Genomic DNA, 72,089 nt, shown 5'->3' on the forward strand with positions numbered 1-72,089 from the left:
AGGAATGGACTCCTTGGGAACAACAGGCCAGACTCCAGTTCGGAGAAGCAGACTAGCTTGGGGTTAAGGCCCTGAGTTGAAACTGAGGCTCATTGGAGGGGCTGGAGGAAAAGTTCATTAAGTCATTTGTGTATGCATGTGTGCATTCATTCAATAAACATTTATCCAAGTACCTGCTAAGTGTGTGACTCTATACTGGGCAGTGATAGAAAAACAGAGGTCCCCACACTCCTAGAGCTCACAGCTATCATCAGCCAGTGCTTAGTAGGTGCACCAAGTGCACTCAGTGCAGGGAATCCAGGGGAGGAGAAATCCAGCCTCCTCCATCAGGTGTAGGGGCAGAAAACATACTCGGGCCATGGCCAAGGCCCTTTGCTTCCCACCCCAAGGCCTCCAAGGAGGAGTGTCCCCATCACACTGATGGCCTCGTTTCAGCCATGAGAAAATGACTGCAGGGAACCCAGCCAGAGCAGAGCTTCCCAAGGCAAAGGGCAGGGCTGTCCCCATCAATTCGCCAACCCCCTCAGGCCCACTCTCCACCGTATACATACAAACCCAGACATAAATACATATACTCACACCAGACATACACACAGACACACATATATAAACAGACATGCACAGGCATACGCATATACACAGACATACTCACACCAGACATACACACAGGGACACACACACACACACAACCAAACACACAAGCTTAACTTCCATGCCTTTGTGTCTGCTTTTCTTTCTTCCGGAAAAGCTTCCCTTCTGCCACTCATCCCTCCAGCCACAGCTCAAAGTCACCTCTGTGAAGTCTTCCCAGCCCACCCCTGGGTTTTCACAGACCTTTGCACCAGCACCTGTGACAGGATGTGGCCGGGCTGGTTCATGAGCGTGCCCCGCCCACAAGACTCAATCTCTGAGGGATCAGAGCCCGTTACCTGGTTCATCTTTGTAGCTCAAGCATCAAGCACGAGGTTGGGCCAAGGGGTGTGAAGGAGAAGCGGGGAGGGAAGAAGGAAGGGCAGATGGAAGGAAGGAGAAGAAAGGGAGGGGAGAGGAAAGAAAGGAGAAAATGGGAGGAGAGGGAAAGGGAGATAAAAACAGCCAGCTGCGGCCACTTTCTGCTGTGGAAGTCACGCCGTTAGCTCAGAGTATCGTCACGACCCAACGAAGTTCGGGGGTTGGTTGGGGTTGTTTTCACGGAGAGGGAGGGAGGAGCCAGGTACCCTTGTAAGTACTTATGGTTCCAGTTCTGGTTCATGGCTGACTTCTGTGCGGCCACAGTGTTGCCTAGTTTTCTTTGTTTTTACTTTTCACCTTGATGGAAAGAGAATAGCGTTTATGCTGTCGCAGAGCAAATAGAACCATGACTCCTGTTCCGCTGGTTGTGTGTGTGTGTGTGTGTGTTGCGGTTTAGTGAGGAAAAGTTAATTTAAACTTGCCATGTTACAACCGCAACACACCCTCCAAGAAAAACCACGCCTTGGCAGTGCAGGCCTTCATTAGGGGAACATCAGTACTGCCGCTGCCAGCTTTCTGATAAGAGAACATTGTTCTCATACATGTGTTACTGCTCTCTCCTAATTCGTCCTTACTAACTGTTAAAATCATCTGTTGCACTATTTATGAAGCAAATTTCTTCTTATGTGCTATTGCTTTTTCCCACCATTATTCTTGGTTTCTCTCTGGCAATCTACAGGGCAGGTGTGGGCCTGTGCTTCCCCACACGCCTGCTAATGCTCTGTCCGTGGCTAGAGGGAAGCAGGAAACAGATGATCCCTGGGGAATCTTCCCACTGGACTCATGATGGGCAAGGGGACAACCCAGGGGAGGAGGGCCAGGCCCCGGACACTGTCTTCCCACGCAACACCACCCTCTCTCCCCTCAGGGAGCCAAAGGCGCCAAAGCCTCAGTGTCCAAAGTGAAGCAGAAGCCTCAGAGAGGAGCCAGAGAGCTCCCGAGAGAAGGGAGTAGGCGTCGTTCTGGCATGAGTGCGGGGTGCTGAACAACGTTATTTAACCCCCCCAACAAACCACTTCTACAGGCAAAGAAGCCAAGGCTCATAGAGGTTAAAAAACAATAATTACTCAAAGAATGTATTTTGATGTCCACTATGGGCAGCCACAGGGAACAAAGCAGAGAGATTTCCATCTCTATGGAGCAAGCATCCTGACCCAAGGTGCAGGGCGGGAGGCAATATAACAATAAATTTAAGCAATACATGCACTCAGGGCGAGGGGGGTTGGAGATGCTTGTCATGGGTGGGGGAGGCAAGCACGTGAACCTTGTGGATATCTGGGGAAAAGTGTTCTGAGCAATGGAGCATGAAGTGCAAAGGCCCTGTGGCTGGAATAGTGAATAAGGGGGAAAGTGTCCAGAGAGGCGGTCAGGGAAGTCAAAGGTTGGGGATGGGGGATAAAGACCATGGGCAGCTTGATTGTGGAGACCTGCAGACTTTGGCTTGTATTCTGAGGGAAATGGGGGAGCCATACAAGGTTCTGAGCACAAGAGAGTTATGATGTGTGTTGTATTTGGGGGGCTCTCTCTGGCTGCTGGGTTGGATCACACTGCAGAGGGACAGTGTCGAAGAAGTACAATTAGTTGGGAAGTGAAGAAGGCGGTTGTGATCAGCCAGGTGAGATAAATGGTGACGTGGACCAGGGTGCACCTCACGGATGCGACAGATGAGAGCAAGGGAGGAGTTTGGTGGTCTCCAGATCTTTCTGGCCTGAGCAACTGGCAACACATATTTGGATAAGATGCTACTAGACACCCGAGAGGAGATTTGGGGGCAGTTAGATGTCCGAGTCTGGGGTTAGGAGTTCCAGTTCTGGCATGGAGGCATGTTTGGAGGTCATGAACTCAACGTGGTACTTAAAGCCATGATGCCGGGCGAGATCACCGGGGAGCGAGGGTGAGAGAGACAGGAGGAGGAGCCAGGACTGCCGCACTCCGTGGTTGGCAGGCTCAGAGGAGAGGAGGAGCCGGCAGAGAGGACCAGAAGAGTGGCCAGTGAGCTGGGGGAAAAGGCTGAAAACTGCGTCCAGGAAGCCAAGTGGAAGAAAGCGTTTCGAGGAGGAGGAGGAAGTGGTCTGCCATGTCCAAGGCTGTCTAGACAAGACTAGGCAAGGACAGAAGGGTTGACTCATGAGCCCAAGGTCACTGAGCCAGTGATGCCCCACTATCAAACTACAGGGTTCACCTAATTCACTGCCTTCCAGAAGGGAACCATTCGGGGAGTACTCCTGTTTTCACTTATGTGATGTTCTCACTCATGCCTGGCTAGGGGTCTCTGACATTTTAGCCAGACCCCCCGGGAGGCAGTTTAACATAAAGAGCAGACTTTGGGATCAGACATGCCCTGGTCAAGGCCCTGCCACTCATGGCAATGGAACCTCAGCAGGTCACTTCGCCTCCCTGAGCCTTGGTTTCTTCATTGGGAAAGAGGGAGGAGCAGACCCGCCTCTCAGGAGGGAGGTGAAGCTGAGCACAGTGTCCAGGTGCATGGTAGACAAGATGGCTAGTGGCACAAGGAGCCCCGTTACCGGGGGAGGGGGCCTGAGCAGCCCCCTTCCTCCCTAAGTCACACCACAAATCACTTGTGGAGAGCGCATTGGCCTTGGCAAGGGTCCCGAGTGCCTGTTCGGAGCAAAGCATACACGACTGAGGCCCATGGGCAGCGGCAGGCCAGACCCACAGGGACGTCTGGAGGGATGTCTGGACTGTGGCCAGGCCCTGCAGAAAATTCTGTTCAGAGCCATGCCTGGACTGTTGCTTTATGAAAGGTGTCAGTGAGTGGCACTGGCCTGCCTTTCCTGGAGGGGACAGAGGAGAAGGGCCCTTGGGTTCCTGCCTCCAGAAGGGTGATGCACTCAGGCTTACCCCCAGGATTGTCTGGGGCTGTGGGTTGGCAGTCTGTGCTCCCAGGGAACAAGAGCAGGGGGATTTTCCAGCCCGAGTGCCGTGCGTAGGGGTAGATGAAGATGTATGTGTGAATGTGTGTTCACGCATGTGTTTTTACATGTATATGAGTGTGGAGTGTACAGGGTGTGCTGCCCATACATGTGGCTATTCACGAGTATGCAAGTGCCTTCTCGGGTGAGGGCACGTGTGCGCTGTGCTGAGCTCTATCAGCTGTTCCTTGCACAGGCTGGTATCTAATAGAAGTGCAGGGCAAGGCCTGCGGTCTGAGGGCAGCCCTGCAGGAGGGGTGATCTCCTGGGAGAAGTAAAGTGTCCCGGGACCCTGCCAGCTGGGCTGTCTCCTGCACCACACACAGTAACGTGCCTGCCTCCTTCCCTGGCCCCAGCAGCGCTGTCCCACCAGCAAGTCAGCGGAAAAAGGTTCCCGCCTTGGTTTCCACGGCCAAGTCCCAGGATCCCATCTCTGTCCACACCTGGCGGTGGCCTCGCCGTCTTCACACTGAGGACACAGAGTCTGGAGGAGTGGGCAATCCTGGATGACGCCCAGATGCCAACCAAGGCCACCGAGGCGGGGACTCCATCTACCCCAATGAGCCTGGAGCTCTGTGCTTCCCTCTGCAATAAACCAAAGTCACAGCTCCCCACCTCCTGCCCTTGGAAATGAATCATTTAAGATTCCCCTTTCATTCGGGAACCTCTCAAACAGCCTCACGAGTGGTGAGCATGTCTCCCAAGGTAAAATTTAAGGCAGCTGCAAAATGCCTCGATATTTTCAGAGGCCTTATTGTGCTTAAACTCGTTAGAGAGGCCATGGAGTTAATTAGTATATAGATTTTCCCATAGAAAGCTAATCTTCGGAATGATTTGCAGCCACTGGGTCTGTAACAGACTGCAATCTATTTTCTTCTCAACTTCATTTTTCCCAAAGAAAACCCAAATTGCAGTGACCAGATGACTTCCATACCTCAGTCCCAGCCCACCCCCTCAGGGGTCCAGAGCCCCCACTGAAGGCCAGCTGCTTCCCCACAGGCCCGTCAAACTCCCCGGCTCTCAGCCAATCACTTTCATTTCCCTAGATGCCGGGGCTGGCGGGCCGAGCTGGTTCTGAGCAAGGGGTGCAGAGCGAGTGGGCCGAGGGCTTCCTGCAATGTAGCACAGCGCCAAGGGAGAGTGCTGAGCCTGGGGTCAGGTGGTGCTGGGGACAAGCCAGGCTCTGACCTTCTGACAAGTGGCTTAGCCCCTCTGTACTTCATTGCCCTCGTCAGTAAAATCAGGATGGTAACCATTACTTTATAAGGACTGTTATAAAGATCATTACTAACATTGATTTTTTAAAAGCAATATTTACTAGTGTTTCCAGTGTTCTAAATCTTGTGCTATAAGTACTTTATATCATCACATTGAATGGGAGAAACTGAGGCTCAGAGAGGTTACGTAACTTGTCCAAGGTCACACAGCTAATCAGGACAAAACAGGGCTCTGAATCCAAGTTTGCCCGATTTCAGAGCTCTAAATGGGTGAAATAACTCAGGGAAAGTGGAAGTTGATATTATTATTATTTCTAGGAATACAGTTACTCCTACTCCTTTTTTCCTAAGGTTCTGAGGCCTCTCTTACATTTCACAGCAATGAGATCTACCTTCCCATGCTCTTAATGGCAGAAAAGTAAGAGAATCATAGTCTTGACACTGGAAAATCCCTTAGAGGTTTTGGAATCCACCCCCCACTCCATTGGATAGGTGGGGAAGTTGAGGCCCAGATCCACTGAAGTCACCCACAGAGGGCAGTAGAGGCCCCAGGACGGCTGACCTCCGACCAACCCCCTCTGCTGCACGAGCCTGCTGCTTTACCCTGCCAGGACCCAGAGTGCCTCCGAGGGCCTCTGGATGTGAAGCCAGGGGATGAGCCAGCACCTGACAGCTGGGTGATGGCTTGGATGGTTTCTGAAGCCCTCTGCTGAGTGAGGAGATATTAGTCATCAGAGATCTGCACACGCCTGAGCATCCTTGTCAGAAAATGTGATGACTGAGTGGACCGAAAATGTATTGCCCTGCCTTATCACACATCTGGAGTTCCAGCAGAGCAGCCCCTGGCCGGGGAGGCAGCCAGCCTCAAGAATTTGCACAGAGATTGCTGTTTATCAGAAAAAGTCCAAATGAAGGCTGGACCAGAAGGGTGACCGGGAGTAATAGTTTGAGAACACACCAGTGGAGATAAGCCATATCTGCTCATTACCCCAGGCAGCTCTCCCACCACCTCAGACTGCTGTCCCAACCACTCCTGGCTTTAGTTGGTGATGGCATTTACTCTCCTGACCAACGATGGAGGGAAAATACTGGTTTCTTTGGGGAGAAGCCAGCAGCTTTCCCAGAACTGGGCTTTCATCCCATTGAAATTCCATTTAGCAAAAATTTACTGACCACCCAAGAGCCAGGCCCTATGCTGGGTAAGCTCCTACCCTATAGCTTAGGATGGGGGATCAACTGCATACACCAGGACCTACGTTACATGGGCCCCTACTATGTGCCAGAGCCTAGAATGGCTGGGCTTCCATGGCATGCCAGGTCCTCGGTTGCGTAAGTACCTTCAGCCCATGCTGTTAGCACCCAGCACTTGGGCAGAAAGCTCAATACCACTGTCTTGCTCTTAAGGTGTTTGCAGTTTAGGAAGAAAGAGCTAGTAGCTATTGACCCAGTAGCTATTATAAAATAACCTCTGGGCCATCTTTTACCAGTTCGTTTACAAAGCCCTAAAGACACCTAGCAGGTGAGAGATTCATTCTGCATTGGGCACCAGGGAGCTTCCAGAGAAGGTCGCCTTGAGACTGGCCCTGAAAGGTGTGTTGGAGTTTGCCAGACAACAAGGAAGAGCACTCCAGGAAAAGAGAACAACTTGAAGAAAGGCAGGGGAGAGTGACAGGGCATGGCTGTCACTCTCACTTGGGGACTGGCAAGTTAGCCACTGTTAGCGAGAGAGAGGTGAGGAGTGAGGAGATGGCAGGAGAGGAGGTTTCGAGGGGAGACCAGGGCTGTCTCGTGAGGGGTCATCCATGCTCTGAGGAGTCTTATGGGTCTGCAGAGGTGCCTTCGGTGGGGTAGGTTCTAGGGACCCCACTCACACTTCAACCAGATGAGCTCCATATTTATTCATTTTATATACTAGGCATCTATGTAAGTTTACACTTGAAAATTAGATTTGGCAGCTAAAAATGAAGGAAGAAAGAAAGGAGGGAAGGAAGGAAAGAAGGAAAAGAAGGAAGGAAGAAGAGAAAAAAATAAAAGTGTTGAGTCCCAATTCCACAGAATATAAAGGTGAAGGATATGAGGCCGCAAGAAATAACTTGAACCACACAGATCACTCAGGGACTCCACAGCCAGGCTGGAAGTAGAACCCAGATCTGCCAGCTTTCAATCACTATTTCAGCATTTGACCTTGAGCCTGTCCATGGCTTCTGCTGCTGACCATGCCGAATTAGGGCATACCTGCTAGGATTCAACAGTGGCCATGTCTCCCAAGTCCCAGAAAGCACTAAGCCAGTGGAAAGAGTGCTTCCTATTGACCATATTTCTGCCATGAAAAGTCTCTTAAGTCTTTGCCTGGTCATGCCTAGTTCTCAGGCAGGCCTGGTGCAAATTGCATCCTGAGAGGCAGTTAGTTTGCTGAATTTTTCTGAACTCTGAAGCAGTGACTTCCAGCTCCTCTGTCATTTTCAGATGAGGGATCTGAGACCCCGAGGGAAGAGGCATCATATCCAAAGCCCCATGGTGGGCGGTGCAGAGCCAAGACTAGATACCAGGTGTGTGGGCCTGGCCCCAGGCCGCCCCACTCTGTCTGCCATCATCAAGTCCTGGGAGGCACCGAGGAAGCCTCCTGAGTATTCATGATTATGCCACTGAAAGTGTCTCACCCTTTTTGCACAGCCTGGTACAGGGAAACATCTGTATAAGTGCCTTCTTGGTACAGTCGGGCCTGCACCAGGCACATAAGCTCTCCCAGCAAGTTGAGGTTTGCCCCAGCTTCAATCTGATAGATCTGAAGGCTTGTTTAGCATTTCCTTGGGGGAGAAACTGAGTCCTGCCTGATGAAAGACAAACAGGCAGATGCTTGGCCCCCTTCTACTTGGTGTCATCTCCTTCACTCTCCCAGCAATTCCACTCTATCCCAAGTGTGCATACAAAAAAGACCTGGAATTCAACTGATCCATCCTCCTCCTTAACGGGAAGTTTAGAAGCCATCAATTTTCTCTTAGATTTGGAGGCCACACATAATTTCTCCCATCCAGTATTTTTGGTGCCCTAGCCTTGACCAGTAGGAGCAAGGTGGACCACAGCAAGGTGGACCAAATGCTGACTTCAGGAATGAACACTTACTGAGCATCTACTATGTGCCAGGTACTAGCGAGCAGCTTTTGCAGCAATTCTTTCTTCAAATTCTCACAATGCGCCCCCCAAGACATGCATACTGTCTTTTCAGGTATTCTCATTTCACAGATAAAATAATGGAGGCCCAGAGCGATGTCACCGCTTGCCTGAGGTCCCACAGCTCAGGACCTGGGTTTATTCCCATTTCTGCTATTTCCTTAGCTTGCCCCGCCCCCAGGGGTGGGACTCCTTTTTCCCTCCATATCTGAGCCCTACTTGCTAGATGATGCAAATGGGCTCTGTAGATACAGACTTGCCTTTGAATCCCTGTGGGCCTGGTTACTCAGAATACCAACCCCTTCTCCCAAGGTCACTCAGAACTCTGGGGTCAGGGTGCAGTTCTCATAACTGCAGATGAGGTGGGCTTTCCAGAGGCCCCTGCCCTGTAAGCCCCAGCTCCCCATATGTCTCCTCCATTCCCAGAGACAGGCTCCCTCGCTCCTTCCCTGCTATTTAGTGCCAGTTCCCCCCAAGGGTTAAAAATTGGAACCAAATAATTTATTTCAAGATCTTCAAAAACAAATTCAAATTTTTTTTAATTATGTCAAATTAAGGCCATTAAAAGTTAAGCTGTGTACCAAGAGCATTTTCCTGGGAAAGGTGCTGTAACATCATTATTTCTCCCAAAAACGCACTTACTGTACATTTCTCAAAGCCATCAGCCTTGATTGAAGGCTAATGAAAAAGCTGTCCTGCGTCAGTTTATTTCTTGTATCCATTAAGAATAATTACGGCTGAACAATTTTTGATGCCTGTAACCTTCGAAAGCGTTGCTAATGGCATTATAAATTGCTCCTTGTCCAATGACTACGGCGAGATGCTTAATTCAAAGGCGCTCTGTCAACAGGACTGATTTGTGTGGCTAATGAGTGCCTTTAAAACAACAGCCTAGGCTCATGCCTCCGAATGTCAATAAGAGGACGAGGTTCAATAAGGAGGCTTGTCCGTAATAATTAGCAGGGACAAGCGCTCCGGATCAAGCCCATTGTGGCTTTCACAGCCCTGTTCTCCAGACATCACCAGCATCCCTGGGGCCCCAACACAACTCTTGGGTTGGGGCTGGAACCAGGTCCCAGAAGATCAAGGCAGAGGACAATGGCAGGGGAGGAGGTGTTGACCAGAAAGAATCTTCAAGGCAATGATAAGAAGACCAGCTACCATGTATCAAGCACGTAAGCATTAATTCTACAGACATTTATTGAGCACCTACTGAGTGCAGGTGCCAGTGGGTACAGGAATAAATAGGACAAGCCCAGACCCTGGCTTCCCTGAGGTGACCAACTGGCAGGGCCAGCAGACCATGAACTGAGCCCTAATCAGCAAAGCTGGTAAGTGCTGTGCCAGGGGAAGCAGAGGATCCAGTGAGAACAGTGAGCTGGCTGGCTGAACCAGCTTGGGGCTGGAGGAAGTGGTGTTTAAGATGAAACTACAGGATAGTTAGGAGTTAGCCGGGGGTGAGGGGCAGAGGGCATCCTGCCATCAGGGGCAATAACCCATTGAGCGGAAAAGGCATGATGAGGAAAGTATAGGACGACTCACCTGCTAGAGTGGTGGGAAGTGAGGCGGCAGGGATTGGCAGAGGCCCAGAGATCCCGGGGTGGTGAACATGGGGTCTGGGTGGGGTGTGAACCAGAGGGGTAAAAGCATTTTAATGGGCAAATCTCTCCAAAGTTTTAGGATGCCCTCTCCTTTCTCCAGTCCTTAAAAGCCTCAATACCTATACCATCCTCTCCCCCACCAGGAAGTCTGCCCTGATTTCTCCTTATTTTCTTGTCAAGGTATAACCCCCCAGCTAGCTATAGGCTGCATTTGTCATTACCTCCATGTTTCCTGCATATCATGCAGTCTGTCATCTCCTAGGAATAGAGACAAAGGGTCTTCACTCTCTCTGGCCCCAAAGAGCCAACCGCAGAGTTGGGTGTATGGCTGGCCCTCACTCAGGGCTTTTTAGCTGCTCCATCGAACTTTGCCTGGCATTTCCACCACTGCTGCTACTTCCATGGTTAGCTTCTATTGCACAAACATTTATTGGAGGTTAGGATTTGGGGAGGAGTGAGAGTGGGAGAGAAGGCGCCGGAGCCGGAGGAGGTGCTCAGAGATGAGGCACCCCGAGCCTGCCATCCAGGACCCTCCGTCACCCTCCTGGACACAAACACAAATTTGTGACACAGCACATCTCACTGAGTACTAGGTTCCAAGGTCTGGGTCAGGGAGGGTGAGAAATGAGGTTTTGAAGGCCCGGCAAAGGCACACTTAGTATGAAGTCTGGGGGCTTGGATCCCAAAGGAGCGCAGATCTCTACCCCAGCTACTTCCCTGGCACAGTCGGTGAAGGAAAGCAGCAGCCAGGGCTGGGTGTATGTGCGCACTGTGTGTGCACATGTGTGCGTGTATGGGTGTGTTTGCAAATGGCAGGATGTATAGCGTGAGGGCTGGACCGTGCAGCCACACAGCACCGTCAGATGTGGGGCTTCATCCCAGGACAGCCCTGGGCCTGCAGAGAAGGCTCCAGGTGTTTGCCTGCAAGAGCAGAGAGGATCAGATGTGGTGGGGGCTGCTCCTCCACCTGCCGGTGTCCTGAGCCTCCAGGGGCTCTCCAGGTGCGGAGGCAGCAGGCAGGTTTCAGAGGACAAGCTGTCGTGATCTGTCTCCTACTTTTGATGACAAGCCTCAGATTTCTATCTCAACAGAGAGATGCTAGGGGAGTCCCGGGAGGAAATGATAAGCAGGGTGTTAGTTCCAATCTCCAAAGAGATAATGCTTTGTCCCCAAAGCCCTTCACTTCTGCTCCTGCCTGGAGAAAGGGAGGAAGCGGGCATTTAGATCTCTGCTTATCTTCCCTTTTCTCCAGGACAGCAGGTGCTTGTCCCATCTCTGCCTCAGTGAAGAGAGGACAGTTTTTAGTCCTCGTCTCAGTAGACCGCTCTGCGGCATCTGACACTTCTAACCCTAAAACATTCTTCTTCCGGCTTCTGTGACAATGCCTCAGAGTTTCCTTCAATCCGTCTTGGTTTTCTCCCTCTGCCTTTCCCTTACCTCCCAAGTTCCTCTCCCGTCCATCCCGTGTCCTCTTCCCACTCCGAGCCTCCTCCGCAGAGAAGTTCAGCCGTCTCGGAGTGTCGTTTGTTGCCTGAAGGCTGCTGGCCCTCAAATTTCCCACTTCATCCCACGCTCATCTGACCTAGACCTGTAGACCAATTACACCCCTGCTCAGATGACTTAGGGATCACAGGGCCATCGTGTCCAAAGCAAAGGTCACCATCGTCCTCCAAAACCAGCTCTCTTCTCGTGTTCCCTTAAACAACACCAGCATCCATCCAATTGGCTGAGATGGAAATCTGGAAGCAAGGGAGTCTGGGTGTAGATGCAGGCTCCCATCGCTTACCCACTACTTGACCGTAGCAAGTTACTTAACTTCTGTGAGCGTGTTCCTCATCTGCAGTTTGGGGGCAGTGATAGTTCCCACCTCATGAGTTATTGTAAGCCATAAATGAGTTGGCATACAGAACACTAAAAGGGTTACCTCCGTATCCAAATCTTCATGAACTGATCAGTTTTACTGCCTGAGTTTTCCTAACCCCTCTCTCTCCTCATGTTGCTAGTACTCATAAGCTCAGGACTTACCTCAAAACCACCGAACTATTCTGCTTCCCATTGATCCTGCCCTGTTCATTACAGCTGAAGTGAGCCTAGAGGACAAATGACACTACAACCCTTCTGTGCCTGCTTGTGACAAAGTTCAAGTTTCTCTACCTGGTTTTGCCCTTACTTACTCAGCCTCTCCTTGTACCACCCATTCTGGGCTCCGAGCTGGAGCACCATCCTTGCTCCTTTCCAAAAGGGAGAGACCTCTGGGCCTTGCATATGCTATTTCTGTTCCCTCACCCACCTCGCCTGAATCACCCCTGCTCTCTTCAAGTCTGAGCATAGGCGTCAATATCTGGGAGTCCTCCCGTGGCAGGTGCTGTGATGTGCCTCCCAGCACCCCTGTCAGGATGATGGCACTTATTCCCCAACAACCTGGAGCAGGAGCATTGGCTGTTCACAGGTAACCCCTCCCACAGCCAGTGATTGGTCATTGTGAGGCATAAAGGCCCCACAAGTGTGGCTACTATGAACACCGCTCTGGAAACTGTCCCCACTCAAATATCCTTCTCAGAGTCTGTCTCCAGGGCACCTGCCCTAAGATGCCTCCTAGAGTGTCCCTGAATCCTAGGCTAGGTTAGGTTCCTTTCTTGGAGCTCCCAAAGGCCTCTCTGCCTCCCTCTCAAAGGTCCTTCAACATGGGATCAAGTTACATGTCCTTGTCCATCCCCCATTAAGCGAAGGACACTTGAGAGGGACCACACCTGTCTCTGTTTCTATAGCCTGGAAACGGTCTACATTCTGGTGCCTGGAATGACCCCTAATCCTTAAACTCAGGGGGTTTTTGTAACCATTTCAAGAAGAAATTTTGATATGGCTATAAAACAAATCCTTGAACACTCCACTCTTCGTTGTTACCTAATGATGGGTAAGATAGGCATCTGAGAGCTTCATATCATCCTTGAGACTGGAGGAAGGGGCAGCCTTGGGGATGAGATAGAATGAGCCTTGAGAAGAGATGGGAGAGACCAGAGAGAGCGTAGGGATTGGGGAGGAAATGGGGTTTAGTGGGCCATGCCTGCTAGCCACAGGACTGGGCAACAGAAAATACCACCTTCACTCTTTGATGCAGCTGCTTGGGTGGCAAATAGGCATGGCAAATATGCCTATGCTTTCATTTTGCCTGGCACATGCTGGTGCTCCCTAAAATTCTGTCAATGGCTCCCTGTGGCCCCAGGATAAAGCCCAGACTGCTTAGCAAGTTCCATCGTGGTCCTCCATCAACGGCATCCCTTACCTCCTCCTTTTCCCAGCCTTGTTTCTTGCCATGCCTCCCTCATGTATCTTCTGCTCTGGCCTCTCCTCGAACACACCACCCCTGTCCATACCCTCCTGCTGATGCGTAGGCAGCTCCTGCCTGCAATGCCCTTCCTAATCAGCAGAAGAGAACTCCTCTTCAGCTGAAGCTCTCCTAGATCTCTCCAGCAGGATCCAGGCACTTGGTCCATGTCCTTTCCTCTTCTGATTCCTTTTGTACCACTTTGTGTTAGGATCATCTATTGTCTTGTCTATCCCCCAAATAAACTGTGAGCTCCAGTCAGAGAATATGTCCAATCTGTCGCTATACCCAGCACAGCACTTGATGTCACCCACAGCAGAAGCTCAGACACTGTTCGTGGATGGGGCAGAAAGGACATTCTCTGCATCTGAGCTGGCTTGGGGCATAACTGTGGGTATGACCTTCAGTTCCCTGGAACAAGGGTTGAGAAAGCTTAGAGGACCCTGGTAACTCTGGAGAGCGTGGAGTTAGGGGCCTGGTCAAAGTCTCCAGAGATAAAGAAAGGAGAAAATACCATGGCCTGGGTGGTCAGAGCCATGGGTGTCCATGTAGATCCCACTTGGGCAACATGGGGCTTGCAGCCTTGACACTCACCTGTCAAGGTGGGTGTCCACAGGGCATCAGCCCTAGTGCGTCCTAATCAATAGTGTTTCTACTTCACTACAACCCTAAAGCCAGTGTGAATGGTAACCCTATTTTACAGCTGTTAACTGAAGCCCAGAGGTCTCTTAAGTTCCTCTCAACTCCAACATTCCTTGATTCAATGACTCTTTCTAGAACTTATGCATGGGTACCAGCCATGACTTTCGCCGTGAAGCACCGTGGAACCCACTGCTGGCCCTGACTCTGTGGTCCTCTGCTGGGAGCCTAAGTCCTGCCCAAGGAGAGGCCACAGAACAAGGGACAGAGGAAGCAACTCTTCCCTTTAGAAGGGCTCATCCTAACCCTCCAAAGTTGGTTCGTACCTAGAGATCCTACTAGCCCACCCTTCTGTTAGGGCAGGACTAAAGCTACATTTGGTCCCATAAAACCTCCCAAGGGCCCTGAGACCAACCTTGAGATGCTGTTTACAGGACAACTGGTGTAACATGCCTCTTTGGACTTTTGAAATTGCAGACTGCCATAGATATGGAAGTTATTATTATTGCTGCTGCTATTGTTATTCTGTATTTTTGTAAAAAGGACCCCAGCATTCTCTTTGTTTATGGAAATATATTCAAGAGCCAGCTTGAATATGGGAGATTTCAAATAAACCATTGAATAGAATCTGTGATTACTTTTTAAAATATTTTCCATTATTCTAGAAAAATCTGACTTGTCAGAGATTGGAATACAAAGATATATGATCAGGATTATTTTCAAGTTTTGTTTTCTAATTAACAAGTATAAACATCTTAATTCAGAAAGCATGTGTGTGTGCCAGGAAAGTAGTGTGTGTATGTATGCACACAAGTGAGTTCATGTCATGGACACCCCTAGGCTGCAAAATGCCTAGATTTCCAGTTCCCCAAGGGCAGGGGCTGTGTCTCCTTTCGTGTCCCCACACAGAACCTGGCACATGACTGATGCTCAATAATTACTTGTTGAGTGAAAGAAAGTGAAGACAGTCCAGTCAATAAGAAAGAGCTGATGTAGCAGCCTTCCCCTGGGCAGCGTCTTGATGGGCCAGTGACCTTCTGTCAGTTACCAGCAGTGGGGATGGGGCAGGGGAAAGAAAGGTACGGAATTGCTAATGCTGGGATTCTGCCAAGTACCAGGAACTGCTTCCCAGGGTTGTCACTGCCACCCCCTCAGCCCATCAGAGCTTGGCATCTTTTCTAACCCCCACACCTCACCCCCCACACACACATACATGCACACACAGCCACCCCTCTGTGGGCCTGAGCCACCTCCGTTCTTCCTGACACTGTCATCTACAGTGCTCTGTGTCACTCCTGCTCACTCTCTGAAGAACTTAGAACTGGATCTTGGTCTACATCCTGGGGGAATTCAGTGTTGGAACTGATGATCTAACCTCCTTGAACTTTCAGGGCCTTCACTGTGCCCTGAGATTGAAAAATGGCAACAGTTCTTTTCAGCTCTTCCCATAAAGGAGCCAGTTTCTCCTTGGTTTGGGACTGGCCTTATGACTCACTTTGGCCAATAGAATGCATAAGAGGTGATGTATACATTCTCAAATCGGGCCTGAGATTGATGATGAGAGACAGGCTATCTGGTCACCCCCAAAACCTTAGCCAACAGGCAGTCAAACCTGAGACCTGAGAGGCCATCTTAGACCAGCCAGCTTCAACCAACATGCCAGCTGACCTCAGATACATGAGTGAGCCCAGCCAAGATCAGCCAAGCCTGGCAACAGTCAGCAGAACTTCCCAGCTGACTCTAGACTTGGAAGCAATAGTAAATTATCAGTGGTGAGTTGGGGTTTTTTTTTTAAGTTTTTAATGAAAGTTGTGTGTAATAGTGCTTTATTCCTACATCTTCTCAAGTGTTTCTTCTTGTATTTGTTCTTCTCCTTTTCTACTTGGTGAGATTTGGCTTTATCTTTGGGAATTTTTTTTGCGGTCTTTAGTCAGGTTTAGTCTAGTGACAACCACTTTGCTGGGGTGAGTGCCCACAGGAACAGTTGTACATTAGCTTTCTCCTGTTGCCCTCTTTCAATGTGGAAGACACATTTCTTCCTGTAAACCTGGACAACTTGGCCAATATGCTGCTCTTTGCAGTGTTCTCACACAACCTGAATTTTATCATCCTTTCAGATGGACATGGATCGAAAATTGTATTTCTGTCTCAGCTCTTTGTAAGGAGAAGAAGACATAATCTTCCAGAGAATGTGAGGTGGTGCATTGAAATGCCTTTCACAGTTCTTGCTCTGGTCAGAAGTCCAAAGGGATTGACCACCGGTGCTTCTATGATGGCCACAAAAGGAAAGACATTGTTGTTTTAAGCCACTATATCTGTGAGTGGGCTGTTTGCTTCAGGGATGTCCTGCACTGCCCCATGGACACTGCTCCATGACCCTTGTACCATCCCATTACCCAGAACCAGAACCCATCTCTGAACTGGGCAAATCTGCCCACCCTCTCCGACCCAGGGCTGCTCGTCCTCCAGGCCCCTCACCTTCCTGTTTTCACAACACCTCTTCAGTTCCACTAACACCACCACCACTTGCTTCCCCTTTAACTTTTCCCCATCCACCCTTCCAGTCTTTCTTTCCTTCTCAATCCCACCAAGATCCCATGGTCTATTACATTATCTACTTCTGTCAAAGTCTTCTTTTGATCCTTGTCCTTCCATCACACCCTTAGAGAAACCCACTCCTGGGTCAGTCCGACTGTCCACCTTCTATACTGCCAGACACTGCTGCAGGAAATCACCTAGCCACATGGGTGGCCCTGCCACAAATTCACGGCCATTGCCTGGGGCCCTGCTGTTGCCCCTGCAGGCCTCTAGTATTTGCGTGGTTGACTCCTGCCATTTGATCCCCCAAGCCCTCTCCAAGTCTTCACCCTTTCCCCCACTCCTTACTGACCTACAAACTCCACAGGCAGTGACCTTACCTCCTACTTCACCAAGAAGTGGAGTCACCAACACCCTGTAGTCACCTGTAAACCCTGTAAATTTGCCTGTGTCCCCATGCCCCTGTCTTCCCTCTCACTTTGCACAATCAGAAAGTTCTTCTTCCTGCCTCAGATCACTCCAGGACAGTCAGCGTGTCAAGGCGGTTAGGAGTACAGGTTCCAGTGTCAGGCAATCTGAGTAGATAGAAAGCCCCTGCACATATGACCCGGCCCTGCAAGGGACAACTGGCCTGGAGATCTAAGAGGGAAAGACTCACTCCTCTTCCAACAGAGCATCTCCCTCTGTCTCTGTCTCTTCTCTCTCTTCCTATCTCTCTTGTCTATATCTCTCTAGGTAAGTGTGTCTCCTGCGTTCTCATTCTGCATGTGTACGTGTTCTCTACACACACACACACACACACACACACACACACACACACACAGTAGTGTGGAGTCCAGGGGGGAGAGATGAGTCTGGAGAGGTAGATGTAGTCTGATCAGGGCCTGGCATGTCTCAGTAGGGGTCTGAGATTAGTCCTGGGGGCAATAGGGAGACTTAACATTTTTTCAGCCAGAGGAGGACGTGGTTCCATGTGCATTTTAGATAAATTGCTGTGAGAGTAGAGAATGGGGTGAGGCTGGAGACACAGAGCAAGCATGGGGCAGTTATAGGGATCCCAGCAAAAGAGGATGGTGCTGGACTGGAGTGAGGCGAGCCAGTGGAGAGAGTAGATGGACTGGAGAGGTATCAGGGAAGGAGAACGTACACAAAGACGCAGAAACAGAGGAAAAGACATATGAAGAGACAGAAAGAAAAGAGACAGAGTTACAGAAAACAAGAGTCGATCCATGAGACACAAAGAGGACAGAGGGGGAAGCAGACACAAAACCGCTAACTAGAGAGAGGAGGAGAAAGACAGAACTTCCGTCTGTGCAAGGAAAGTGTCTGAGGAAGATCTAACAGGAAATGTGGGGGGCGGGGCTGCAGGACTCTTGGCTTCCCCTCCTCATGGAACCCTCTGTGTGCCAGGCCCTGGGCGCTGAGTCTGAGGGAGGGAGGGAGGCCGAACGGGGAGAACAGAGGGATGGGGGAAAGGGATGGGGTGGGCGGGAGGAAGGGCCACCTCCACACAGGCCCACACGGCCGAATGGCCATGGCCTTAGTCCCACTCTTTAATGGACTTGCATCTGCAGCTCTAGAGACAGATTTATAACTAGAAGCATATTTTAGTCTATCGAGCAGGGGAGTGAAGCAGAGTCGGAAATTTCTTGTTCTGATAGTCCCGAGAGGCCCGAGTCTCCATTAGGGAACGGGAGAAATTATGGGGGATTCATTCCCCCTCCCTTCCTGCTAAAGGTGAGGAGGAAAAGCTGAAGGAGAGAGACACCTCAGAGAAGCACATAAAATTCAGCTGGAAATGGGCTGCACAGTTCTAGAAAGGAATGCCATCCCTCCAGCTGGGGCCAGTGACACGGACGCCTTCCCCCAGGCCCTCCCCACTTTGCACAATCCTCCTGCCGGAGAGAGGAGACAGACTGCAGCCCAAGCTCTCCCGGACTCTCTCTGCTCCCCACAGGGAAGCCACAGTGCTAGGAGCTCCTGACCTCCGGGTCAGGCCAGTTCTGCGGCTCACTCTGCCTTCCACTTACTGGTTGACCCCAGGCAAGTCACTTGGCCCCTCTGAGTTTACTTTTTTCATCTCTAAGAAAAGGGTGAAACCTCATGATTGAACCCTGTAGATGCCACGCGCCAAATGCATCTGCTGAAGTCACCTAGTAAAACAGTCCTCTGTGAACCCAAGAGGGCAGGACCCTCTCATCCAGGCAACTGAGGAGATGACAGAGCCCCTCCTCCCAAACAGGGCCTGTCTCATCCCCTGAAATTTAGGCCAGGGTATCAGACCTCACGCCCTGGCCCCTGGCTCATGTTCTCTCTTGTTCTTTTTCTCATGGCTAGATAGAAAAGGTCGAGGCTTGGGGAGAAAGCCTGGAGACTGGGTAGGGGGCTGAGGGGTGGGGACGGTGGCCTACATTCAAGCAGCCTCTCAAAAAGCCGGTCAAGGCAGGGACCTTCTGCCAGGCCAGTGCCAAGGCTGGGGTCAGGGCAGGCCTGCAGGGAATAGACAGGGGAATCCCAAGAAAAAAACCAAGCGACAGACACTTGCGTGGAGAGAGCCTGGCCCATTTTCACAAAGGAGAACCAAGCCTTGGGACCATCTGCCGGGAGAAGCATTTAACTGGAGGCCTCTGGCCAGACCCCAAGAAGAACGGCAGCCAAGGAAGGAGACCAGGCTGGTGATTAGAGAGGGCCAAGGAGGGGCCCTCGCTCAGCTGGGAAAGCAGCCTGCTCACACCCTCAGCAGATTCTCGGACAACAAAAGGAGCCAGCCGGCCACATTTGGGCTGGTGGGGGCAGAAGGCCTGAGACAAGTGTGCGGAGGAGTGAGATTCTGTCCATAAACATCTCAATAGCGTGATTAACTGAGCATCGCAAATTGTAACCCTTTCCTTTAATGCACTTTCCCTGAATTACCGCGAGGAGCTGACGGCGGAGGAGCCCGTACAAATTGCTGGAATGGGCAGTTAAGCGGGGAGGTCGAAGGTTAAATGAACACGGTTGTTTATGAAGACACAGCCCGAATCCATTTGCATTTTAATATTCTCTCAGTGAGACGGAAAGCCACTCTGAGGACAGCTTGTTTGGAAATCCCATTAACGGGTTATTTATGGGGCTCGTGGCTGTGTGACCCTTGCCCTTGTTTTGTTAAACATGAACCAGACATGAATCAGACGGGCAGCGGGCTAGCTGCTATTGTTTCCCGTAGCACAAAATGTCATCGGATTCAATTATTCTGAAGCTGACACTTTCTGAATTATCACCCTCATAATGCTCAATTTTCCCTTTTTTCCCCTTTGCTCAACCTGATTATTTCTGTCTTTGTAGAAAGCTGCCTCTCAGAGCAGCCATTTCACTGCCATCAGCCGTCACGGGGGCTGAGGACGCCACAGCCCGAAGTCAGACAAGGCCCTGAGACGCTACCAGCCTGGGGGACGGATGGCGCAGGTGGCACCGAGGAGGGACCGACGCCCTGGACAGCGGGCAGCCTCTGCACTCTACTTCCCGGGCTGGGGACCAGCTCTGGGTTCTCGCATTGGTTTCTTCTAGAACTGACTTCATGGGCTGTCCCCCAGGTCTCTCAAAAAGCCTTTTGATCAACATTAAAATAGATTTTTCTCCCCAGGTCTCTCAAAAAGTCTTTTGATCCACATTAAAATAGATTTTTTTTCTGAAAAAAGAAACTGGAAACATCGTAAAAGAGATAAGAAAAACAAACCCAACAAGAAATATTTTGGTGTTGGGAGTTTCTTCCTGAAAAGTTCAGTGGATTGAAAAGGCTGGTGGGCACTCAGGGAGTCTTCTTCGAACCCGAATGACACCACGGGGGCAGGGTGAATGCCACTCAGAGAAGTGGGGACGTGCCCCCTACAGAGCTGAGTCTCATGCCCCATGGTGGGCCACTTGGAGACAAAGTCATCAGCTCTCTGATGGGTTCACCTTGAAACAGACATCACTTTTTAAAAAAAAACAAGGGATCCTGATATCCTGGTCCCCAAAATTAGGCCTATGGCTTGAAACCCTCTCTCCCCAGCATTTTCTGGTCCCCCATGTGGGTACTTGCAGAGCCAGCAGGGACATTCCACCAGCATGGTACCAGTGGCTTCTCTCTGCTCCAAGACGCCAGGAGTCTGTCCATCTGGCTAGCATATGACAACAGCCAACATAACAATAGCTGTCTAGTGGAAGTGAATCAAAATTATACCTTTTTTTCAGATTGGCAAAATATATATATATTTTTGGTGTGCCCCAGAGATTTAGTCATTATGTGTGTGGGTGCCACGAGGTGAAGAAGGTTGAAGATCGCTGATCTAAGCCACTATTTCAGGTCAAGGCAGGACTTGCAAGGGCATCCCAAAATATGGATTCATGGGACACTGTGACCCAGAGAAAGGGACAGAAGGAGCTCAAGTTTACATTTCTTGGGAGAAAGCTGAGGCTGGAACACAGAGCTCACTCTCCTTGGGATGACACAGCCGGCCCCGCACCCGTCGGTCTGCAACACAGAAATCGCTGCAGCCCAGAAGAGAGCTCTCCTCGGTGCGGCCTGGAACAATGGCGCAGTAGCCCGGCAGCAAACGCCCCCTGACTCCCTGCGGCCTGCCTTGTCTTTCCTGGGGGCTTTTTCCAGCTCCTGGTGCTCACTCTGACAACTTCAAGCGAGGCAGAGGCAGGCCAGAAACACCAGGAAATTATTGGGTTGGCCAAAATGTTCGTGTGGTGTTTTTCCAAGAAATAAAACACCCGTTTCACTTTCAGCAATACTTTGATTAATTTGGGTATTTTGAGTATGTCAGCTCTCTCCTATGTGGTAGATCGTTCATTGTTCTCAATGTCTCAGTGTGATCGCTGTCAACTGCAACTGGTCTACCAGACCGAGCAGCATCGTCCACTGAGAAATTGCCAGCACGAAACTTCACGAACTGCTTTTGACACAGTTGATCAGTCACAGCACCTTCTCCATACACTGCACAAATCTTTCCTATTTTTGTGTTTCAGTTGTGTTTTTAGCTTTCTTGAAATAATAAAGCATAATGTGCTGAAAATGTTGCGTATTTTCTTCCATCTTCAACATGAAAATGGCGACACAAAACTTCACCAATTTTGATGTTTTTTTAAATGCACACTGATATGACAGCTGTCACAATATAATCTAACAAAATTGTTTTGAATGAGGTTAAAGACAACTAAGTGCTACTAGAGTCATCTTATGGGAAAAAAAAAACAAACTTTTTGGCCGACCCAATAGAACCACCTGCAGCGGCCCCGCAGTGACTTTGGGGATTTGATGTGTGCACACTCCAGCTTCCTCACACTTCATGTGCACTAGCTCTAAGATGGGTTTTCTACAATGCTACCAGAGTTCTTCGGTGGGATTAAGGTCCCCTTGCCCACAGAGGTAGCCACCTGGCCTTGGGCATCTCTTGTCCCCTCCCCGCTACCTTAACCTTGTATTTACACTCCATCTCAGAATCCTCTTCTGGGACATCCCAAACTGAGACGGTTACCCCATCTGAGTGCTTCCCATATGTCAGGCTCTTTATATGTATCTCCTCTCAAATGATCCATGAAATAGGTGCTACTATTTCTCTATTTGCAGATGATGAGACTGAGGAGGGAAAGTTAAGTTCTCGTTCAGGGTCACAGAGCTAATTGCAGAAGGGCTAGGATTTGAATCCAAGTAGCTTGACTCCAAAAGCTGTGCCCCTAACAGTTTCCTTAGACGGTAAGTTTGGGGTCCCCACGCATGAAGGGGGATGTCCCCAGTGTCTGGGGGGCATGTGACCTCAGCATTAGACTGCTCAAGGCTGTACCCATGGGGTATCAGGCCAGGGCACCCGCGAGCAGGCCCCGCCCTCCATGCCCAGGTACAGACTACATCGTGAGCACCTGCACTTCCTTGGGAACTCTATTCTCACCAATTTCTGCAAAAGCCTTGGCCCAAGTTTAAAATAGATTTCTCCTCATGAATTGGCCGTCTGAGGAATTCTCCTCCAGTGGTTAATTCAATCTTCATAGAAGCTGATTTTTTTCCTCCCAGAAGAACAGGGAACAATACATCTTTAGAACGGGCTTATAAGTGTCATGATTTTTCTACTAATTTACGCTGCATTCTCTGCTTTAAAATGTGAAATTACCTCATTGTGTCTCTGAATATCCTCTGTGCTTGGGCCTGAAATTAAGCCCGCCGTCGAGAAGCCTAAATGACCACAATTTGCTGTGTGAAATGCCCTGATTGCAAGAGCAATCCCGGCCCCAGCGCAGCCCAGCTCTCTCTCACTCACTGATTGGCCTTCCCCATCGGCTTTGCCAGATACACCTGGTGCTACCTGCCACGTGGGGGAGGGGTGGCAGGGAACTCACCCGCCAGGCAGCTTTCTTGTCCCCAAAAGCAGATGCTGCCACCCACCCATGCCACCTCCCAGGAACCAAAAGAGTGTATGCTCCCTGCTCAGCCACCAACACATGTTGGGTAAGCAAGGTGGCCCACACGCAACACAGCTTATAGGTCATCAGGGCACTTTGAACCAAGGGTTACAGCCAGTGCAAGTTTCTCACACCCTCGAAGACCCTCACAATTATTCCTCGCTCTTCCAGTTTGTTCTGTGGTCCCCAGCTCCCAGGTACTCATCACAAGATTTGGTGTCACCGGGTTTCCGGCCCCTGAGATACCAGTCTGAGGACACTGTGGAGTCTGAAGTCAGACTCCCCAAGTTCAAGTCCATGCAATGCCACTTACTGTCTGTCTGTGCGACTGTGGCAAATCACTTTACTTGCCCGTGTCTCAGTTTCCCCAGCCCGTAAACACAGACAGTAAAGTCACACACAATCACAGATCCCTCAGTAGGGTTAACAGAGCACAGTTAACGCAGCGGCCGTGCTGGGTGGTCAGGCCCTGTTCGGTTGTGCACGGACTCTAACTTCGTTTCCCTGTGGTGCATGCTAACGACCACTTCCAGTGGATACGTCCCACGTGATTCTTAGACTTTCATTTGGAGGTAAAACAAGTTGACCCGTGAGGTGTCGAGGAGGTTGGCCTGATGTATCTGCTTAGTTCCATCTGTCCAGAAGCAGACACCCTGCTCCTTGCTTCCAATTTCCAGGGGGAAATTCCAGGTGCTCTATCCTGAGACCCAGATGGCCCTAAATTGGCACCAGAGCTCTGCCTGGGCTCTTGTACTTGGAAAGCAGCTGCTCCTCCAGCCAACTATTCCCAAAGGACCAGCAAGTCCCCCTGGGATCCTGGGTCTTTTTAACCATTTTAGTTGCAATAACAGAGACAGCCAGTGGCTTCAGCTCCACAGACCTGGAGTAGGAGAGTACAGATTCCCTGCCCGTCCCTCCCACACCCCTACCCTCTCCAGGCCCCACAGCAGGCCCTGCCCCAGCTGGTACCCAAGGCTGAATCCCAGCAACACAGACTCAGGGAGCATCAGAGTGGGAGACGCTCGAGCTAGTGTATTGGTCTCTGAAAACTGCTGTAACAAAGTGTCACAAACTGAGTGGCTTAAACAACAGAAATGTATTGTCATGGTCTGCAGGCTGGAAGTTCAAGATCAAGATGTCAATGGGGCTGGTTCCTTCTGGGGGCTGTGAAGATTCTGTTGCATGCCTCTCTCCCAGCTTCTGGTGGTTTCCTGGCAATCTTTGGTAATCCTGGGCTTGTAGAAGCACGACGCTTATCTGTGCCTTCCTTCATCCTGACCAGGCATTTTCCCCGTGTATCTGTGTCCAAATCTCCCCACTTTATGAGGACACCAGTCATACTGCATGGGGGCCCACTCGGAGGAGCCCATTCTAACTTGATTACCTCTGTAAAAGCCTTATCTTTGAATAAGGTCACATTCTGAGATACTGTTGGCTCTCAGACTTCCACATATGCATTTGGGGGAGAACACAATTTAACCCATAGTGCCTAGGCCCCCCACACCCTCATTTCATAGAGGATGATGCTGATGGCAAAGGGGGAAAGGCTTCGCCAAGCACAATCAGCAACCCAGATACAAAAGTGAGAATCCTATTCCAGACTCTCATCCTATGTTCTGTCTCCGACTTCTTGACAGCAGAGGCCACGGGGAGACTGGAGAGGCCTAAAGGAGAAGACTTGGCCATGACCCAATGGGGCCGACAGTGACAACATCTCTGATGGGTCCCATTCAGACCCAGAAGCTGGGCCCACGCTTCCCAGCTCCAAGCTGAGTGTTCCTAATGGTCAATCAGGCTGCACCAAAGAGCTTTTTAACAAACATCATTCATCTTATTCTGATGCCAGCAATGGGACTGGCTCGCACACAAGGAACGCAAACCCTAAATGCAGCATTAAAATGATTTTAATGCTCACCGTCGAGTGCCAAAGCTCGGGTCTCCCATCTCCACCGCAGCCCATCTTGACATGGGAGTTGGGATCCTGAAAAGCAATTTTGTTAATGCTACTGGGAGGAGCATGCAGGTCTGGAAACTCATCCATCATCTTAACACGCTTCAGGATGGACTGGGAAGATAAAGCTTTCATCTTCTCTGCCAGGCGGAGCCTCTTCAATTAGGCTCTGGGGGATGAAGGGGGGTGGGGAGGGGAGGGGAGCAAGGAAGGCTCCTCAGGGTAGAAGGAAGGGAGAGAAGGAGATGGAAATTCCTCCTGTGCAGAAAAGCCCAGGTGTTAGGGGGGCGACCCCTCCATCCTGTAAAATAAGGAAGCACAATATGGAAAACGAGGGGCGGGACCTGTGCCGGCTCTGGTCAGACAGGCACAGGGTCTGAGTTTCAGAGCCGCCCCGGGAGAGTGAGCAGAGGAGACAGCCAGTGGTCACGGAAGGGAAGAGTGTGTCTGTCTTCAGAGCATCCAGAGTTCACTGGGGTCCCTTCCCCACAGGAAATGGATAAGGCAGAAGGGGGTTCTGCCTTAGGAAAACCACCGGCCCCAGCCCCGGCCCCCACAGAGGTGTCCCTGCTCCCACGGAAGACTCCCAGACAGCCCAGAGGCAGGGCTGGGGGCAAGACACAGCTCAGAGACTCTCTGCTGAAGGAGGTGCCCTGCTGATGGGCTGCCCAGAGGAAACTGCAGGCCACTGTGGTAAGGATGGGGAGGAGGCAACAAATAAAGACAAGGGGCTCAAGTGCTTTTTAAGGATCCCCTTGCCCCACTGTCATTCTTCCTACAGCCCTCAGACCTGCAGGAGAAGCTCCGGTCCTCACACAGTTTATAACAGCTTATTAACAGCTTGTCTAGGCACAGAGGAAATCAGTCCCAATTGCTCCGGCCACCCCCACTCCAAGGCATCGCCCTTACCTAGCCCCCATAGAGTGGGTCAGGGACAAGAAGCCCTTTAGTCTCCACCCAGCACTGCAGAGTCACCAGGGCCTCCACACAAAGAGGCGACCACAAGCCTTCTCTCTGCAAGCAACTCTTGTTCCTCTTGGGGGCAGCCCCCTCTCCAGGACAGAGATAAGGGGAGGACACGGCCGTGCCACAAAGAGAGGCCACTAGAATCAGAGGTGACCAGAGACAGGCTGCAGGTGGGCCTGAAGCAAGCAAGGGGACTTCCTCAGAGAAGGGACTAAGGAAAAAGTGAAGTTTACTTGAACTTGAAATTCCAGTAGGGTGTCTGTACTGCTACTTATGTCTTTGTCCTGACACATTGCCACCTGCTACGGCTGACCTCTCCCAGAGTCAATTGATTATTGATTAAGCTGCCAATAAGTCACCTAAGGATTTACTGAGCAGTATCTACCAGGTGCTTAATGGGCCCTGCCTTCTGCCACTCAGCCAAGAAACATTTATTGAAACTCTCCAATAATAATAATAATAACAATAGCAATGATAATAATAATGGCAACTACTACTTCTACTACTACTATTGAGCACTTGTTATGTTTTCCAAGTGCTTCATATGTTCCAACTCATCGTCTTTCTCAGCTGCTTCACCCCCACCGCTCCCTGCCTCCTGCCCCAAGCTCGTCATGCCTGTCCACCGACTATGTTGTTTCGCATCCCACGTCTGCTTCCCTGCCCAGGCTGCCCTGCCCGTTCTTCTCCAGCTGGGCCTCCTCTGCTCTCTCTACAGACACAGCTCCCCAGGGAGCTCCCCTGAGACCCAGCTTGGGCCCAGAGTCCCTCCGACACATTCCCAACTGCACCCAGCTGAGGAGGCACATGGAGTCTTGACAGTCTCATGGCAGATGTCGCAAAAGGATCATGACACTTTCTGGGAACTTCCAGGGCTCGGTGGGAAATGCCTGCCAGGAGCGCACAAAGTAGGCAATTGAATCAGATAGCGGATGTGCAGAGCGGAGCCTAACACCTGGCCCGTGGCAGCACCCGTCTGACACTGCTGCATGATCAGGTCCCAACCCCGGCCTGCCCCTCACCTCACCATGGTCCACGCCTGCCACCTTCTTAGGACAGACGGGGGGAAAGGACCTAATGGATAAAGAAGAGAACAAGAAGAGACGGACCATTTCCAGAGAAGAATGTGAACTAAAAAGCAAGGGGACGAACGGCTGTCACCTCTGCCTGCATCTGGGACAGGGTATCTGCATGTGCCCGGGTGAAAACAGGAGACGGGGTCTCCTGGAAGATGGAGAGAACGCCAGCATGGGGCATATGGTACTGAGCTTCTCTGTTTCCTGAGTCTTAACAATACAGCTACCACGTGCAGATCCTCACCCTCCACCCAGGATGGCACGGGAGTGCTTTGCCTGTGTGTACCCTGTCTTTCCATCCCGAAGCCCACTCGATGGAGTTGAAATCATTACCCCCATTTTACCAGCAGGGAAACTGAGGTCCCGAAGGAGTCCTTTGTCAAATATGGTGATAGGATTCAAATAGGTGGCTTCTTGGCACATAAGTCCCTCCTCTTCTCCACCACCGCCCTGCCTTCTGCACCATGGTAGTTAGACGTTGAAAGAAAAGCTAGAAGGCGTTGGGAGTGTGTGAAGGGACAAGGGGGTGGGGAAGACAGGGTAGCAGAGAGGGCTGGGCAGAATGAAAACACAGACCTGAAAGGTCTCGCAAGGACATATGTAGATAAGAAATTAAAAGTACTCTAAAAATCAAATAAATAAACACAGACAACAAAGTAGCTTCTGCCTGCCCAACACCTCATTTCTTTTTTGCTCAATCTAATATCCCCCCACACACACACACACACACACACACACACACACACACACACACACTTGGCCTGCTGGCCTGCTCAGAGCTGCCTGAGAGAGGAAGGGCAGGAGGCTCTCTGATCTCAGGATCCACCCTGTCTAGGTGACCGGGTGTCTCCTGTTCTCTGAAGACAGAAGCTATTCCCTTGTGCTCTATGTAAATGAGCTGTTTGTAAATGTGCATCTGTAATGGGGAGCTGTCAGGTCGGGCTGGGGTTTGGCTGGGATGAGGAGGACAATAGATTCAAAGCTCTGGGGTCAGGTCTGGGGGAGGGGACTGTGGGGCTCAGGAGGCAGGGAGAGAAGGAGCCAGACGCTGGGTGGGCCTGAGCAGGGTGGAGAGAAGGAGCGATGGGCCCAACCCAGAGCCTTGCTGAGACCTGGAGCCTCAGGCACAGAGCTGACAGGAGCGAGGAGCCTGTAGTGACAGCTGGGGTGGGGGGAGTGCCATGTGCCAGGGTGAGAAGGAGAGGCCTGGGGCTCTGGGGCAGCTGGGACACCCCCTGGGTGACAGGAAAAAACCTCAGGGCAGCCTCAGAGCAGCTGCACTGGAAATTGGCAGGGAGGACCCCCCTGCATCGGGGTCTGTGTGCTAACCATGGCTGTGTGTGACCCAGTGGCTCTGCAGGGCCCGCACCTGCAGGAAGTGGTCTGCTCAGGTCCCACGCAGCTCCCAACACGCAGAAATGATCCCTCATAGTGCTGATATGTAGACTTTAGTTGCAAATAAAAACAAAGCACTCTAGTTAAGGAAAAAAAAAAAAGGAATTTATTATAAGGTCCTGAGGTACCTTCTGGACCCCAAGGGGAAAGACAGCCAACACGGCCTCTCTCCATTCTCTGCAAGGCTCCTGAGTCTCCTCTCTCTATACACCAGCTCCTTCTGCTTCTTTGGCCCAAGAGGGTGGTGCCCCCTTGAAGCCCCTGAATTCACAGGTCTGAATTTCTCTCCCTTGCAGATCCTCACCAGCTCTCGAGCTCAATTCCAAATTATCTATAGAGACAATCTGATTGGCCCAGCTTAGAGCAGGGGTTCTTTCTGGTCTATCAATCATGGCTGGGGAATGAAAGGTCATGTAGTGATCATTCATTTAATCATTCATTCATTCAACAAAAGATGTATGGAGCAACTGCTATGTGCCAAGCTCTGATACAGCTGTGCGGGTAACAGCAAAGGCCCTGCCCTCATGGAGCTTACCTTCTGCTTCAGGGAAGACAGAGGAAAAGCAGCCAACTAAATGTGGAAGGTGTCAGGACAAGTGGCAGGGGAAAGGGGGAGCTTGCTGGGCTGGGGAGGGGGAGTAAAGTACTCTTTTGTGTAAGGTGGTCCAAGAAGGCCTCATGGATAAAGTGACATCCAGCAAGAGACCCAGAGGGAATCAAGGAGACAGACAGGCAGGTATTTGAGTGGAGTTCTTCAGGTGGCAATGAACAGGTACCAAGGTGGAGGGAGGGCGTGGTGGGTTTGAGGAAAGGCAGGGAGCTCAGCGCCCTGAACAAATAAGCCCTGTGGGGAGTAGAGGGGGCAGGGGTGGCTGGGCAGGGTCTGTGGGCACCTGGGAGGTGAGAAGCCGAGCGGGTTCTGAGTCAGGGAATCGCATAATCTGACTCTGTTTCTCAGGGTGTTTCAGAACCTCCTATGTGACCATGAATTCTCTTGACCTTGAAGTCTCTAGCATCCTTGACTTCTTTTTGGTTTCAATTACAGTTTACATTTACTGTTATTTTGTATTAGCTTCAGGTGTATATAGCACAGTGGTTAGACAATCATATACTTTACAACATGTTCCCGCGATATTTCATACATAGCTATTACAATGAGATTGACTGTATTCCCTATGCTGTACTTTATACACCCCATGACTATTGCGTACCAACCCATTTGTACTTCTTAATTCCCTCACCTTTTCACCCAGCCCCCCAACCCCCTCCCATCTGGAAACTACCAGTCCACTCTTTGTGTCTACAAGTCAGTTTCAGTTTTGTTGCTCATTCATTTTGTCCTTTAGATTCCACATATAAGTACAATCATACGGTGTTCATCTTTCTCTGTCTGAATTATTTCACTGAGCATAATACCCTCTCGGTCATCTGTGGTGTCACAAATGGTACGATTTCATTCTTTTTTATGTCTGAGTAATATTCCATTATATGTATAGAGATAGATAGATAGATAGATAGATAGATAGATAGATAGATAGATAGATAGATATCATATATCTCATAGCTCTTTTATCCATTTGTCTGTTGATGGGCCCTTGGGTTGCTTCCATGGCTTGGCTACTAGAAATAACACTGCAGTGAGTATAGGGGTGCGTATATTCTTTTGAATTAGTGTTTTGAGTTCTCGTTTTTGCCTCAGCTGCCACCACATTGGCCCACTGTCCGGGTGGGCCGCCCTCCCAGGGGCCTTGCTGCTCTGTAGCCAGAGACCTCCTTCAGGGCTTCTGGTCCTACAAAGCGTAATAAGGCTTGGCACAACTGCTGATGTGTATCTGGATGCCCCATAAATGCTAGGGTACCAGGAATCCTCTGGGTTCTCTCTCCACTTCTGCACCCAGAAGAAAAAAATCACACCAAAAGGCATGGTTTCTGGTTTTTTCAGGGTAGGTGACACCCCCTAGAAGTGCAGGAAGATTGACATCCCATGGGGCAAACTTCGATTGGAGACCAGAGGACACTTGAGGATAAATTCCCTCTCTGCTCTCTCCCATCACTAGAGATGTACCATCTATTCAGATAGCAAGCGTGCTCCCGTACTCGAGATGTGCCTGAGCCCAGCCGTCAGCCAGCTGCACTTGCCACAGAAGTGTTTTACAAAGCTCAGAACTTCCTGTGTTGGCTCCCCCTCTCACCCTGCCTCACTCCCCACTGCCCTCGCTCTCGCTGCCCTGGGGCCTCACCCTCCATGAGCCTGTCTCAGACTCTGTTTTCTAGAAACCAGGGCGAAGGTAGTTGGTACTGGAGAAGGTTCCAGAAAACAGACCTTCAAGATGGGATTTAGAAGCTGGATTCCCCATCCACCTGAAGACAGTAGGGACCCCTCATTGCCTGTGGACAGTGGATTGGTGATAAACTCTGGTATCCAGGGCTCCACAAATGCTAAACTTTCATGGTTAGTGAGGTAAGGTACAGGAGAAGGCGAGGCACTGGGGTATCTGGTGGCTTTGGGGCGTGATCAGTCTGGAGGAAATGATGAAGATTGTGGTGAGGGCTGGCTGCTTGGACAGCCTTAAAAACCTCACAGAAATAAAACGGTGGGGCCAGGGAAGCTAACTGACAAGGCGTGCTTTGAAAGCCAGAGGGTCACGTGACATCTGTAAGGAGATTCCTCTCCTAGTGCCCCAGGGCTGAAAACTGGGCCCAGGATTTGACTTAATAGTAGATTATTAAGGGGGAAGAGCTGCAAAGGAAATGAATGTGTAGTCTCACAGGTGTCCCTAAAGTCTGTGACAGGTAAAGGGTGGGACGCTGACATATGGGATGAGGACAATTGTGGACACGAGCCTGAAAATCTTCAACCTTGAATTCCCCCTGAGCCTTCTGTGCCAGAAGAAGCAGCCCTCTGCCTCCTTTCACTCGGAGACCTCCGGAGACCACCCGATATACCACCTAGAAGGAGAGTGGCTGTGAAGGTAAGACAGTGTTTAGAAAGCAGACGCTTGAGATTTTGGAGGGCATATCGTAATGGTACAAGGTAAGCATTCGTGCGTGACCGTGGGCCTGAGCGGTAGTGATGAGACAGAAGAAAGGAGGTCAGGGCAGCAGAAGGGGGGCTGCTGGAAGGATGGTCTCTATGCGGCAGTCACCGAGAAGTGTGACCAGCAGTGCACTGGGGAACCAGGGGACCAGGATTTCTAAATCTTCCCAGAATGGAAGTTGGGGTCTTTAGGGATCTGTAGAAAACTCCAACAGGAGGAGTGTCAAAGGGGTATGGTCTGAGGGCGAGACTTCAGTGCAGTGGTTCTGGGGGTGGGGCACACAAGACAGAACAATTGTCTGGGTGGGTGGCAATGACCCACCCTGATAATCCAGGCTACTCTGTCCATTTCAATATCCTTAACTTAATCACACAAAGCTCTTCTGCCATTTCAGGTGACACAGATTCCAGGAATTAGGACCTGAAGGGCTGTTATTCAGAATATTACAAATAGCAAGTGCAAAGGCCCTGAGGCAGGAGCTTGCCTGGGGACAAGCATGACCACAGTAGAGACAACTCAAGAGAGGACAGTGGGAGATGAGGCTGGGGTCTGGTGGAGGCCAGAACAAGCAGAGGCTTTTTATTGGTCAAAGTCAGCACTTGCTGTGGGGTTACTAACTCCTCTGAAATCTCGAAATCTTGGAGGCAACAGAGTAAAGGTATGTCTCTCCTTGCGTCCCAGCCTGATCAGGGCCCAACTCACCTTTCTAGTGACTCCTGGATCATCCAGGCCTGAGAGTGCTGTTTGGGGTCCTCCACATCCAGCTGGCAGGACAGAAACAGTGGGGATCGCTCCAGAAATTTTAGGCCCTCTGCCTAGAAGAGGTGGACATCACTTCTGTCCACTCTCTAGTGGCCAGAGCTAGTCAAGTGACCTGTCCCTAGATGTAGTGATAGGGGACTTAAGAATTGGAAATTTTAGTTTAAGTAACAGCTAATAAGCTTAGTAATCAATGCATGTAAAAGCTTTTGTTCCGGGAACTGAAGGTATAACCCATCCTGACTCCAGATCATAAGCAATTCCACCTTTGTGCCTCAGCAGGACGGCAAGCAATTCAGGATGGTATCTGAGCCATTGTCCTCCAGGGTGAGATGACCACTGCCCAGAACACAGCTAAAAACCACCACCCAGGGCAAGAACACTGAAGTTGTTTCTTTTAATCCAGTTAAGTTTTCCCTGAATTCCAAACCCCTTACCTATACTTCATTCTCCTTATAAAAAGGGCCATTTTAAAATGGAATTTAAGATGATCTGTTAGGGTATGAACCCACCATCTTCTCAGATCGCCCATAAAGATTTAATCGCTGTCATTGCTTATTGGGTTTGGTAGTGACAGGCAGCCTGAGCTCCGGCGTCTTTTCTGGTTTCACAAGGACAATAAGAAACATGGTCTTCCTTTGTGCCTAGGAGGAAAATGAAGGTTTGGTAAATGTGTAGCCTTTCCTTTGCCCCAGCCCTGTAGGACATTGTAAGAATTTTGATTTTTACTTAAGGAAGCTGGGAACCCTTAGAACATGTTGAGCAGAAGAATAATCCAACTTAAAATTTTTATTAAAAACACACCCATGGAAATGTTCTGTACCTTGATTGTGGTGGTGGTGAATTTGACTGATTATATTTGTCAAAACTCGTTGAATTATATGCTTAAAATTAGTGGATTTTATTTATTATAATTATACCTCAATAGAATTGATTTTTTTTTAAAGAAAGGATTCCACTGACCACTATTTTGAGAATAAAATATGCAAGGAGATGCAGGAATAAGAGAAGAGAGACTAGTGGCAAACGTGGCTATAGAGCTGGTGGGTTCAGGGAGTGGGTTTGGGGCAGAAACAAACAGGATTTGCTGGCATAACAGATATAACTGAGGGGATGCAGGTGCAGGCTTTAGACCTGGGCTTCTTAGGACTAAATCGTGGCTGCACCACTCCATGCTAATCGTGGGCAAGTATCTTAATATTGCCAAGCCTTGGTTTCTTCCTCTGCAAAATGGGAACAACAGAAACGGCTTTATGGGGTCCTTGGAAGGTTACAAGGAGATGATGTATGAAAAGCCTTGAGCACAGGGCCTGACCTAGTGTGAGCCTTTGATTCATTTCAGCAGACAGTAACCACCCCTGGGACGCGTGCGTAGCTAACCTGTAACTCTCAAGTGCTTCATTTTCCTTGTCTCTTGGTGCCATGGCCAAAGAACTGGTCCCTATGTTGTTCTGGTTCCAGGCTGAAGTGACCATAGCTGGTGGTTCTGCTGGCCAAAACCTGGGGTCAGTGTTCCCACTCAGAACCCATGAGGGTCATAGAAAGTGTAACAGGGTGCAGCCAAGAGGGGGACCCCAAAAAGGTATTTAGAATGGGGTCCAGAACTCAAGGTGTCTAGGAAATATTAGAAAGACATATAAGATGTCCTCACCCCTTCCCCCACCACAGGTGTGAGTTGGGGGAAGGGACAAATGGAGCAGGGCCATTAAGAGCTGTTTCGTACAGCAACAGCTCTGCAGCTAACCTGGAGCATGGTCATGTAACATATTTATAACCTTTAACTGGCTCATAGATATGTTAAATAGCTGTGGCCATGCTCTGAGCCAGGGGAATGGAAGCGACTTCCACCCAAGATGTAACTGGGGGCAGGTCCCCCGAGTTACAGCAACTGCGTGAGAGCTTAGAGATGATTGGCTCCACAGCATGGGGCCACACCTGCCCAGACTCAGTATGGCAGCCCAGTAAAGCTGGAAGGATATGAAGAGTGCTGGCAAGTGTAGCCGATTGTGGGAGGAGTTGGAAATGGGGCTGCAGAGGAGGATTGGCTTGGGGATTTAAACCCAGACTCGGCAGCCATTAGGGAGAGGACCACCTGGCTGTGGCAGTAAGGAGAAAGCCAAGTGCTTCTGGCAGAGTGGGGACCCCCACAGCAATGTGAGAGGGAGAGATCCACACAGTTTCACCAGAGTGTGGACCCCCGCAGTCATGTGAGAGAGAGCCACACTTCTAGCAGAGCAGGTACCCCTGCAGCCATGTGTGAGAGACAGCACCACGCGGCTCTGGCAGCGAGGAGAGGCACACACTTTTGGACAGAATGGGGACCCCCAAAGCTGGGAGTAAAGAGAATCATCATGCTGCTTTAGCAAAGAATTGCCACTCAGCTTTACCAGAATGGCAACCCTACCTACCCTCTCCACAGCCTTGCGGAGAGATCCAGGAGTTTTGGCCAGACTGCAGACCCCTGCAGCTTTAGTAGAAGAGGACCCATGGCTTCCGGGTGCTCCCTTTGGCCACGTGGCCTGGGAAGCAGGAGAGACTTTGCCTGGAAAATGGGTACAAAGGACTCTTGCCAGTGGACCATGAGAAGGTGCCACATGGCTTTGGATTCATTAGAGATCCTGCCTGGACAGTGACACAGCCAATGGTGCCAGGAGCCTGAAACACGGACGTTTGCTTCTTTTCCTGAGTTATGGTGCCTCAAATTAGGGCAGGGTGTGCTTGTGTAACAAAAGCACCTCCAGAGAGATTCAGACCCCCACGCCAACGGTGTAAATTCAGACCAGCCACCCAGCAACGAGGGCCAGAGCACACCCCTCTGTAGGAAAAACACAATTCTACAACAAACTCTTAGAGGTTAGTGGGGAGAAGCCTATAGGAGAGAGAGAGGGGGACTTAACCACTTTGATTGCTAGGACAAGGCACGCTCTTTGTTTCTAAACAATTCGCAGATTCTCCAGGAATGGCTCAGGGTGGGGCAGCAGTTAGCATTCTCTGGGCACCTGTTGTGTTCCAGGCCCCAAATAAAGAGTTTTTACGATCCCAAGCAGCCTCACAAAAGCCCTGTGTGATTGATAACTATCATCATTCCCATTGCCTGGCAGGGAAGCCAAAGTTCAGAGGCAAGTGACTTGCCTGAGGTCGCACAGCCAATCGACAGGTGCCATTTTTTGAGCAGCATAAATGTGGGGTAGTAAATGGCTGGTTATGTAGTGGTCAGCAGTGCAGACTCTGAAGCCACCTGCCTGGGTTTGCAGCCAGCCCCACCTCTCATACACTGCATGAAACTATGTGAGATGCTTAACTTCCCTGGGCCTTGGTAGCCTTATAATAATAACATTGGTACCCACTTTGAAACTGTTGCAAACATTAACAGAGTTAATGTATATAAAGAGCCTGGAAAGGTGTCTGGCACATAGTAAGAATTATATAAAATTTCACTCATTATTGTTGATTAGGGCAGGCCCTGGTGGCAGTGATCAGTACAGTATAGTGACTACAGTATAGTGAAGAGAATGATACAGTTTGTCATTAGAAGAACCTAGAATAGGGGCTGGCAAATCATGACCTGCACTGGCCCTCCACCTGTGTTTATAAATAAAGTTTTATTGAAATACAGCCACGCTCTTTAGTTTATATTCTGCCTTTGGCTGCTTTTGCTCTGGAAGAGTTGAGTAGTCGGGACAGAGGTTGGGGATGGCCTGCAACTCTAAAATAGGACTTACTGGTCTGTTACAAAGATAGCGAATCTAATTCCTGATCATCTAAATCATCTCCACAATTGGTCTTGATTGAACACCTTCAGGAATGGAACATTCTTTCCCTCCTGAGGCAAACATTCTTCAGACAACTTTAATGCTAGAAGGTTCTTCCCTGAATTGATGTAATCCATCTCTCTGCAACTTAGAATCATAAAGCATCACGTGGTCCTTCCTGTCGCAGAGAGAGCAGGAGTCCAGCCCAAAGTTGACACAGGAGCAGGTTCTGGAGCTGGGACGGCAACTCACTTCTCCTGTTTTGCCACATGAGATGACCTGTGGTCCACTGTGGACTTGACCGCCAGACTACAGACTCTTTACATCAGACCTGAGCCTGGAAACCAGTTCTGAGTCACTGAAAAAAAAGTTAAATTATGTCCAATGTACTCTGTTTCCCAAGACTGAGAAATATGCAACATACTGGAGGAAAACTTTTACCTTCCAAAACTATTTTAAGTTTACCATTTCAGTGCTCGTAGGGGTAAAGCTTCTATTATTGGTAAAACTAACTTTGCAAGAATAACTCCTTTGAAAAATATAAAATAAGAGACATTTTCTACAAGGATACAGAGAGAGGACAGGTAAATAGAGTATTTAAGACATAGGGCCTGGGGGGCAGGCAGACCTAGTACTCAGTCCTGGCTCCACCACACAGTCAACGTGGTAACTAACTTGTCTAAGCCTCGGATTTGCCGTCTGTGCGTGGGACTAACGAGAGGGCTGTATCACAGGACTGTCGTGAAGGTCCCAGTGCTGTGCATCTGCTCAGTAAAACGCACTGCTCTTTTCATTGAAAATGTGCAATGTGGCTTTTTCTTCCTTTCCTTCCACTTTCTTCCCCTTCCCCAACTTGCCATAAAAATTATTTTCATTCCCTTGCCTCCAATTAGCTATTGATTAGAGTATCTGATTGGGAATGAGCACTTAATAAAAGTAAATAAGTTCTGACATTTTATTTTTACTCTTGAATAAAAATGCTCCCATCCTCCCGAAAATGAGCCGTCACATTTTATTTAACAGCAGAAAAGATTTGTACATTTGGCCCTGAAGGAGCTGAGGAATCTATTTTCATTATAACAAACATTGATTTTGCATTAAAAAGTCTCATTATTTGAGATAATGACTGCTGGGCTCCTTAGTTATTCTTTTGGTTCCTAAATCATTAAAACTCCAACATTTAAAGAGCAAGCGGGACGGAGGTAGCTCCCAAATTATCTCCAGTGAGTTGTTGCCTCTGAGCCCCGGTCACCGAGAAGGTTCAGGCCTGATGGATGGAGAGCGGGAAACGCACATGGTGGCGTCCACTGCTTTCTCAGTTCTGCAGGCCACATTCCACATCGCCAATCAGACTTAAAAACCTGTTTACAACATTTTAAAAAAAACACTCTGGCCTCTATATTCATATTCAGTCAGTTCTTTGAACAAATCCTAATTATAAAGGAGCTGGAAAGAAGGGAGGAGCAGTGCCCGTCCCCAGGACTGGGAGTGGGGTGGCATTTCGGGTGGCCCTGATGGTGGCAGAGGCACGTGGCTGGCTGACCCTCCACCCCCAGCAGGATGAATTAGTGACTCCAGAAATATTCCCTCGTAGACGCCTTTCCACCGTTACACTCTGTGATCCTGGGCGTTTATGCCGTGTGAGACGCCCCGGCTGGACACCTCATCGGCAAGCCACATGTGACACTACTGAGTTTTGCAGAATTTCAACCACATGCACCGATCTGGATAATGTATTCTTTCAGAAGCCCGGGCTGAGCTTTAAACAAAGCATAATCCTGCCTGCATATCAATTTCCCCAGGACTGCAAGGAGGGAAAGGGGAAAAAAAGCCCGGAACCACGATGCTCTCAGCAGCAGCGTCTCCATTTAGGGCTTAGCAGAGGGGACGTCTGAGCCGTCTCCTCCGTCTCCATGTTCATTAACAGGCACACAGGGAAGGGAGGGGGGAAACGTGGGCGACGAATCATAAAATATGAAAGGGCTGCCCTGGAAATTGGCATCAATGTGATTTATTCAATCCAGACCTGAGCTCAACTATTTGAAAATAATTGAATAGTTGATACCCACTGCCACTTGCAAGTGACGAAAACACGGGCTGGGGGTGTGATGAAGGAGGTGCTGGGAGTAATTTGAGATTTCAGAAGCTGGGATCTCAGCCCTGCCCCGCCCCTCCCTGAATCTTGGCCCAGCCACGGGTCCCATGTCCTTACCCCATCCCTGTCCACTCAGAGGCAGGTGTCTGCAGAGGTGCACCCACTGCGTGTAAATGATTTTTCCTCCTACCCTTTGGACTTGGCCTTGTGTTGTCAGCATTTTCTCTTTGCAACCATTAGTTTTTTAATTGTATAAGCAATACCTGCAGTAAGACATTCAAATAATAGAAAGACACACGGCATAAAAAGGGAACATCACCCCTTATAGACACTCACCCTCTAAGACTGACACCACTAACAATTGAAGGTCTGCCCTTCCTGATACTTTGCTATGTCTATAAACACATGCTACACATATGTACACCTCCAAGCTTCTTTACAAAAAAAATATATATATGAAGATCTTGTTCTGCAACTTTCTCATTTCACAATGTCATGGACATATTTTCATGTCAGTATACACAGAGACTCCTGCCTTTTTATCAGCTATATCAGCTCATTGCTTATTTTACTTATCCCTCCATTGCCAGGCAATTAGGGTATTTCCAATGTTTATCGCACGCGGTGCTCGGTGCCACCGCGCCTGTACATTCGTGCGTCTGAGCCAATGTTTCTGTAGAACTGATTCCCAGAAGCGAGAGTGCAGGATCCTAGCACGTAACCTAGAAGCATTTTCCATATTGTCTCAGGCATCCCAATTATCACATTTAATATCTGCACAACCACCTTTTAAATCCAACTTAGCCAACTTGCGTAGCAGAAAATAAGATCTATTTAAAGCCAGCCTGTCTGTAACTGCCTTTGTGGAGAGACAGGGAAATAACTGGGTGAAATCCGAGGGCCCCCGCTCCAGGGCGCAGTTGGCAAAGAGACAGTAGAGCCAAGAGAGAGTTGAATTACACCTGGAATTTGGAGTTTCCCAAGAGGTCTGGAGAGGTGCGGATGTATGGGGAGTTTTGGGGAAGAGAGGAATGCCAGCAACAAGACCTGGAGATTAGGGTTCTGTGCTGCAGTTGGTTGGGTGCTCCCAGATGTTTCAGGATCAGCTAATGAGTCTGCTGATTTCCCAGGTGTAAATATTCCTACCTTGGTGTGAGCTGGGCACCAATAAATACCCCAGATCAATCGTCCCGTAAACGACTGAGGAAAGCCTGCTCCACCAGCAGCCTTGGGCCAGTGGAGGATTCCCGGAGCAGAGGCGTCTTGGAGTGAGTCGATCACCAAGTGAGCGTGGGGCCTCCAGGGTCCAGGAATGGGTTTGGAGGCCACTTAGAGTGTAGACTGAAAAAAAGGACAATAAACTCCCCCCAGGGAATCCATGAGGATACTTAGGGGGACTTCACTATGGGGGAAAGTTTGGAGTTACTTTTTTTAATGTGAAAAAGACCTCAGAAGGCTGGAGGATGAGGGAATCCCTGGTGCCTCATTTTGGGTTACTTCCCACTAATTGCTATTTCAGCAAATGCTGGGTGAACACCTTTAGCATCCGTTCGAGCCTCAGAAGGCTCACCCCTTCTGTAGCACACCCCTTCCTCTCCTTACCACCACATCATACTCCTTCTCTGCCCCCCACCACACACACACCCTGCACCCTCCCAGCTGCTGGGCACGGCCCTGCGCTTCTCCTCTCCCAGAGGGTTCTCCCCCTCCATCTGGGCTAGTCACAGCGATGTCCATTCCTCAAGGCCCAAGTCACATGCTCCCTTTCTACAAGCCTTCGTCTCCGCCCCCAGAGCCCCACCACGTTCTGCATAAACAGCTTCCAAAGCATGAACCGCTTGTCCCCTGGCAGGACAGGGAGCTCCCTGGAAGAGGAGAACACACTGAGCCATCTCCCTGTGCACGGCGTTGCATGTTAGTCCCCACAGAACCAGCTCTGAGTCACCGTCTAGGAAGCCTGGCGTACATTCTGAGCTCCGCCACAGCCCCTGACATCTGTGATGCTCATCTGAAAGGCGAAAAAGATTCGTCCCTATTACACGAGGGAAGAAACCGAGGTTCAGAGAAACCTGGAAGCTTGCTCGGTCTCCAGCCAAGCTGGGGCTCACGGCCTGTCAGCTCTGCCACATTCCTACTGTCGGGGGGAGGTGGGTCTGCGAGGTGATCGAGTGCGTTTGGAGGTGCTCCCACCTGGGGCCTCGGAATTCCAGGGATCTGCAGGTTCATTCCAAAGAGACCTCACGTTCGTGTGCGCACAGAGCGGGAGGAGAGAACCCATGCCTCTTTACCTCTCTCTTTGCTTGCTTTTTTGTTTTTGGTTTCTCAGGGTTTGTGTGGGGGGTGTGTGTGTTAAAACAGGGAGCACTGAGGAGTCCATCCCTTCATTTGACAGATGAAGAGACTGAGACTCAGAACAGGACGAGGATGTGGCCAAAATCACCCAGTGAGTGTGAGGGCATTGTACTGTGTCAGCCTAGGAAAGCTGGGACTATTTTCCCCAGAATTCCCTTTTCCGTATGGTTCTGGGCTAGGGGTGGTCACAAGAGAAATTTGCATGCGCTCTGGAAGATAGCCATGGACAGCAGCCACGTCTGTAGTCAGGTCTGCGTGGGATCAGGCAGTGGCCCAGCTCATGCTGTCTTGCCTACCTGCTGGCTGACCTGTTGGCTTAGGCCAGCAGCCAGACATGTGGCGACTCCATACCCCCTGGATTTCCTCCTACAGCTTCTCCAAACTCTGGGCCAGGTGTGTGTGCAGCATCCTGATGAAGCGGGCCAGCTCTGCAGATCACCCATCTCATCACCATGTTATTGACACCACATCGTCAGTTCACTCATATCATCAGCTGGACGGTTAGAGGTGACAGGAGACTAACGAGGTCCCAGTGAGAGAGAGATGTGGGTCCCAGTATGTCCTGTGAGTCCAAAGTCATCCTTTCAGGTCCTACCCTGGCCTTGTACACCTCCTCTTCACGTCCACCCTCCCCTCCGAACAAGCCCTTCTGACTCCAGGCCGGGAGCAGACACGTGGGTCCAGACTGACATCCCTGCCCACCAGCTCCCAGGACCACAAAGGCCTCACTGCCAGCAGAAAGCCCTCAGAGCACTCCTCACACTTCTGCTTCTCCAGGGGAACCCTATCTGACACAGCAAGCCGGCTGCAGGGCTGAGGGTGGGGCCCCAGCTCCCGGCCCCTTGCACTCCCAGGAGCCAGGGATAGGCAGACTGAGCGCCCCACCTCACCGTTCCCTGCGGGTCCCTGCCTCCTTCCACAAGGCGGAGTCTCTCGGAGCTGTTTCCCCAGGACAGGGGCTGAGGGAGAGACCTGTGTCTCTCTCATCCCCAGATCATTAGCATTGTCCCCATCAGGCTCCAGGGACACCCTGTCCTGCCCTATAGCCCTGGAGAACAGGCTCCTTACCTTGCCTCTGCATCCTCCCCCCACCAGTCTGGGGCGTTTGAAGGCTATTTATTTCTCCTGGTCCCCAAGCCCATAACCTTGGAGCTGCCTCGGATGCCTGCTGTCCCCAGGGCCCTATTAATCAGACAGTAAAGATGTCGCTCTACCAGCTTGAGCCATTGCCCAAACAAGCCCTGGGCTGGGCCCACCATCGCCGCCCCCTGCACGCTGAGCTGGGACTAAGGCCTGCTCACCGCACCCAGGACCCCGACGTCTGTGTCAGAACAGAATTTCTCCACACTGTGGCACCGAAGGGGGGATTTCAGAATCAGTTGTTCTTTCCTTTCCTTGCCAGTATCTGCTTCCTGTGGAAGGTGCCAGTAGCCCAGGAAACTCTCCTTTTTCAGAAGCTGCTTCTGAGGAAAAAGGTGATAGTGAAGCTGTGGAACTAGATGGATCTGTATTAAAGTTTCTCTACTGCTTCATATATGAGCTGTATGACTTCAGGAAAGTCACACAACCTCTCCCAGCCTGAAACACCTTATCCATGAAATTAGGATATTAACCTCATTGGAATATTGTGAGGATTAAATAAGGTACCATATGTAAAGCACTTGGTTCATACTCTAGCAAGTTACAATGTACTCTGTAAATGAAAGCTATTATTATTATTATTAATGTTGTCTTTATTATCATAGTCATTATCATAGTATGCTCTGTAAGGATTGGGACTGTATCAGGTATGTTCTGGCTGGGAGTACCGTGCACATACTAGCCCATAATACCTATTTGTTGAATGAATAAATGAACGAATGTATGAGCATTTATTGGCTAGGCCCGGTGTATGTCATGGATGAAGTACCCAGGACCAAGGAACATTTAGAGATTTCAGTAGTAAGCTTCTATTAGAATCTCTCCTGTCAAATCTAACCATCGTGTCCTCTTTAAAGTGTCTCTTTCAGCACTTACCTCCTGCCGGCCCACAGGCAGAGGTGACACTGGAGTGCCCCCACGGGGTGAGGGCTTCCTCATCTGCCAGGGAGCAGAGCCAAGCAACACCTCCAGCTGCGGCCCCCACCACTAAGGGGCTCCGACCAGAGCACAGCTCTCCCTCACAACAGAAAACAAACAGGGTTTCATTCGATTGAAAGACAGACACTATTCATATCCTCCACTTAACAAGTGAGGAAATGGAGGCGCAGGAATGACTTGCCCAGTGTCCCATGGCTATCAAGTGCTTGAAAGTAGGGTCACACTCGCCTATTGCCTCTTATGTCCGTGATCATAGACAGATCTCATACACGCTGTATGGTAGCCATTAATATCTCATATTCATGCAAAGAAATGGAAGCTCGGACAGTGTTAATAACTTGCCCAAAGCCACGCAGCTAACCCAGCGAACTTAGAGGAGCATTAGCTTCTAAAATTGGAGCATAGGCAAAAGTTGCGGGAGGGAAGGGAGTGGTCTTTCATTCTCTCCATTCTTATTTAACTTCCTTCACCACACAACCCTGTGAGTTGGTCACTCGTGTCCCCATTTTACAGAGGGGCCCCAAGGCTCCACGTGAGCAGTTTACACAGCAGCCCCCCTCCGCCCTCTAGCCCAAGGTCACCTGTGAGTGGCGCAGCTGAGAGGCCAGCCGGGTCCTGCAAGCTCTGAAAGGGACGTCCCCCATGTGGCCAGGGATTGGCTCCTCCCCCCGCGCCATTCAGGAGTGGTGGTGCGTTCAGTCCCCACAGCCTGTAACCTCCTCCCTTCCCGGCCCACGCCGCTGCGCTGGATGCAGGCAGGGAGCGAGGCTGGGCGCTAATTTACACTTGTTTAACTACAGCTGGCGCCCTCCCGCCATGTGTCTACCCGCCATTTATTGCGCTTTCCAAAGCCCTGCCCGGCACTCAGGGGCATTTCCTGCCTGTGCTAATGGAGAATAGACGCATTATATGTGAATAATGGATTATGATGATACAATTTGGGTCTCTTAGCTCTCACCGAGCCTAGGCTGGCCTTGCATTATTGATAACTTACACACACCTTCCAGAGCGTGTTTATGTAAATATTTAATAGGGAAAGCGAGTTAACCCATTGGTTTCAGCCATTTCCAGAGCACTGGCAGTAAAGGCTGTGAGGGGTCACAGGGAGACCCCCAGCAGGAGATGACATGTCAGATCCCTTCAGAAAAATCAGAAAGTTCTCAAGACACTCATTTGGTCACAAGAAGTTTGTGGCCTCAAGGTTCCCAGCTTTCCAAGAACCGAGAAGCGTAGGTCTGCCTCACCAGGGAGACCCACCTGGGGTCCAGAAGACAAGTGGCTGGCGCCGGCAGAGCTCGCTGAGAATGATGGGGCAGAGGGGCAGTGGGGAAGGGGGGGGGGGGGGGAGCGGTGTCAGATTACAGGAACGCAGCAGTGTGGGTCTCCCCTGTAAATGAAGAGGCCGTTGCTTGCCATTTGCATGGCTGATTTCCCATACTTCCACAGGGCTTCCACGTTTCACACTCCATTTCCTATTGGAAGACAATCCTTAAGAGAGACCACCTGGGTTTCAGCCTAGGCTCCGCCAATGCTGGCAGGATGAAGAGTTACTTAATTTCTCTGTGCTCATTGGCTGGTGCAAGAATACAGTGAGACCACACATCTGAAGTAGGTCATGCAGGGCACAGCACACGTTAAGGGTTCCATACCACCTAGTGATCACATAGCAGCAATTTTAAGATGCACAGGTTTTCACATGGGTCTTAAAATAAATGCCAGGGTATACATTAATTGGCAGCGATTCTTCGTGGTGTGGAAAATAGTATGTATCATAGATGCATTGAAACATGGCTATTATTTTGCTTATATTGTGTTTCTGGCAAGTAGACCACACCTTCCCCTCTAGGAAGTCACAAGGGTAGGAATGTGCCCCATCTGCTTAGGCTGAGAGCAGAGGCCCAGAATCGGGAGGCCTCAGTGGGCCTCATCCCCACCCACCACCCGCACCAGCACCCTGGCCTCCTCTCAGGCTCGTTTACCCCACACAGACAGCCTTCTCCCCCCCAAGCATACTTCCTCGGGCTGTCAAGCCTCTGCCCTTTCTGGCTCCTCTATGCAAGTGCCCCTTTCTTCCTGGAAACACTGACAGTCTTGGCATGTGGTTCTGCCTCACCTCCTCCCTAGAGTCCTCCCTGCTTCTTGACTGAGCTCATCTTAAAGTTGAAATGGCCAGTTTGTTCTTCTGCCTACCCACCAGAATCTCAGATCCGAGGTCCCAGAGGCAGGGGCTGCGACTGCCTGAGTCATATCTATGCCTCCAGGTCCTGGCATTCAGGCCGAGGGCACCTCCTGCAACAGGGCCCCGTGCTGGTGGTTTGGGAATACAGCATGGATAATAGTCTGTATGCCAGAGGGAAGAGGCAGACAGAAGACAAGAAATAAGAAACTGGAATATGGAAGAAGATGGTAAATGCTGTGGAGGAGGGGAGGAGCAATAGGGGATGCCAGGAGGGAGTGCACTTTTAAATAGGGTGGTCCAAGTGAGCCTTGTTGGTTGACAAGGTGCCGTCTGAGCTGAGGCGAGTGAACAGCCAGTGCAAAGACCCTGCTGCGGGATTGAGCCTGCAGTGCCCAAGGAAGTGCTGCGGTGGGTGTGGCTGGCACACAGGGAGGAGGCGGGGCTTAACAAGGCCTGTGGCCTTAGTAGAGACCTTGCCTCTGGCTATAGGGAGACAGGGAGCTACTGGAGGATTATGGGCAGAGTGACTGAATCTTTGTTTTATTATTATTTTTTAAATTTTCTCCATTTTATTTTTTTGTAGTTTCTTGATTTGTTTTCTTTTTTAATTATATTTTATTGATTATGCTATTATAGTTATCTTAATTTTTCCCTCTCTGTCCCCCTCAACCTCAAGCAAGTCCCCCACCATTGTTCATGTCCATGGGTCATGCGTCTAAGCTCTTTGGCTACTCCATTTCCTGTACTGTATTTTACGTCCCCATGGCTATTCTGTAACTACCTATTCGTACTTCTTAATCCCCTCACCACTCCCCCCACACCCTCCTCCCATTTGGTAACCAGCAAAACTTTCTCGGTTTCCATGATTCTGTCTCTTCTTGTTTGCTTAGTTTGTTTTTTCTATTCGATTGTTGATAGATATGTATTTATTGCCATTTTATTGTTCACAGCTGGCACAGAGCCACAGAGCTGGCAGGCAGGACCCGCATCTGAGACCCCACTGACCTGGCTAACAGGGCTTGCCGGCCCCAGAGGCCCCCTGGGACTCTGTCCCACCCAAACTGTTAACCCGACTTTTCCATATGAATGGCTGGTCTTGGCTGATTCTTCACAACTCTCTAAATCCTATGAAACAAGCAATAGCTGGCCTCAGAGAGCCCCCAGGCCCCACGCCTCTTACTAAGTGGCCCCAGGCCTGGTAATAGTAGCCATCCTAGATTCACAGCTTGGCTTTGTCTGGGAATCTCCAAGCCCAGCACAAGCAGCAGCCATCTGAGATTGCTTTATAGCTCAGGCAGGGTGGCCCTGGGCAGAACACAGATGGGGGCTGACCTTGGCCTACACCACCCGGGAAACCCCAGAGCCTGGGCACCCAGTGGACAGATGCAGACCAGTCAGAGTGGTCTGACGTGGAGGGTGGAGGTTGGTGGTCAGTGGTCACAGCCAGTCCTTGCAGCTGGCTGGCCTGGGTAATTCCCTCCCATTGATCTGCCAGCAGCAACCAAGACTCAACTACAAGAGGAGGGTGTACTCAGCTCACACAGAAGGCACACCTCGAGTACCCAGCTTAGGTGACAGGGGAGGCTGTGCCACTGGACCCTACAGGACACCTCCTACATTAGGCCACACTACCAAGACAGGGAGTCATAGCAGCTCTACCTAATACATAGAAACAAACGCAGGGAGGCTGCCAAAATGAGGAGACAAAAAGAAACATGGCCCAAATGAAAGAACAGATCAAAACTCCAGAAAAAGAACTGACATTGTTTTTAAAGGATCATTCTGGCTACTGTGTGCAGCCTAGAGCACAGTGGGGCAGATGCTGGAGCAGGGACACCCATCAGGGGACTGCCACAAGAATCCAGAAAAGGTGAGGTAGTTTGTCCTAGGACAGGCAGGAGCAGAGAGGGTGATGAGATATGGCCAGGTGGTCAGGTTCTATCAGAAGGGAAGGTGGAGCTGCCCAGAATTCCTGAGGGTTTACACATTTGATGTGAAAGAAAGAGAACCATTGAGGAGGACTCCAAGGTATCATCACTGGCTGGACGGCTGGAATGGCATGAACTGAGTCGGGGAAGACTGTGGAGGGACAGGCGTGGGGGAGGAAGGTCAGGAATTCTGTTCGGGGTGTGGTAGTAGACACTTTAGACTTGACGAGTCTGTTGGGTATCTGAGGGTAAGGTTTGAATGGGCAACTGGACATAGGGTCCAGCTTATAAGTGAGAGGTGCAGGCTGGAGTTTACATGTGGGAGTCATCAGCATGCAGATGGCTGAGAACACAGGGAGAGAGCATAAAGGGGAAAGGAGACATCGAGGCCCAAGCCCGGAGCACTGCAGTGAGTAGGGGTCAGAAGGGCAGGGAGCCAGCAACGGACACAGAGAAGCAGTGTCTGCGAGGTGGAAGCAGAATTCATTTGTTGAACCCTCAGTTGTAAGAAACAATTATAAGTTATACTACACAATTATGATGAAATAGCTCCCATTAATTGAGCACTTACTCTGTGTTAAACACTTCCCATCACGTTTCTCCCTTGGTCCTGAGATTTAGGAATGCTCATTCCCATCTTACAGACAAGCAAACCGAGGCTCAGAAAGGTTAAGCTGACCAACATTTCACAGAGAGTAAATTGCAAAGCAGCGAGAAACCCACGCTTTGGCTCAGCTGAACTAACTTTTATTGACCATGTACTAAGAACTGGGTACTCTTTTATAAACAATATTTTATTTAACACTCTCAACACCCTTGTGTGGCAAAGTAGATGTCATTCCCATCCACTTCACAGATTGGAAACTGAGGCTCAGAGTCTCACTCCGTGAGCTATCCGAAGTTACCCAAAGTTGCAAATGCCAGCAGAGATTTGAATCCTGGCCTCCCATCTTCCTTTAGGCACTTGGGATTCTCCCATGTCTGCATTTAGGGAAGGGAACAGGGGTGATGGATTAACTATAGCTCCTCAGCTTGAAGTCCTAGGCCTCTTCCAGGGGCCAGATGTCCAGCTGGTACCACCAGCCCCTCTGCTGAATCCGAGGCTGGAAACAGAGAGGGAGGGGTCTCCGTTACCAAAGCCCAGGCTGGGCACTCCCAGGGAGTCCCCTTCTTCCCGCCTGGCCAGCATCTGCCCTCCGCCAGCCCCTGCCTGGCTGCCAGATGTGCCAGCTGTGGCTCCTCTCTGCAGAGAGCCTCGTTTATTAATTAACATGGATGCCAAGGGGGCAGCTTCTCAGGCCCAGCCTCAGAGCAGATCTTGGCACATTTTTTAGACTTTGTTTAATAATTTATCATCTTTTAATCATAGAAATAATTAGCACAAGAGTGATAATCTGTACTCTGCCGAGAGCAGACTGGCGGAGGAGTTTTCAGACAGTGCCAGAGCCCAGAGAGCCAAGCGTTGGCAGAGTAGAGGGATGGGCTGGCTCGGGGTTCGCCGTCCACTCCAGAGCCGAGGGGCTCCAGCGCTCTGGGAGTCGGGGTGTCAGAGACACCGCCTGGCTTTGGAAGGGACTTGAGGACTCACTTGGCTTTCCTAGGAACTCAGGTTCCTGCTCCTGTCTGACCTGACTCAGTAGCTAACCTACCAAGGTCAGGATCTTAATTTTCCCATCTGTAAAATGGGAGTTAGATTAGATGATCCCCAAGGGCCCGTTTATTCAAAATGCCATCATCCAATGAGGCAGCAAATGTAGAAGCAGTTAAGAAAGGGAGCTGGAGAGCCTGAGAGGGTCAGGAAGCCTCCCGGGGTCCTCCAACCCCCAGACACAGGTGTGCTCTCTCCCTTCTCTGCGTCCCCAGCTGCAGACCAAGACAAGGGTGCTGAGCGTGGGCTGTGTGGACTGCAGAAGTCCTGCCCCTCTGTGAGTTTCCCCATCTGAAAAGTGAGAATGACAATTCATCCTGCAGTCTCCCCCAGAAGATCCCATGAGGGTGGGACAGGCACGTTGGAAACATTGACCCCGTTCTGTCCTGAACTGAACTGCTGCTCCCTGCTCAGACTGCCCATCTGGACACAGGGCAGGGATGTCCCCACCCCAGGTGCCTCATACCCCTGGAAGTGAATGACCACGCTGACTGTTTTGCCTGTTCTGGAGGTGGCTGGACCTGTGCAGACAGACACACCCCCTCCCCCAGGGGACAGCAGAGTCTGGTGGCTCTGGAAAAGACCACGGCGCATCGGAAGGCAGCTCTGCGCCTTCTGGTGGGGCTGAGCCCACGCCGCTTCGCCTCCAGGTGCCTCAGTCCCTGCGTTTGTAAGTGGGATACCTGTCTAAGCAGGGCCAGAAGCAGACCCTGAGATGGGAATTCAAGAGCAAGTCATTTATTCGGGAAAACATCCAGAAGCCGTAGGGGGAATCAAGAGGTCAGAAAGGAAAGAGGAGGAGGCCAACCAAGGGTGGGTCAAGGAGCAGGTGACCACTGTGGACCCCTGGGCCTCAGTCCTGCTGGGGACACCTTGGGGTCGGCAAACTGCAGCACATGGGCCAAGTCCAGCCTGCCTCCTGTTTTTGTAAATAGAGTTTTCACAGAGTCCACACAGCCAAGCTCTTTCACTTATGTGTTGTCTGTGACCATCTTTTTGCTACAACAGAATTGAGTAGTTGCAACTAAGACCATGTGGCTCTCAAAGCCTAAAATAGTTACTATCTGGCCCTTTTGCAGAAAATGTTTGTGGCCCCTGGTCCACAACATGATGCAGAACTCACCTCAAAGTTGTCTCCCTGAAGGAGAAGAAGCTGGGCTGTTCATGCACAAACTCCGGTCTGTGGCTGGCAGCTCCCGGGGCCCTAAAACTACCCCTATAACACACACGGCCAGGTCTGAGGCAGCAACCTCCTGTAGCCAGAAGGAGCCCTCGGGAAGAGTCCGGGCTGAGGGAAGATCGGCCTGGGCTTCTGGGGGATCTGCCCCAACATCCCCCTGAGCCATGATGAGGACCAGATGAGATCACAGGTAGAGCACCAAGAACAGGGAGCGCCCTAAGGTCAGGAAGCTTTGACCATCTCTACCCGCCCCTAACCAAAGTCACCCCTGGCTCATTCCAAAATGAGCAGCCTCTGTCTGCTCACTGGGCTTCTGCCTATCTGTCTCTCTTGGGCACCACTAATTGCTCAGCCCACTTGGGCAGAGAGTTCCTTTCCAGGCCCAGTTCTGCCTACCCGACCCTTCCCTGCCCTGACCCGGGAAACCCTGCCCATCCTGCCTTTTCCAAGGCCCGAGCCTCCTGCCTCTCCAGACCCTGTAGGCCAGGGGTGTCAAACTCATTTCCACCAGGGGCTACATCAGCCTCGGGGTTGCCTTCAAAGGGCTGAATGTAATTTTAGGACTGGATAAATGTAACTACTCCTTAACTAGGGGCAAGGAGCTCAGCACTGCCGCCGGGTAGAAACAATGCCGGGCCAGATAAATCAAAGTGGAGCGCCAGACTCAGCCTGCAGGCCTTATGTTTGCCACCTGTGCTTAAGCCATGAACTCGGGCTCTATCCTCAGGCCTAATTTTTGGACGTGTCCTGGGGGGACTGCCCTCTGGCCTCCATCCCAACAACGCCCCTCTCCCTGGTCAGTTCTGCACCACAGATGCCTAGAGGCTTGTGGTCCTGGCTGCCCTTGTTCACCTAGGCCCTCCCAAGGCTGTCAGTTCCAGCCGGACCCCGTCCTTCCTGGGGAGTATTCTGGGCAGTCGGCGCTGGGCTCCTTTTTGAGAAGGACATAAGCAAGTGAGTTTGGTTAGTAAGCAGTCAAAATGATCAGGGCTCAGTCTGGATTCAGGGTCAGGGCTCAGTCTGCTCAGTCCAAGACCAAGTTCAGGGCTCAGCTGGGTGGGGACCAGAGTCAGAACTCAGTCTGGGTTCGTTCAGGATTCAGTCTATGTCTGGAGTCAAAGAAAAGCCTGGGATCAGGATCGGGACCATTCAGGGCCAAGACCCAGGGGTCAGTCTAGCCAGGGAGCCCAGCACACCCAGGTGGTTTAGGCTCCAGCCCAGGCCGCAGCACCTGCCCCTCCTCTCAGCACCGGACCGCCTCCGGGAGCCTCCAGCCCATCACTCCCCACTGGGACGCCTACATTCCCATTTATGGGTACACCCTCCTGGCCATGCGGCAAGGATCCCCAGGTCCATCTGTCTGCTGAGCTGTCGTGGGAACCGAGCTCGGCAAATGGGCCCAAGCCTGTCTCCCTCCGGAGCCTGCCTCCAGACTGTTGGCGTTCGCGGCTCTGCCACGCAGCCTCCGAGCTGGGCTTGCACTGCCGAGTCCAAACGCCGTCCACTGCTCAGTTCCAGCCAACCACCAAGCACTCCCCAGATGGGCAGGGACCACGCTGTGCCTGCCTGCCTCCTGCCTCAGGCACTGCTCACTCCCTGCCAGGGGCCCAGGGGAAGGCCCACTGCCCAGGCTCACAGCCCTGGGTGCCAAGCAGGGCAGGGAAGGACAGGGCCCCCGGCAACATCTACCCAGTGATTCCCTCCAGCCCTGCCCCAGGTCCTGGTGAGACCTGGCCTTTCTCCCACCAGGTGCCCGTTAGCCTCCGACCACTGACCTCAGGACTTGGGGGACCCGAGATGAGTCATGGTCAGTGTGTTCCCCAGGGCCCCTGTCTGAGAGTTCCAGGCAGCATGGAGTTTCCGGACTGGGCGGACCTGGGCTTCAGTCTCAGGAGCGACTCTTCAGGTTGTGTGAACGGGGCTAAATCTGGGCCTCAACGTCCCCATTTATAAATGGGCACCGTAATTCTTAGCTTACAGGATGTAGTAACAGTTTATTTTTTTTAATTTTATTCATATATTTTTAGAAAAAGGGAGGGAGAAAGACAGAGCAACAGCAATGTGTGGGTTGTCTCTCGCACACCCTCTACAGGGACCTGGCCTGCAACCCAGGCATGTGCCCTGACTGGGAATCGAACCGGTGACCCTTTGGTTCGCAGGCTGGCACCCAGTCCACTGAGCCACGCCAGCCAGGCCTGGCTGTAGTGACCGTTGAATAAATTAAAAGATACAAAGCCGCAGGCATAGGAAAGGAGCTTGTAGTGACATGTGTCATATTTGTCTGCTGGCACCCCTGACCCTCTCCTAGTCAGAGCACCCCATTTCTGTGCTGAAGTGGCCCTGCTCCACTACACATGGCTCTGGTGAGGTGGCCGGTCCCAGGATCTGGCCCCCATGGTCAGAGAGTAGGCGCCAGCCGCCTCACGGATGGAGGCAGGACAGAGCGCAGGGCACACATAAGCCACCGAAAGGCAACCCCATGGGCTTTGTCTGGAGCCCCTAGAACGCCTGCGGCCAGGCCCCCCGCTGGGCCGCCCAGTCGCTCAGCCCCCCAGTCGCCGAGCCCATAAATTCCTCTCAGCTGACACTGTCGGACTCAAGCTTCTGTTTCTGGCAACCGAGTTCAGAAAGAGGGAGTAAGCCCACGTCACGATCAAGAGCCTCGATCTGAAGCCAGACTATTGGAGTTCAGACCGCAGCTCTGCCGCTCATTCACAACCTCATCTCAGGTTAGCTTATTACCCAACGCCTCTGCCAAGTTCCCTCATCCATAGAACGGGGTGATACTGGTACCCACCTTCCAGGGCTGGGATGAGAATCCAATGAATGAATTTATCTAAAACACTTAGAAGAATTCCTGGCACTTAGTAAACACTGTGTAAGTATTTGCTAGCATGTTATTATTGAATTCCCCGCTTCCCTACTCAGCTCCTGCCTTCTCCAGTGTGGGAGCCGTCGCTTTTCCTTCTCCCTTCTTCACCCCTGCCAATCACTTTCCAAGTGAATGTTACCTCCTAAACAGCCCCCACCACCTCTGCTGCCTTCTCTGTAATCCCAGCAACTCCCACCACTTTCCAATACTTGTTTACCCACTGGTCTCCATGCAGGACCCCTTTCCAACTCCAGTTTCCTTATAGCACCCAGAGTGATCTTTTCAGAAGACAGACCTTATTTCTCTCTACCTCTCGGCCCCGATCTCTTCCACATTGACTTTACCCTGGGCTCAGGGTGATGGTACAACAGCCGCCACAGCTCCAGGCCTCATATACTCTGCCTTTGCGTCCAACTGTCTCCTCCCCAGGATTCCCCGTGAAGCTCCACAGCCTCTCAATAGCTCTAATCTGACCTGCCCTGAAACCAGCTGCTACAGTCGGAAGGATACGATGTCATGAGAGGCTTCACATGGGTCATGTACCACCCCTGGAATTGAGGAAGAGGCCCCCAATTAAACACGTGTGCTAAAAAATTGGGGAGTGGTGGGTTTCCGAATACCTGTCTCTTCAAAGAGAACCAAACCAAAGGCTGCTGCACCCCCCAAAATCATACGGCACCCACGAGTCTCTGCGGCATAATCTGTTATCGCGGTCAGATGTTAACCACAGGCTGGCGATTCCAGTCCGTGCAGGGATCCTTCTCACATTCTTAGAAAACAGACGGCGCCCACTACGGCCACCAGCACAAACACTGACCGTGGTGTATCAGTATTTCCTGGAGTGTGTTCAGTTGAAGCAAACCTCTCAGAATCCTCAGGGATAACGGCTAGGTGAGAAAAAGATAGTCACGGGTAAGTAAGTTTGGGAAAAATTGAATTCTAGCCCTCTGCCCTCAGAGACGCACAGTGCATATTAGCATATTAAGGGCACCGAAACCTCCTCCGGCCACGAGACCTGCCGGCATTTCTTTAGTCCGGTGTTTCCTAAGTGCATTTGATTGCTCACCTCTTTCCCTGATGCTACGCTATGAAACTCACTCTCAAAACCCTCATGACACTCGCTTCATTCATTCACCTTTCGGGCTTTTCTCCCCTCCCTCACTTCCAGCTGAGAGTTTCTGCAGCTCTGTGCGCTTTGGACTCTGGAAGCTACTCTCCATCTCTTCTTTCGCCTTCTAAGTCCTCCGGAGGCTGAATAAACAATAACAGAGGTCCTCAAAGCAGAGAGAGAAGGGGCTCTGAGTGAGATTCTGTTGCATCCTCTTGTGAGTGTGTGATTCTGTGATCTTAGCTCCTGACCCTTGGCCGTGTTGGGGGAAGGTGGGCCTGTTTGAGAGCTGAGTTCTACGTATGAGACTGCTATTCTGCACTGGCCCCTCCTTGTAATACGGTGCTCTGGGCCAGGAGACAGGAAAGTGTGGTAGGGCAAGGAGGCAGCAGGGCTCTCTCTCCTGAATCCCTCCAGGTAGTTCCTGTCAGGTAACAGCTAGGCAACAGCCACAGCAGCCCCCAGAACACCCAGACAGGCTCAACTCGAAATGCTCAACATGCTTTTCAACAAGTCAGCCCTCAGTCAGGCTCAGGAGAGATTTATCTTGAAAGGGGACAGAGCAGCCAATACAAGGAATGATTGTAAAGCACAGTCCAAGAGAGGTTCTGTAGAGATTGTGTGTGTCCGTGTATGTGTAAATATGCGTGCAAGTGTATGCTTGTAGGAAAGGGTGCCTTCGGAGGAAAATACTGACACGGATACGGAGGGCCACGTGTACGTGTGAGAGAAAGGCAGAAAGAGAATTGACCCAATTTGACTAGAGGAAGGGTAGGGTCTCACATAAACACAAGGCATGAGCTACAGAGACAGTATTTCCTGACTCCTTAATTGAGCGTAGTGGACGGCTCTGTGGTGCGATGTGTGGGTTCCTCTCTGCTCCATCTCGTGAACCTCTGCATGATCTGATACGTGCTCTGACCCATGGACTGGCCTGTGGGCTGATTTGCGGTCTGCCCATGCGGTCTGTTGCAGCTCCGCAAGGAGACTGAACGTCCCAGAATCAGGCCAGGCGCGGCACGCGCGGGTTGCCTGGGCTGGGATGCACGGTCCTTCTGCTGTCTGTCCAGGCCCCCTTTCACGAGAGAGGCGTTGGCGGCCCCCGTGAGTTATGACTTTTATTATGCAGAAAACAGGCACATTAACTTCAGGTCCTTTGAAAAATGTGGTCCTGTAATCAGAGGCTGTGTCTGTCCTGATGCACAGTGGCACCGGGCCAGAGAAGTGCAGAGATGAAATAAACATTTAGAAAGACAACTGCATTTGCAGATCTAAGAATTGAGTTATATTCATTTCTGACAGCTTCCTGAATCACAGCCCACGTCTCCGCCTGGCAAAACTGGGACCTGGCCCTTTAACTAGACTCCATTTCACATAATTAAAGACTCACAAAATTAAATGGCCTGCATGGAAAGTGGCTTTCAGTGGACTAAATGCCGGGAGCAATCTCCTCGCCAGAGTGGAGAAGTGACACTAGCTTGCAGATCAATATCATCTCTGTTATTAATATCAAAAGCACATTACTTTGTTTTTGCCTGGCTCCCCTCCAAGCCTCCGGCCCCGCCACAGAGCAGCCATTTGCTCGGGCCATAATTTACTTTGGTGAGTTTTTAAGGTATTGTTTTGTCAGGACCAATCACCGTGACGTTATAAATGGCTGGGAGGACTTGCACTCCCCCTCAGTGGCATATGCAGTGAAATTAATTTTTAAAAGTTTCACGTCAATTACTCCTGTCCTTGAGTTATGCAAGGGGACAAAGGAGCAGAGACGTAAGGACGTGAGTGATCTCAAACAGATGAGGTAACGACACACAGAAGCCGGGGCTGCAGACCAGAGCAGACATTACACTATCTTTAATTGACGCATTGAATTAAACAATCCTAAAGCCAAATAAATATTGACCACTTAGCAAAAGAACCATTGATTTTTATGATGGACAACAAGGCTGTCCTCCACTTGGCTGGTTGGGGGTTTCAAGCTGGGGGTCTCGTCGGTTCCAGAACAGCCACTTGGCTGGACGACCCTGAGAGAGACCATGGCTCTTTGGTGGGACTTGGCAAAGAGGATGTAAATGTTTTCCCTGTTTTTTGCTCTGTCTGACTTGTTCTTTCATTCTGGTCTAACCATGCCTTCTTCCTTTCGCTTGCTCTTAAAGCCAAGCCCAGGCTGGACCCTGCCTCCCACCGCTTCAGTGTTGCCTCCAAGACAGAGACACCAGGCACCCTTTCCCCCAAGAGCTCCTCATGCCCTGTTCCTCCCTCAGCGAGCTGTCCCAGAGCCCAAAGATATAGCTCAGCTACAGAAGATGTTTAGGGCAGTGAAGATGGTCTGTACGATGCTATCATGATAGATATATATCATTATACATTTCACCATACTCATAAAATGTGCAACCCCAAGAGTGACCCCAATGTCAACTCTGGATTTTGGGTGACAATGACATGTCAGTGCAGGTCCATCATCAGCTGTAGCAAATGTACCTCTCTCATGGGGGATGTTGGTAATGGGGATGGCTGTGCTGTGTGGCGACAGGGTTGTCTGGAAAATCTCTATACCTTGTCCTTAATTTTGCTGGGAACCTAAAACTACTTTAAAAAACAAAATCTTAAGAAAAAGTGGCTCACCTTCAGCCTTGAGCATGAGAAGCATCTCTCACATCTGACCTGTCTGAACATCGGGGCAGCGAAGAACACACAGGGAAGCAGACACGAGAAGATCTGCGTTTAGAGAAAAGAAGGAATTTCCCGCTTAGGAAGCCCCCAGGAGGTGTCCGATGCTATACCAGACACTGGGCAGACACTGCCCTTCATTTATTCTCTTAGAGACTTGAAAGGTGGGCATTTCAGGGTCAGACCCGAAGATGGATATCAACTTTAGGTGTGAGTGTCTAAAGCCTGTGGGCCTTAGAGTGAGACTCTGTCAACCTTGGCATCCCCAGCTACCTGTGGCTTTCCACCAAAAACTTCCACGCTTCTCCCACTATAATTCAGGCTCCGTGTAGGCAAGGACTTGTCTGCCCTTTTCTGATGTGTCCCCAGAGCCTGGCACAGTACTTGCACCTGGTAGGTGCAGGCGACCACTTGTGGAATGAATGAAGGTTACAGAAGAGGCAGACCGTAGGAGGTCGGATTCAACATCATCATTTGAGAGGGATGGGCCAACGCCGGGAACCCGATCACACAGAGCCACCTGCCAGGCTGCCCTCCACCTGGAGGAGTAAAGCAAGAGGCAAGTCGCATGGCAGCTGTGCTCACTCCACGCAGGCTCTAGCTGCACTGGAGTTAAGGACTAGAGATTCTGGTCTGACATGGATTATTATCCCTGTTTCATAGATGAGAAAAGTGAAGCTCAAAGAACCTGGATTAGTTGTTCTTAGCATCTTCACCCAATAATCTCAGGACAACTGCACATTGCAGTTATCAGTTGTTACCCGGTACCTCAAAGCTCAGCTTTGCAGTGACCAAGTACGCACATCTTGGGACACGGTTTTTAGCATTTACCCAGAGGTTCCAGGCCTTGCACACATAGTCCCATCTGTGCCATGCCCACAGGGCTGCCCCCTGCAGGCAATTCTCGGAGACTATATTGTGTAGGCAGCTCAGTGCCCAGGGTGATCTGAGAGTGAGCTAGATGCCCCCTGCAGTAAAATTCATAAGCCTCAGTCAGGGCCACACTCTGTGCATGATGGGGGCAGGGGCAGTTGAGTTATAGAGGGAGTTCTGTCCCGGGAGCGTCCGAGGCTCACCTATTCGCCCACCAACAAGCATTTGAAACCTGCTCTGTGGCAGGTGGGCCAGGCTGGGGATGCTTCAGCAAATGAGGCTCCTGTCTCTCATCCGGTTCACGGTTGGGAGAGAGTGAGACACTGTGTTTTTTCAAATTCTTTAGTTTTTATTTGCATACATCTCAGACGAGGAAGGCAGATTTTGAACATGTTCCTAGCTTGAGAAGAAAATGCACAGTTCTTCTATACCAGTAGGTTAATTAGAACCGAATCAGTCAGCCTTCGCAACATCCAGTGACCAACACAGGTTTACAACTGTGAGCCAACTGATTACTTACGGGATATGTTCTAACAAAAGAGTTCTTTCGAGCACAAGTATGTATTTATAAGAAGTATTTTAACAAGTGTATTCTTCTTTAACAAGCATTCAGAGTCTCAAGGTAACAAGGGAACAGACCTTGAGAGATAGCTATTCAAATTTGGACTATCACAGACTGTTGCTGCTTTTGGTAAATACTGAGAAACTTGACCTCCAGAGCTCAAAATTCCTAGTAAGTATAGATTGAGTGTAAATATTATGGTGAATAGTGTGTTTCCATACTTCTAATCTTATTATCTATTTAAACACAGGATGCTTTGCTCACCTAGCGCTTTGTCAAGGACTTGGGTGCTCAAAGAGTTCTTGTCAACCAGAAAGCATTTGTCAGGCACCCACACTGGGCCAGGCTCTGTGTCGGGAACTAAGACAGCCACAGTCCTGGTACCTGAGGAGCTCCTTGTCCAGTGGGGAGAGGGACATGGGAACGAACAGCACGGTGTCTGGAACTGGGTAATGGCAATGAGAATGTGAATTTTCCCTGTCTGGGGGTGCGGGGAGTCCCAGAGGGCATCCAAGAGCTGAGTCCTAAGGAGCAAACCGACTGCTCCAAGAAGTAAAGGCAGAGGATTTGCAGATACAAAGACCTAGAGGCACAACAGAATACAGTCTAACTGGAGAAGAGTCTGGTGTGGGCTAGGATTTGTGGCCATCTGGATAATCTACTCTCTGTTCCCAACATGGAAGGCAGATCCTCTACAAATGTAAAAATCAGATCGTATCTCTCCCCCGATTCATTTACAGGGTAAAATCTAAAGTCTGACCATGGCTCATGAGCCTCTGCGTGATCTGACTCCTGCCCGGCCCTTCTCCCAGCTAGCTACTGCTCTGGCCCTCACTCTCCAAGCTCCAGCCTCATTCCTTGAGTTGGAAGAGCTGATTCTTCCCTTGGCCACTGCACCTCTTGTTCCCTTGGAGAGTGATATTCTTCCTTCAGTGGGCTTATCCTTAAAATATGGTTCAGATGTCCCCTTTTTGAAGCAGATTTCCATGCATGCCAACCAAAGCAGCATGCACACACACACCTTCGTTCACTTCCTATCATACCAGCTTGCTTTACCGACACCAAAGCACATGTCACTCTCTAAAATCATCTTGTTTACCCATTAGGTCATGGTCGCCTCCATGAGGACAATGTTCTGTCTGCTGTGTTCTTCCTCTAGAATAATACCCAGAACATACTAGGTACTCAAAAACCATTTGTTCCATGAATGAATAAATGACCAAAGAGCCGGAGAAGTCTCTGGGCTTCGGATCTTGGAACATTTGAGAGGCAAGAGAAGCAGAAATGCAGGCTCTTTCATTTGCTGTACCCTGGCAGTGGGGAGGTAGGAAGAAATCCCTAAAAGATGGATGGAGGGACAGAACAAGTCTGAGAGCACTGGATCAAATCCAAGTTCGGCCCAATTTATCCACCACAGGCTAGTAGCAGGCAGCTCTCCGCTTCCTGATGCTCAAAGGAGGTGAGTGGGCCGGGCCCCGGAAGAAAGAAGAGGGAGTGTGGATGCAGCTGATGGGGACCTTGAGGAGCAGCTGGCACACAGCCTACCTGTTGCTCTCCTACCTTGAACATCTCTGCAACTCAGGCACAGAGTTAGGAATGAGGTCAGAGGATCCAAGAAAGCCTCTGGCCAGGCTGAAATATTCATATTCTTCAACCAGCCTTGCCCTTTCTTGCCTGCATGCTGTTCTCTCCACCTGGAATATGATTCCCCTTTGTTTACCTGGCAAATCCCTACTGATCCTCTGAATGTCAGTTTACAAATCACCTCTCTAAGAGGACCTCCCAACACTCTCTGCCCCCTGCCAGGCTGGGCTTGAAGATCTTCTCTCATGAGAGCAATTATCACCATGTATTATAATTTTCCACCTCTGGAGTCACATGCACCCTGGCTTGAGTTTCAGCTCAGCCCTTGGCTGCTCAACCTCTTTGAGCCTTAGTCTCTAGCATCTATAAATAAGGCAAATAATATAGATCTTGCAAGTATGTTGGAAAGATTATTTGGCATGGTATTGGGAGCTGGTGAGTAATAGGTATTTAATAAATATTAGGTATGATAATGATGAAAAAGAAAAATTTCTGAATCTACCCAAAATGCCTAATAGGTGGGCAGCTGGGCTGCAGTTACACACACACATACACACACACAACACTGAACTTGGAATTCAAAGCCTGGGTCTGCCACTACAAGTATGATTTGAGTTGGTGTCAAATTCCCTCTTAGCTTCCAAGTCCTCCTCTGCAAGATGGAATGCCTCATACCTTCCTCATAGGGTTGTTGTGAGGATCAAACTGATTCAATCATTTTCCCACTATGTAAATAGCCCCTGTTAGTACCCACCCCTGGACTCAGCATTAGCGTTGAACAAAAGGTAAACAAAGTCTGATCCTTGTCCTCATGGTGTGGCGAGGGGAGCATTAGACCAGTCATGACAACAGAATGGTTTGTGCATACTTGCATTCAGCAGTATTATTGACTACCTACTATATGCCAAACCTAGAGCAAAAGAGATAAGGCTACTGTCCTAATAGTATTAAAAATAATAGCTAAGGGAGACTTCTGGTCAAGATGGAGGCATAAGTATATACCCTTTGCCCTTCTGCACAACCATAAGAAGGATCACAACTAACCTCAAAAAAAAAAAAAACCACCCAGAACTACCAGAAAATTGAACTGTATGGAAGTCCAAAAATGCAGTATTTAAAGAAGCCATACTCATCCAGATAGGTAGGAGGGGCATAGAGGGGGAGCCAGGGTGGAAAAGATGGAATGTGGTGCTGGTGAGGCGGCAGCAGCCAGGAGAACAGGTGGTCCCACATTCACATGTGGTGAATAAAAATCAGGAAGGAACCTGGGGAGCAAGCAATCCTAGCTTCAGACCAGACCAAGCAGCCCAGGGTTCCAGCACCAGGAAAATAAAGCCTTATAACTTCTGGCTATAAAAACCAGTGGGGGTTAGGTTGGCAGAGGAAACTGCCAGCCTCTCAGGAGAGTCCAATTAAAGGGCCCACAAGGTCCTAAAATGTACACAAACCCACCCACTCTGGAAATCACCACCAAAGCAACAGCCAGAGGTACACTAGTTGCGTATGGGAAGTGGATGAAGTGACTGGAAGTGGAGAGAGTACTGAACAAGCTTCCAGTAACTAGGCAGCAGCATTATCCCCTCTCTACCCTCTTCCCCACATACAGAGCCTCAAAACAGTGAAGTAGGTTGCCCTGCCCTGGTGAATACCCAAGGCTCTGCTACATATAACTTAACAGGCACAAAGCAGTTCTACCTGATACACAGAAAAAGACACAGGGAGGCTGCCAAACTGAGGAGACAAAAAAAAATATGGCCCAAATGAAAGAACAGAACAAAACCCCAGAAAAAGAAGTAAATGAAATGGAGATAGCTAACAAACCTATCAGATGCAGAGTTCAAAACGCTGGTAATAAGGATGCTCAGAGAACTCAATGAGTATGGCAAAAGCATAAGGAAAGAAATGAAGGCTACATTAAGTGAAATAAAGAAAAATCCATAGGGAATCAAAGTGAAGAGAAGGAAACCAACGTTTAAATCAATGATTTGGAACATAAGGAAGAAATAAACAGTCAACCAAAATAGAATGAAGAAACAAGAATTCAAAAAAGCAAGGAGAGAATAAGAAGACTCTGGAACTTCTCTAAAAGTGCCAACATCCAAATCATAGGGCTGTCAGAAGGAGAAGAGGAAGAGCAAGAAATTGACATTTTATTTGAAAAAATAATGAAAGAAAACTTCTCTAATTTGGCAAAGGAAATAGACATACCTGTCCAGGAAGCACAGAGAGTCTCAAATAAGTTGGACCCATAGGGGACCACACCAAGACACATAATTAAAATGCCAAAGGTTAAAAGATAAAGAGAGAATCTTAAAAGCAGCAAGAGAAAAGCAGAAAGTTACCTACAAAGGAGTTCCCATAAGACTATCAGTTGATTTCTTAAAAGAAACTTTGTGGGCAAGAAGGGACTGGCAAGAAGTACTCAAAATAATGAAAAGCAAGGACCTACAAATAAGATTACTCTATCCAGCAAAGCAATCGTTTAGAATCAAAAGACAGATAAAGTGCTTCCCAGGCAAGGTAAAGCTAAAGGAATTCATCATCACAAAGCCCTTATTATATGGAATGTTAAAGGGACTTATTTAAGAAAAAATATTAAAACTATGAATATTAAAATGACAACAAACTCACCACTATCAATAACTGAATCTAAAAGATAAAAACAGACTAAGCAAACAACTAGAACGGGAACAGAATCATAGATATGGAAATCATTTGGAGGGTTATCAGTGGGGAGGAGGAAGGGAAAGAATGGGGGAAAAGTTACAGGGATTAAGAAGCATAATTGGTAGATACAAAATAGACAAGGGGATGTTATAAATAGTATAGGAAATGGAGAAGTAAAGAACTTATATGCATGACCCATGGACATGAAGTAAGGGGGGAACTGCTGGAGGGAAGGAGGGGTACCAGGCAAGGGGAAAAATTGGGACAACTGTAATAGCATAAGTAATAAAATATGCTTTAAAAATAATAGCTAATGTTCACTGAGCATGTCTTGCATGACCTTGGGCTAAAATTTTTTAAGCTTCCTAAAACACAGGCACAACTAACAGCTCCCTCATAGGGTGGCAGCAAAGACTGTATGTATTAATGCATGTGAAGCTCAGAGCAGAGGTCCTGGGCCCTTCACAGGTGGTCAACAAATGAGATCCCTAAGTCTACCTATTAGCTCACTAAGTAGCAGCCCTATGTTTAGAGTTTTACATGTTTCATCTCATTTAATCATTTAATCATTTAAGTGATGAGTACTAAGATACTACCTGTGAAATCACCCATAAACTTAAAAGCCTTCATACGTGTGAGTATTTGTTAATGTTTTCAGCATCCAGCCCAGAACTGTGGAATGGGATGAAGTGGTCAGCATGGGGTGAGATCAGTCAAAAATGCTTCAGAGAAGGTGATCCTGGAGGGGGTGGGGAGCAGCAGGGATGAGTGGGGCTAAGCATCGGCGGGCGGGGGGGCAGCCACTCTCCTGCAAACCGGGCGCTGCGGCGGTTCAGCTACTGCAGAAGGCCAGATTCAAACAGGGCAATTTAAAAACATGTAAAAGGCATAAAGCGAGAGCAGCTGTGCACAGCTGCCGCCGAACGCTCCATCGCTGCCTTGCCATGGACTCTAAATGACAATAAACCTTCCACCCCTTATAAATTAAGCAGACTTTCAAAAAAACCATATCTCCTCCTGCAACTTTTTATGGCTGTTTGGCAACTTTAATCATTTTGCAAAATGCAATTCCTGACCATAAATTCTCTCCCAAGTACAGATTTAGGGAGATCTAGAGGACTGCGGCGGGTTGATAGGTAAGTTTTAATCTGACAAGGCCAAAAAGTCTATTAGATTTATAGGGAAGCAGCAGATACCCTGTAATTACACCAGGCCCGACCTCCAGGGAATCTCGAATGTAAGGGGTGGGGGAAGAGAGTGAGAAGAAAGCCGAGGGGCAGCAGCAAGGACAGGTGGGAACACCCCTTGGCCCCAGCCTTTTGGTCACAGGTCATGGTGATTTCCCACAAAGGTACAAAGACCTTGGGTTCTAAGTCACTGAGGCTTGTAATTAATGCATGTGCACACACACACACATCCACTCACGCTCTGTGCTTGTCTCTGTGGCTGGAGCCTGTCAAGAGAAGCGGAGCTCTTTGGAAGGAGGTCACATAACCCTGAACAGGGTGAGAGAACATGAGAAGACACTGGATTCCATTCAATTATGCACTCAACTAATATCCAGTCCACATATGTGCTACGGGTCACACAATGTACAAGGTGCCAGGACAAGACCACAGACGGTGTGCAGGTCGTGCCCTGCACAAGCATCTGGCTAGGAGAGCCTGAGTGGGGCTGACCAGTGCCTAGCACTGGCTGCACTGGCCCAGAGGAGGAGAGCTTACCCTGACCGGGCTGCCCAGGGCGTGCCTCTGCCTCCCACTGAGGTGCTGGCTTCCCGCAGCCCAGCTCCCACTGCGGGTGCTCAGAGCCTAATGAGACCCCCAGAAGCACACTGGCAGCCTGCAGGCTGCAAATGGCCACAGAAGCTTTTACTTGGCTGGCACAATGTTTTAAAATTTTTGAGTTTGAAACAGGTTTCTTTTTGCCACAGGGCCACCACCACTCATTATCTTACACTCAGAGGATTCATTTAGATATTAATCCCTGGCTTCTAAGGGCATGTGAGTTTGAGACCCCTGGAAGGAGGCTAAATAAAGGCAGTAATGGAGAAGTGAAGGCTCTCCTTGCAGGTGGGAAATGGGCACGACACCCAACTTGGACCCCCTCAGGAACTGTGGTGGGCAGAAGACTGACCTCCCCCCAAAGATATCCATGTCTGTCTTAGCCTGTGTTTGGGCTACTATGAGAAAATAACACAGACCATGTGGCTTCAACAACAGAAATTTATTTCACAGTTCTGGAGGCTGGAAGACCAAGACCATGGTGCTGGCAGACTCAGCATCTGGTCAAGGTACACTTTCTGGTTTGGTGACACTGTCTTCTCACTGTGCCTTCATGTGGTAAAAGGGATGAAGGAGCTTCCCTGAGGTCTCTTTCATAAAGGCACTAATCTCATTCATTAGGACTCCACCTCATGACCTCATGTAATTCTAATTACCTTCCAAAGACCTCTAATACCACTGCACTGGGATTTCAACATATGAATTTGGGAGGAGGGACACAAATGTTCAGGCCATAACAACGTCCTAATCCCTGAAACTGTGAGTATGCCATGGGGCAAGTGGGGAACTATGGTTGCATGGAATTATGTTGACTAATCAGATGACTTTAAAGTAGAGAAATCATTCTGGGTTATCTGGGTTGGCCCAGTGCAATCACAAGGGTCCTTAAAAGTGGAATCAAGGGGCAAAAGAAGACTCAGTATCAGAGTGAGGCAGTGTAAGAAAGACTGAGTTGGCCGTTGCTGACTTTGAAGGCAGAGAAAGTCACCACAAGCCAAGAAATGCAGGTGGTCTCTAGAAATTGGGAAAGGAAGGAAAAAAAAAAAAAAGACCAAGTCCAGGTTCTCCCTAGATCATCTAGAAAAAACACAGTCCTGCCAACACCTTGATTATGGCACAGTGAGACCAGACGTCTGACCGTAAGATAACAAATTTACGTTGTTTCAAGCCACAAATCTTATAGTAATTTGTTAGAGCAGCAATAAGAGACAACTGACTTTCAAGCTGAGGACTGAGAGATCCATAGCTTTGGGCTGGGGATGGTTCAGGTAAAGGCAGCACACGCAGTGTGGTTCCTCCATCTCCCCACTTTGCTCTCCTGGACTCTGGGGCTCGGCTCCAGCTATTCTGAGGATGTGAAGTGTGTGTGGCTCTGGCCTCCACATGGGTGCAGGATACAAGCAGAGGCTGCCAAAGAAGGCTGAGCCACAGACAATTGATTGGGGGCAGTGTTTATTAGGCCTTGTACCAGGACCTGTATTTGGTGTCTCCTGTGCATTATCTTCACAAGCAGTGCAGCAAGAGTGGATCTCATAGTGGCTAAGAGCTTAGAGCCTGGACCCAGAGTGCATGGCTCATGCTGTTATTTAACCTCTGGTGTTGCCATTTCTTCATCAGTACGGTTGTGGTGATGACAGAACATCATGCGGTTGTTCTGAAGATCAAAAGACACAGTTCATGAAAAGCACTTAGAACAGTGTCTGGAACTGAGTAGACACAAGCTGTCACCATCAGTTATGGTGGACACATTCAAAGGTGGTTCCCGTATCCAGCGTTTATGCCCTCCTGCAGTCCCCTCCCATGAGGGACTTGTTTCCAATGAATAGGATATGGCAAAGGTAATGGATGTCACTCCCAGGATTATGTCATGTTATATAAGACTCTGTCTTTGCAGGTCGGGATGGAGACTCTCCTTGCAGGCTTGGTGAAGCAAGTGACCATATTGGAGAAGCCTGCACGGGCAGTGATCGCTGGTGACATGTAGGAGAGGAGGGACACCTCCAACAGACAACCAGCAAGAAGCCACAGCCTGTGGTCCAAACAGGCAAAGAAATAAACTCTGCTAGCAATCTGAGTGAGCTTGGAAGCAGATTCCTCCCCAGTTGTGCCTCCAGCTGAGAATGCATCCCACTAACTCCTTGTCTGCAGCCTGTGAGTCCTTCAGACATCCCAGCTAAGCTGCGTCCAAACTCCTGACCCACAGAAACAGTGAGAAATGTGTTATTTAAATCTATGAAATTTGTGAGAATTTGTTAGAATTTATGCAGAAATAGACAATTAATGATACATCAGTTAAGTACTATTGCTTCTCCCATTTTACAAATGGGAAACTAAGGTTTGGAGAAGGTGAGCTTCATTCCCCGGGTCACACATCTAACTAGAGGCACAGCCAGAACTCAAGCCCAGGACTAATTCTAGACTCTCTGCTGTTAATCCCACAGTAGGCTGCCTCCCTCCCCCCTGGGATAGCCCCCAGGATAGCCAGCTTATCCTGTCACCTGCCTCTTCAGCCTTATTCCCCTGGTTCTTGCCTTTCCTCTCCTTCCTTCTCCTCTTCATCCTCCTCCAACTTCTCATCCTTCTTTCTCAACTTCCTTTCTCGCCCTCTCCACTTTCTTCCTCTTTCCCCACTGTGCAGTATTTGCTCTGTAACAGCTTCTGCCTTCCCAAACCTCTCCCTGCAGGGGAGATTCATCACTAACAGAAACAAGTGGGGAACCTACAGCAGCTTCAGCCCACTTGGCCAGGACCTAGATGCCCTCACCACTTGCCCCGGACCTCAGCTGAGAGCTTGAGTTCTTCCGAAGAGCCAGAAGCAGAACTCCCTAAGGCAGGGCTCCAAGGCTCAGGGACAGCCCACTACTCATGCCCCGAGCCCGTGTCTGCAGCTCAGAGCACAGAACAGGGAAGACCCTCCGGCCCACTCTGCTCCCCTCTGCTCCAGCCCCTCTGCAGGTCTCTGGCATTACCTCCCTTAGCAGGAAAGAGAGCAGGACTCTTTAAAGATGGACCTGAATAAAATATAGATAAGCATTAGTCAAATGAAATTAATGCTTCCAATATTGTTTTAGGTTTGCTCATATGCATCAAGCGTTTGTGAAATTGCAGTTTATCACATGGGGATATTGCAGTTATATATTAGCTGACTGTCTGGTGGCCACTCCAACAGCTCTCTCTGGACCCCGAGTCGCCCTTCACAGGCAAAGTCAGCTTTGCTGACATCCATCTCCTTCCTCTGCTGACACATCCCCAGATGCTGATAAAAGGCCTTGCCCCCAACAACATATGAATATTTAAATGACAGTTAATTATTCAGCATATAATGATATTATTAGCATCTACTTCATTGCTGGCTGTGGGCCCAGCTCGGCCTAGTCCCACACTAAGGGGTGCCACAAAAAAGCCAAAACCCAGGTAAGTTTCATGTCAGCTGCATCTTTAGGGCCCATGATTATTTGGAGGAGATGTCCATTCGCAGACCTGATTGTCAGGATCTCCCCCACCTGCTCTGTGTCAAGCCACGTGCTGGGTCTAGAGAGGGGATTTAACCAACATCGTCTCTGTTCACCAAGTGCTGGCAGCCTGTGGGAATTCATTCACCCTGCCAAGCACTTCACATGAGCATTCTTGGATTTGTAAAACAACCTCATGAAGTCATGACCACTATTTTCCCCCTGTTCTTACAAATGAGGAAACCAAAGCTTAGGGAGGGGAAGTGGCACGTGCAAAGTCACAGTCAGTGACAGCCGGGATCCAAACCTGGTCAGCCTGACTCCAAAGACCTTGCCCTACTAACCATGCGCAAAGCTTCTGCTCTCAGACACGAGGGAAGAAGTGCTGCAACAGAGACACGAGAAAAGCTCAGTGACCCAGATGTGAGGATGAATTAGGATGCAGATGAAGTGGAAAGGGCTTCTAGGAAAAGGTCACATTGGAGATGGACCTTGAACAAACGAATAGGCATCAGGTGGGTGGTGGTAGTGGAGAGACATCGAGATGGGGGGACAGCACATGCAAAGGCTTGGAGGAGGAAAGGTGCTTTGAAAACAGTGAGATTCTGGAATTAAGACAGCAGAAGATTTGTACAAAGTAGATAACAGGAAGGCAGCTTGGGAAGAGATCACAGAGGGCACAGAGAATGAGCTAAAAAGTTTTATCCTGAGGACACTGGGGATTCGTGTAAGACTGTGGTAGACTACTAACACAGTGACAAATTGTCCCTTCTCATAATGAGGAGGAGCCTGTTTCTCCAGCCAGTCTCTCCATGACAGCTGGGACCAGCGCATGCTTCCCACAGCAAAGGTGATACAAGCAGAGGTTTGTCAAGTGCTCACATGCTGGGGTTTGCTTTCTTGCTGTTCTTGGAAATCAGAAAGAAACAAGCCTCAGAGCCCACATAGAGAAGAAATGAGGTGTCCTAGCCGAGCTCTGTCCCAGTCACAACCAGCCTGCCTCATGCAGCCACCAGTCAACCTGGTGTGTCAGCCAACACACAATAGAGCCCAGGTCAGCCAAGCTGGCCCTCACCAGAATGAGTACTCATTTGACCAATAGAATCATCAGGTAAAATTGTGCTTCTTTTATGCTATATATTGTAGTTCGGCAACAACAACTAACTGATACAAGGGTTTAAACACGATGACCTGGACAGAGGGTGTTTTAAAAAGGTCACTCTGGCCACGATGTGGTGGGCAGGTTGGAAGTGGTAAAACTGGAAGCTGGAGATCCATGAGGAGGCTGATGTCAGAGTCCCAGGTGAGAAGATGAACGTCTAATCGAGGCAACAGGGATGGCCAGAAGGAGAGTTGTCCCGGTATCTCCCAGGAAGACACAATGAGGTCAGGGAAGCACATCTTTGAGGCTACTCCTATGACACACATACACACAGACGTACATACACACTGCCTACACCCCACATCCATGGATCCCTTGGGGCCCCCTCAACCACCTCCACCCCCATCATCTCACCTTCTATTTAGCTCTCCTGCTCCAGCTCCTTTACCACCCCAAGAAGGGATTACATAAATAATCAAGACAACAGAGTGGAAACTTTGAGCTCCAAAGAGCACTGGACTTGAGCCAGACTCTTGACTGCATTTCACTCCCAGTTGTACCTCCAACTGGCTGTGTGACCCAATGAAAGACCTCTGTCCCTCTTTGGGCCTTGGTTTCCCCAAATGCCTTCTGCTTAGACTCTAGGTTTGTGACCCGGTACTTTGGAGTCCCAGGGTTAGGAGGACCTCCTCAGGCCTCCCCACCATACCTGTTTCATCTCTGCTTGAATTCTAGGGAGAGGCAGAAGATGTGCCCACTTACCCACCCTGCCTCTACCCTGGCACAGTAATGCCATAGGGAGACTGAAAAAGACATCGCTGATCGAAAACATCTTCCTCAAAGGCTGGACTCAGCATCCAGCACCTCAGAGTTACTGCTCAGGGCCTCCTGGAAGATGAGCTCACTGGGCCTGCCCAGCACACCTGATCTGAGCAGCAGACTGGTTCATCCACTAGATGAGCAGACCCCTGAAGATGGGATCCAGGGAGAGAGGGCAGCATGGTTGGGCAGAAAGAACTCAAGACAGGGAATAAGAAGATCTGAATGTGAAGTTAACACTGCTACTTCATTGACTATATGACCTCAGGCAAGCCACTTAACTCCCCAGACTGATCCCCGACATGACATGGGCATCATAGCACAGATGGAAAACACCTGGCTCCGTGCCTGGCCCGCAATAGTTACCCAACAAATATTCATTTCTTCTGGGGTCTGAGTCTCAGTTCTTCATCATAATATAAGGATGTCATCCTCCTCCCTCCAAACTGTTTTCTGAATCCGGATTAGACAGCTATGCAAGTACTCAACATACAATATATGACCATTGAACCACATTTCATTCTTTCAATGTGAACTTCAAGAAAAGTTCAAAAAAATTAGGATGCATTTCTAATGTGTTACAATATAAAGGTGCAGCACCTGGGACACATTCTTGTGAACAATGTTTAATTTGAATCTAATTAAGCATCTAGAACTAAGTTCCAGCTTCCAGGACAAATGGGAAAAAGAGAAACAAGTTAAATGACACCAGGAGGAAACAATCAGATAAATTTAGCATCTAGAATTTTTTATAAGAAAAATCTAGCCTCTGCTCTTCCAAAGTTAATGTAATAAGAAGGAAAAAGAAAAGCTAAGAGAACTGTCATAAATTTTAAAAGACCAAATGTAACACATATACCTGTATTGGATTTTCATTGAAAAAAAAAATTTTTAAACAGCTATAAAAAGCAGCATAGGACAATTGGGAAATATGAATATAAACTGGAGATTGATTGATTTTACAGAATTACTGTTGATTTTCTCAAGTGCAATAACAGCAGTGTGGATATAAAGAAGAACACCCTTATTCTCAGGAGAAGCATGGTAAGTATTTAGGGGTAAGGTGTCATGATATCTACAGCTTATTTTCAAATTCTATACCAGAAAGAGAGAGATGTAGCAAATATGACAAAATGTTAACAAATGCTGACTCTAGATGGAGGATTTATGGATAATAATAGAACTATTCTTTCAGCTTTCTCTGAAAACTTCCAAAGCGAAGTGCTAGTGGGGACTGGGGAGGAGAGGGACACCCAGACAGTGGATCCAGAACCTCGGAAGCGAGCCCCCACAGCCACAGAGGCCCCACCAGGGGAGGACTTGGGCTGAGTCACTGTTGGAAGCAGTCCTTCCGGCGCTGGCTCAAGCTGGGGAGGGCAGGAGGGCAAGGGTTGGGGCCCAGCTGCGGCATTCTCCCCACCCCACCCTTCTTGGAAAGGTCAGCTCCCCAGGCATCAAGGAGGGCCCTGTCCCTGGGGAGGCTGGAGCAAGAAGCATCCTGTGAAGTTCACTGCTCCCTGGCCAAGAGGAGACCATGATCACCAGCTCCTTGGGACAAACGTGCTTTTGTTTTTGCTAGTCTGAGCTTTTGGTGCCTGGTGTGAGAGCGGCTATTGGTTCCCATTTCCAAATGTTACCGTAGTACCTCCCACCTCTGTTTCTGCTGGATGATGGGGGAACTGCTGTCTGGACCAAGGGGGTGTCAGTGGAATTTGGGGGTTTCCAGGCTGCATGGGCTGAGACAAGTAGAACCTAGCTAAGAACTTGGGGACACAGCGAAGAGAGGACTGAACAGAGAGAGGGTTTCTGGGCCTGGGTAAGTCCTGTGATAGGCAAAGATTATCATGGAACTTAATCTGTGCAAGAGGTTGCTGGAAGCTCCCATGCAGCCTGGGTCTCTGGGGCATTGACCAAATCTCAGAATCCATGGGAGGAGATAGGGGACCCAATGATCTAAGGGTTCTTGTTGACCTAGAAGCTTTGTCAGCTTGTATCTAGACACATAAAGAGACTAGACCCACGCAGCTAAGAGCCCATAGCTGTTTAGTATTTGTTGAGCCCTTCCAAAGTGCCAAGCACTCTGCTCACTGTGGTCCATGCATTACCTCATTCAGTTGTACTAGCAGTCCTGCTTAAGCTTCTTCATTATAATCAGTGGAGATAGACTACCTTTCTCCTGTGGCTAGGGATGGGCAAATAAACACAGAGGAAATACTAAGGAAATAAGAATTGGTGTCCACCTCAGGAAGCACAGTGAACTAGGACCTCCATCCAAATGGATGGTCACTCCTGTCCACACAGAGGACAATACTTTTCCTCCGAGAAGAGCACTAGCTCCAACCCAGCACATAGACAAACAGGGCCATCAAAAATTAAAGTGTGGGCCACAGAGAAGGTTTTCCAGAGTGAATCCGATTGGACACATTTCCCATAAGCTATTCCATGGAAAGGGATTCTGAGGTTAAGTGAACTTGGGAACCTCTGCAGACTGTGTCCCTCTTGGAGAGTCACAGGGATCTCAGCAACTTGAAGGCTCTGAAAAGTCCCGGGGTAAAGAAGCCTCCCAGACCTGCTTAACCCGATGCTTGTCAGAGCTATTCACCCTCCAAGCCCCTTTTCTTGTATAATAACACTCACGAAGGCTCCAACCACAACACGTTGGAATACTCGAGGAAATTCTGTGATGGAGCCATCATTTCAGCCTATGGAGCAAATCTAGCTTCAGGAGCACCTCAATCACTTAAATTCCTCCCAATACCTGGGCCAAACTAAAATTCAATAAGATGCACACATGAAGCCACCCCAAATGCCTGGAAAGGGCAGACATGACAAAAAGAGCCCTGCCAACACCCTGACCAGCGCAGCTCAGTTGGGTGGATGTTGTCCCACCAAACTAATGGTTGCCGCATACAAGAGGCAACCAATCGACATTTCTCTCCCTCTCTTTCTCCTTCCCTACCCCTCTCTAAAAATAAACAATATCTTTAAAGAAAAAAAAAGGAAAAGAAAAGAAAAAACAGTACTCCAAGGTTGGATCCTGAGCTGGGAGGGTGAGGGGAATGGCCTGGGGTGCTCACTGGCAACTCAAAGGAACTATTTGGTCATGAGGCCCATTGTTTTCAACAGATTCCCCACCTTTTCAAATCAGACACCGACCCAACCTGAACAACAAAAATGATTGTGTGAGTCAAAATCTAACCAGGAAAACAGAAACTACCTTAAGAACTTACACCAGAAGGAATTTAATGCAGGGAATCTGTTACGTGGGTGATAGAGAAGGTGAAGCCCAATGAGGGGGCAGTGAGGTGACCAGAGGTTAGCGGGAAGCCACTGTCACCTC

At 49.7% G+C, this 72,089-nt stretch overlaps 1 pseudogene; it reads right to left on the reverse strand.

Annotated features, from left to right (window-relative positions):
- Positions 1 to 10,792: 10,792 nt before the first annotated feature.
- LOC128626683 (60S ribosomal protein L26-like) lies at positions 10,793 to 18,540 on the reverse strand (annotated as a pseudogene).
- Positions 18,541 to 72,089: the final 53,549 nt, after the last annotated feature.

The sequence above is a fragment of the Artibeus jamaicensis genome, unplaced genomic scaffold (assembly GCF_021234435.1).
Source record: "Artibeus jamaicensis isolate MK-2021 breed Jamaican fruit bat unplaced genomic scaffold, CSHL_Jam_final scaffold_847, whole genome shotgun sequence".
Lineage (NCBI taxonomy): Eukaryota > Metazoa > Chordata > Mammalia > Chiroptera > Phyllostomidae > Artibeus > Artibeus jamaicensis.